Below are 59,001 nucleotides of genomic sequence, written 5' to 3' on the forward strand. Positions count from 1 at the left end.
ACACTAAAGAAAGCCCCCCAGGCTTGCAGTTCAGTTCTGCCAACGGGAGGCACAAGCAGAGATCAGAACGCAGAGGACAGGGGAGGGCATGAGGTCAGATATTAATTCACCAGTTTTTCAGACTTTCACAGATGCTGGTGGGACTTCTCCATGCATGTTACTCTCTCCAGTTTCAGGGAATTGTTTCTGCTCCTTCCCCTTTCAGCCTAGAAGTAACAATTATTGCCCCTCCTCCACCCCAACTAGCTAGGAGTACAAAAACCACAATGAGATATCACCTCACAACCGTCAGCATGGCTATTATCAGAAAGACAACAAATAAGAAGTATTGTTGATGTGGAGAAAAGGGAACCCTCCTGCACTGTTGGTGGGAATGTAAATTGGTGAAGCTGTTACCAACTTGAGTCCTTAGACACCTTAATCAATAGAAATTGGTAAGAGGTCAGACGAGGAATTCAGGCAAAGCTTCACTGGAACTCATGCTGCAGCAGGAGGGAGTGAGAACAAGAAACAGGTTCTCCACCCCCACCCCAGAAAAAAAGAAACAGGTGCCCTTGCTCACTCCCTGAGAAGGGGGCGGGGTGAGCTGTTTCCTTAAATAGGGTGAGGGTAGGGGTGGCGTGGGTTGGGCTGGAGGGGTGGCTTAGGTGGTCTGCCTATCCCTCGGTGGTGCTAAGAGCAGGGAGCATGCACGGTACCCTGCTTTCGCTCTGGCACCTGAGAAGTGGCAGCTGGGTTTTGGCCTTTTTGTCTCTTATTGTTCATGCATGCCTGCGGTTATTTATTTATTTATTTTTGGCTGCACTGGGTCTTAGTTGCAGCATACGGGTTTTCTCTAGTTGTGGCACGTGGGCTTAGTTGCCCCGTGGCATGTGGGATCTTAGTTCCCCGTCCAGGGATCGAACCGTCCTCCCCTGCATTGCAAGGTGGATTCTTTACCACTGGACCACCAGGGAAGTGCCCATGCAGTTATTTTTAGTTCCTTATAGTTTCTTTGTATTCTGTTGCTCCAGGAGATGTTTGTCTAGGTGCAAGCACTCCAGCAAAGGGTCCCAGGTCCAAGCCACAATGAGATATCACTTCACACCTACTAGGATAGTGATAATAATTTTATTTATTCAGTTGCACTGGATCTTGGTTGCAGCTCGCGGGCTCCTTAGTTGTGGCATGCAAACTCTTAGTTGTGGCATGCATGTGGGATCAAGTTCCCTGACCAGGGATCTAACCCAGGCCTCCTGCATTGGGAGCACGGAGGCTTAACCATTGCACCACCACGGAAATCCCGATAATACTTTTAAAAACTGAAAATAAAAAGTGTTGATGAGGGGCTTCCATGGTGGCACAGTGGTTAAGAATCCACCTGCCAATGCAGGAGACACAGGTTCGAGCCCTGGTCCGGGAAGATCCCACATGCTGCAGAGCAAATTAAGCCCATGTGCCACAACTATGGAGCCTGAGCACCACAACTACTGAGCCTGAGTGCCACAACTACTGAAGCCCACGAGCTTAGAGCCCATGCTCCACAACAAGAGAAGCCACCATGGTAAGAAGCCTGCACACCACAAGAAAGAGTAACCCCTGCTCTCCACAACTACAGAAAGCCCACGCGCAGCAACGAAGACCCAACACAGCCAATAAATAAAATAAATACACAATAAATAAATAAAAAGAATACAGAGGTGTTGATGAGGATGCAGAGAAATTGGGACCCCTGGCAGTGCTGGTGGAATGTAAAATGGTTACAGACACTGGAAAACAGTGTGATGGTTCCTCAAAAAGCTAAACATACAATTACCATAAAACTCAGTAATTCCACTCCTAGATATATATTAAAAGGAACTGAAAACAGAGACTTCCACAGCTACTTCTATACCAATGTTCACTGCAGCATTTTTCTAGCCAAAAGGAGGAAATCTGTGTCCACGCCTCAGGAGATGGATAAATAAAATGTGGTACAAACACACACACACACACACACACATTATTATTCAGCCATAGAAAGAAATGAGGTTCTGATATATGCTACATGAATGAATCTTAAAAACATGCTAAACAGAATTACACCAGACACAAAAGGACAAGTATGGTATGATCCCACTTACTTAAAATATAAAGTACAGGCAAATTCACAGAAATAAAAAGTAGATTAAAGGTTAGCAGGGGCTGCAGGGAGTGGGAGAAGGGAGAGTTACTGCTTAACGGTTACATAGTTTGTTTGGGATGGTGAAAAAGCTTTGGAAATGGTGGTGATGGTTACCCAACATGAACATAATTAGTGTCACTGAATTGTACACTTAAAAAAAAATACTAGTCACTCTATTCAAACTACCTGGTTTGAGTGTACCATGTTTCCTGTCCTACCCTGACTGACAGTGGCTAACAGGCAAGTCTACCTGAGTCCACTCAAAACCCTTCTTTCTACTCCACTGAGGACGGTAACACTTTTATCTCCAAATCATAATCAGGCTTCAAAGCCCAGCTCACAGGCCATCTCTTGGAAACTTCTCTCAATTTCCACCGCGAGTGCTTTGTCCTCTCAACTCCCATGCACGACAGGGGTCACGTGATGATCACGTTTCATCTTCCTGTCTTATTTATGCTCCTTGAAAAAAGCCTCTCTAGTTCTGATTAATTTCGGTGTCTTCTAACTACCTGATTCATCAACCGGACGCACAAAACCCCCTACTACCCCTCCCCCCCAAAAAAAAGACTGCCTGCCAGACAAAAGACCCCAAACCCCACTCCGCATTTGCAGAGCACTGTCGTGCACACCGTTTCTCATTTTCAGACCGTTGTTAGTGAAGAGAATCGCGGGGCCTGGGCCTATTTGCCAATCCTGCGGTCACATTACCACTACTGCCTACTACTTCTGCTGACTCGTTGTAAACCTGGGATGGGGAAGCCCGGGAGCTGCCCCCGCACCCGGGGTCCTGCGGCCGACTGCACTGTGGCTGGCCACTGTTCTCGCACAGCTGTGCCGCCAGAACCCCAGCGAAGGCCATACGCGCGCACGCGCGGACGGCACCCAGACAGCCCCGGCACCAGGTAACCATAGAGTGCGACAGGCGGGCAGAGAGGCCAGAGTCCAGGGCCGCTCCGTCTCCAGCTTCCGGCAACGCCACGCTGCTCCAGGAGTAGCAGTAGCCGCGTATGCAGTTTCCATGGGGACCGAAGATGGCGCCGCGAGGTGAGATTCCGGAGGTGTGTGAGTCCCTGATCCTGATCCCTTCAGTAGACCCCCCCCCCCGCCCCCCGCTTCTCTCCCAGTGCTCGACCTAAACCCTTCCTTCTCGGGTGTTAGGGACACCACTCCTCACTTGTCCAAAGCAGGGTTTGACAGCCTCACCCACCCTGAGTGCCTGTAGGTCTCGAGGTGCGGGTCTCAGGTACCCCCAGATCCTTGGCTGGGCCTTTTGTAGGCAGCCTCAGTTAAGAATTTGCAGCGTGACTTCAAACAGGTCAGTGCTGTTCTCTGCGTCCTAGTTTCCCTCCCCAAATAGTGACGAGGTTAGATCTTAGAGGGGTTTGACTTTCAGCTCCGAAGCCGAAATAGTCGAGTTTGACGCTACTCCGGAAAGAAGGGTATTGAAGGAAACCCCCTCCACACCCTCCACACGCACACACTCCTCACCAGCAATCAGAAGTGCCCCAAGTGGCCCTTTCCACTAGCTGCGACCTCGTATTTTTTTCTCAAAGTTAGAGCCATTTGAAATAACTGAGGTTGAGCTGCCCTCCAGCCCATGTCTTTTCTCTGTGCTCATATTTTCAGGTAAACGGTTGTCCTCTACCCCCCTGGAAATCCTGTTCTTTCTGAACGGGTGGTATTATGCTACCTATTTCCTGCTGGAACTCTTCATATTTCTGTATAAAGGTAAGACCTGGGGTTTGACTACCCTTGCCCCGACATTCCTTCCCTACTTCAGCCCAGAGCCAACTCCCACCAAAAGCCTCCTTATTTTTCATTCATATCTGCTCCCTGGGGCTCCTCTTCACTGCAAGGTGGAAATCTCTTCATCAGGTGGCTTCCTTGAGAATGATTTAGTAGGAAGCCCCTTGGCAAGAATTTCTTGAGTTTGGGAAATGTGGGCTTCTCCATTCTGACTCTCCCACGTCAGCTGTTGGCTGAACTCCACTTTAAGCCCATTGGTGACCCTCAGCTATTCAGCGGCCTGTGTACCCATGTATGTCTGATAACTGTGAAGAGTGGAGTCCCCATAGACTTTCCAAGTTAGGAGTAAAACCCCATAATAACAAGCCTGCCTCTAACAGATGTAGCCGCACCAGGAGATAGAAGATCCTGCATCAGGTTAACAGATCTGCCCACATATCACTAAGTAGTTCATGGAAAGCTGATAAGGCTCATGTTCTCTTCATTTCCAAGTGTGTGGGAGTTCCTGTGCATGCTGTTCTATGTTGTTTTAAAACTCTGACTTTTGTATTGGCAGGTCTCCTGCTACCATATCCAGCAGCCAATCTAGTACTGGATGTGGTGATGCTCTTCCTTTATCTCGGAATTGAAGTAATTCGACTATTTTTTGGTGAGTGTTGTCCAGAGAATATTTCCATTCCTTGTGAGACAAGCTGGTATCTGTAATCTGATTAACAAGGAAAAGTATCAATACATAACCTAGGCTCACCATAAGAGATTGGATCTGGTGGTATATCCCGTTACCCCTCTCTGAAGTTTCAAGCTGCTTCGTATTTTGGGTCAAGATTTATCTGTCTGTAGCTTTGCAGGGCTAAAAGTGGGCAGTGACATGAGATATTATATAATTCCTTCCCAGTTGTCTCATTGCCACAGGAGTGCCTGGTTCCTCTCACTGGTTTGCTTGGGAGAATAGATTCAATTGTAACTCTGTGTCCAGGACAGTAGATACCTGCACAGATCAGCTCTAAGATCCCCTCCACTTCTCTGAATAAGGATCTCTCTAGGACAAGTTTTATATCCCCCAGAAATGCAGAGCAAGCCCTTATTAGTTAGAATATCTCATTTCTTTCTCTTTTTATTTATTTATTTATCGGCTGCTTTGGGTCTTCGTTGCTGCGCACAGGCTTTCTCTAGTTGCTGCGAGCTGGGGCTACTCTTCATTGTGGTGCACAGGCTCTTCATTGCCGTGGCTTCTCTTGTTGTGGAGCACGGGCCCTAGGCACGTGGGCTTCAATAGTTGCAGCACATGGGCTCAGTAGTTGTGGCTCACAGGCTCTAGAGCACAGGCTCAATAGTTATGGCACATGGGCTTAGTTGCTCCGTGGCATGTGGAATCTTCCCAGATCAGGGCTTGAACCTGTGTCCCCTGCCTTGGCAGGCAGATTCTTAACCACTGTGCCATCTAGGAAGTCCCAGAATATCTCATTTCTGCAAATGGTGTTAAAACACACACTGAGGGAAAAAAAAGTTTCAACACATATAACAAAGGATAAAGGAGACACACATGAAGTGCTTAAAAAAACCCCTAGCTTTCAGAATTAGCAAGGGTATTGACAAATATACGCTACTGATACTATGTATAGAATAGATAACTGAGAACCTACTGTATAGCTTAGGGAACTCTATACTCAGTGCTCTGTGGTGACCTAAATGGGAAGGAAATCCAGAAAAGAGGGGGTATATGCATACATCTAGCTGATTCACTTTGGTGTACAGTAGAAACTAACACAATGTTGTAAAGCAACTATACTCCAATAAAAATTAAAAAAAAAAATTATCACTAGCAAAAAAAAAAAAATTAGCCAGGGACACTAATGGGCAATTCACATATGAATAATTACAAAGGACCAATAAATGTGATAAAATGCCCAAACTCACGAACAAAAAGCAAATTGAAAAAACAAGGTAACATTTTCACCCATCAGATTAAAAAGATTTGCAAATACCCAGTATTCTAATGGCTATGAGGAACAGGTCTCTATGGTCTCACACTCTTGTGGGTATTTATATTCCCACACCCTTTGGGAATATAAATTAGTACAACCCTTTTTGCTAATAGTTTTACTAGGTAAAATTTCTATTCTTAGACCTAACAATTTCCCTTCTAAAACTGGTTAAAGAAAAAAAAAAGACTTCTCCAGATATGCAAAAATATCTATGTGAGAATGTTTATTGCCATGTATTTTTAAATTAAAAAAATTTTTTTTAAAGTAATTTATTTATTGGCTGCATTGCGTCTTCATTACTGCACATGGGCTTTCTCTTGTGGCGAGCGGGGGCTACTCTTCTTTGTGGTGCACAGGCTTCTCAGTGCAGTGGCTTCTCTTATTGCGGAGCATGGGCTCTAGGCGAGGGCTTCAGTAGTTGTGGCACACGGGCTTAGTTGCTCTGTGGCATGTGGGATCTTCCTGGACCAGGGCTCGAACCTGTGTCCCCTGCACTGGCAGGCGGATTCTTTTTTTTTTTAAGAACTTTTATTGAGATACAGTTAACATACAATAAACTGCATATTTTTTTTAATTGTATTTTATTATTATTATTATTTTTACACTAAACTGCATATATTTAGAGTGTACAATTTGGTATCCCAATTTCCCAGTTCATTCCCCCCCAACCCTCCCCGCTTTCCCCACTTGGTGTCCATATGGTTGTTCTCTACATGTGTGTCTCTATTTCTGCCTTGCAAACCGGTTGATTTGTACCATTTTTCTATAGTCCACATATATGTGTTAATATACAATATTTGTTTTTCTCTTTCTGACTCACTTCACTCTGTATGACAGTCTCTAGGTCCATCCATGTCTCTACAAATGTCCCAGTTTCCTTGCTTTTTACAGCTGAGTAATATTCCATTGTATGTATGTACCACATCGTCTTTATCCATTCATCTGTTGATGGACATTTAGGTTGCTTCTGTGTCCTGGCTATTGTAAATAGTGCTGCAATGAACATTGGAGTGCATGTGTCTTTTTGAATTATGGTGTTCTCTGGATATATGCCCAGCAGTGGGATTGCTGGGTCATATAGTAGTTCTATTTTTAGTTTTGCAAAGAACCTCCATACTGTTCTCCATAGTGGCTGTATCAATATACATTCCCACCAGCAGTGCAAGAGCGTTCCCTTTTCTCCACACCCTCTCCAGCATTTACTGTTTGTAGATTTTCTGATGATGCCCATTCTAACCAGTGTGAGGTGATACCTCCTTGTAGTTTTGATTTGCATTTCTCTAATAGTTAGTGATATTGAGCAGCTTTTCACGTGCCTCTTGGCCATCCGTATGTCTTCTTTGGAGAAATGCCTATTTAGGTCTTCTGGCAGATGGATTCTTAACCACTGTACCACCAGGGAAGTCCTGTTGCCACGTTTTCTTTAACAACATCAAAATATTAGAAACAACCTAAACATCTATCAGTACAGGATTAAATAAATTATGGCATTAGTTCAATGAAATTGTTCATAACCATTAAAAAAAGGTAAGGTAGTTATGTGTGGAAAGACATCTAACCATGTTAAATGGTTGCATAAGTTGCAAAACAGTATGCAGAGTATGATTCTATTTTTATAATGATAAATAGCAATATGTGACTATACACATAAAAAAAGTCTGAAACTATACATCATTCTGTAATAATAGCTATCTCTAGGGGGTGAGTCATGGGGTCTTTAGGTTCAGTATTTTCTAAAATGATTTTTTATATATGTATAAATATTTTTTCTCTTTTTTGGCCATGCCGTGTGGCATGCCAGGATCTTAGTTCCCCAACCAGGGATCAAACCTGTGCCCCCTGCAGTGGAAGCGCAGGGTCTTAACCACTGGACCGCCAGGGAAGTCTGTATTTTCTATACTAATTGAAAAGTTTTCAATGATTATATATTATTTATTTATTTATTTATTTTATTGGCTGTGTTGGGTCCTTTTTGCTGTGCGCGGGCTTTCTTTTAGCTGCGGTGAGTGGGGGCTTCTCTTGTTGTGGAGCAAGGGCTCTAGGCACGTGGGCTCAATAGTTGTGGCTCACGGGCTCTAAAGCGCAGGCTCAATAGTTGTGGCACACGGGCTTAGTTGCTCCGCAGCAGGTGGGATCTCCCTGGAGCAGGGATCAAACCCGTGTCCCCTGCATTGGCTGGCGGACTCTTAACCACTGCGCCACCTAGGAAGCCCCTATATATTTTATAATTAAAAAATTTTTCCTCAAATAAAGATCCTATTGTCCCTTGACTTGGAGCCAGACTGGAAGCAGGACCTTTTAGCGAATGACTCCAGTCCTGTAGCTGCTCCAAAGCCTCTAGTTTTTAACACAGTGGGATCCCATTTATAAATCTGCACATCCCTATTCAGGAGCATTTTCCCCTTCTTGCCAGTCCATCCTACCCCACCCACCTACCTTTCATCTGAGGCCAAGGAAAGCAGGCCATTTGGAGGTGACTCCATGGGCTGTGTCTGACAGGTACAAAGGGAAACCTCTGCCAACGAAAGATGCCACTTGGTATTAGTGTGGCCTTGACCTTCCCATCTGCCATGATGGCCTCCTATTACCTGCTGCTGCAGACCTACGTGCTCCGCCTGGAAGCCATCATGAACAGCATCTTGCTCTTCTTCTGTGGCTCAGAGCTGCTGCTTGAGGTGCTCACCCTGGCCGCTTTCTCCAGGTACTGCTGCTGAGGGACCATTTCCCATCACTTGAGGGTTGGGTTCCCATCCCAGGGAGGGATTCATTGTTCTCCTAAAGCTGAGGGGTCTAGAGGATTTTTTAAGGGCGAAAAGGGTGTCCTTGGGACTTCCTTTCCCACTTAGGGTAGATAGTTACCCACTTAAGGAAGATATTCTACTTGTTCTTTGGGGCCAGGAGGCTTGGAATATAAAACAGTTCAGGCCAGCTGCTCTTGTCCACTGGTCTTTTAACATTTTCTTTCTTTCTTTCTTTCTGCCATCAGTATGGACAGGCTTTGAAGTACAAAACTTTCAGCCAGAAGCCCTCACAGGCTGAGACCACACATACGTCTGGTACTTTAGCCGCACCAGTGAGAAACAGTGGGTCAAGTTGTCCTGGGAAAGGTTGCAGCTTTTTCTCAGCACAGACACTTGGGGAACCAACCAAGTATAAAGCCACCAGGCACCATCTTCTAAACCAGGACCATCAGCCCAAGAAACTCTTCTACACTCCAGTATAGGGAGGGGCAAGGCTGTCACCATCCTGGCTCTTCTCAGAACCAATTCCCTTCTGACCTCAAGTTTTCCTCTTTGATCATCGTGGCCAGAGCATCTTGTGTGGACTGTGCAGGCTCCTTGGGCTTCCAGCAGGACCTGAGCCACACACTCCCTGTGTGTGCTGTGCCCCACGTCCCAGAGTGTTGCAAAAGCCGCTCATCCCATTTCTCAGAGACTGAGCTCCAGAACTTTTTTAGTAGTTAATAGTGTTATTTTTCTACTTTCATCATGAAACAAACATTATTTTATAATAAATATGTATTTTCTGTTGTGGGGGTTGTAGCCTTTTCCTTATGGCACCTGTCCCTATAATTTCATCCACTTCAAGAGAAGGTAGAGACTATCCCAGAGGTTTGTTCTTGGCTGTGTTTCGTGATCCAGTGTGGACACAGAGGCAGGGTTGAAGATGTCCCACTGAGTTTCTTCCCATGGCTCCAGCCTCAGTTAATCCCTAAAGGCCCTTCCAGCTTCTGTGTCTTCTTCGGATCTGTCATCCTGACTGCTCACACTTTTCACCTCTGCCCCAAAGCCAGCATCTTTTCTCTCATTCCTCTTACAGATAATTGTCATCTTTCCAGGGTAAGGCATGAGTAATTGGAAGAAACGTATTCTAAACTTACCAGTATTTTTTTGTCATTTGTTTTAAAATTTCAAGTTAACATAAAAGGAACACACACTTTTATTCTTTAAGCTGGAGAAATGTTGCCCTAGATGAGTGTATCATTCCCTTCTCCAAGTAACCATCTTTAAAACTGTTTCTCATCTTGCATGATAGTGGCCATTTTTTTTTAGCCCCAAGAAGCCATGAACAGAAGCCACTTTAGGAAACCTTGAGCCATACGGCCCCTCTGCTATCAGATGAATCCGAGAATATCTGCTCTTACTCAAAGTAAAAAGTAATTGGCCATTAAGAATGTCATGCTGGCTTTTAACTGTTTATTTCCTGTGATCAGGCTCATTCTCATCCTATGTAGGTCTCCACTGTCCAAAGCACTGATGCTTTTTCTTATTTCCTAAGCCCCTGTGTCCTTGCCTAAGAGCTGCCTTTGGGGCCCATCCAAAGACTGTAATAGATAGGTCTAATTAAGCATGAAACAGTAACCAAAAATCCAGTAGGAACTTCCCTGACATTTTAACCACATATCCCACTAATACCTAAATTTTCTGCTGCTTCTTACACTGCTTTTTTGTCTACCTCTGCTTCGAAGAAACCACTGGCATCAAACTGGAGAACTCATCCTCCGTGGCATCCCTATTTCATTTAGAGTTTCATTGGTTAAGGTCCTCCTCCCAGCAACACAGAAGAATGAATGGGAGGCTCAGTTGGAAGTTTAGAGGTGGCTTATAATTCAAAGGGGCTTTAGAGATCAACTTAATCTCATCCCCAGATTGGCAGGTTTAGAGATGAGGAAGTTACATAGCCAAGCATCATGCAACTGGTTACTAATTTGTTAGAAACTTTGTCTTATGTGTCTCAGTCCGGATCAAGTAAATTCCATTCCTCAACAGGTACCACATGAGGATGAGGATGAATGATTGAAGATGAGGATAAGATTAGAACAGGAAGTCCTCATATTTTCTTCCTGGGTATCTGGAAGGTTAGGGCATGGCTCCATAGATGCTCATTCTTTTTATTTTTATTATTTCACCGCACAGCTTGCGAGATCTTGGTTCTTTGTTTTTTTTGTTTTTATAAATTTATTTATTTTATTGGCTGTGTTGGGTCTTCTTTGCTGCACATGGGTTTTCTCTAGTTGTGGCAAGCTGGGGCTACTCTTCATTGTGGTGCTCGGGCTTCTCATTGCAGTGGCCTCTCATTGCAGAGCACGGGCTCTAGGCGTGTGGGCTTCAGTAGTTGCGGCACATGGGCTCAATAGTTGTGGCGCACGGGCTTAGTTGCTCCGCGGCATGTGGGATTTTCCTGGGGCAGGGATCGAACCCTTGTCCCCTGCAAAGGCAGGCGGTTTCTTACCCACTGTGCCACCTAGGAGGTCCAAGGGATCTTGGTTCTTTGACCAGGGATCAAACCCATGCCCCCAGCAGTGGAAGTGCAGAGTCTTCACTGGACCGCCAGGGAAGTCCCATAATGCTCTCTTCTTGATGCTTGTTGGGGCCAGCTGTGTGGATGCAGTTAGTCACACCAGAGTAGAACATCCTACAACAGAAACTGAGGGTTGAGGATGGGAATCAGCACAGCTAGTCTTTCAGGGTTAACGTGTCCGAGGCTATACTCACTGTGGTGTCAAGGGAAGCCACTATACCCCATACACACCTGAAGGCCTAACATTCTGGGACAGTGGAGAGGACTGAGCAAAGGAGCAGGCCCTGGTCACAAGAGCTAGCAGAAGCCTGCTCAGATATCCACACTCATGCCTAGAACTGTCAGGTGACTGCAGTGGCTGTCTCTGGGGGCTGAGGTCTGGCTCATCTCAGGAAGCACTTAGGAGCACAGAGGTGACCCAAGGGTCATTCCCTTTCTATACCACCATGGTAGCCCCTAAGAGAAACTGAAGAACATATTTGCTTCTTTAAACTAGTAGTCCTCACACTTCAGTTCACATAAGTCATCTGGAGCATGAAAACTAGATTCTGGACTTCAGAGACTGTTGCAGCACAGGAGGTATTTTAGCAAGCATGGCACATAACTGAGATGCAGGCAACCATGGAACTCAACTTGAGAACACTGGTTTAGGTTCTGAGAGACACTCCAACTTTTTTTCCTTCAAGTTTCATAACATCATAGACCCTCAGGGAATTTCCGTTCTACTAAGGGATACTTGTTTTTATGCTGCTCTTGCCTTAACTGGTCTCAGTAACACATCATATGTCATCTGGTCACTGGTTCATCTTTTTATTATGTTAACTCTACTCTTATTCACCTGACTTTTTTTAAAAGCCAGCTTTCTGGAATCCCAAGGATTACCCCACAACACTCTGCTTTCTAATCTGTACTTCCTTATATTTAGATAGCAGTTCAGACTGCATAACACATTCACATTTGTTATCTGTTTCTCAAGACGTCCTGGTGTGGAAGGCAGAGCTATCATTTTCATCTTACAGATGAGAGACTGAGGTAATAATGCTGCTCGTCCATGGTTAGATTGATTTAGATGGTGGAGGGAGGCACTAGCCAGCTTATCTTCTAACTCCTAGCTGAGGATTCGTCCCTTTATGAACGTGATGACATCGGAACTGAACTGTACAAGGTAGGACATTTATTCTGAGAATAAATCTTAGGAATCTTGAAGGATAGAAGATGACTTGGAATTTTTCTGTAACTAAGCTGTTTAGATGGCTAAGGAAAAAAAGCTAAACCTCAAGGGACACCTCCAAAGGTTTGCATGAGGTCTCCTAGGAGGTGTACCACACGCACTACATGCCCATTGTGCAATTCCAGCTGAGAACTCAGGGATTCATTCCCCTTCCAAAGCCTCTACATCAGCCCACACCCACATCCCAGACACCTCCACAAATCTATTCAATGCAGAATCCGTAAAACAGCTCACACCCCATTTATTATTTAAAAATATTTTGTTACAAAAGGAAAAAAAATACAATGCAGTATAAAAGATTGACAGTGTCATCAAGTTTATTACACAATTTTCAACCTATCAGAAAGACAAACAAATCACCAACAACAGGGGGACGGGGCCTTGGCCTTTTTTGAGGGTTGGGTTTTTTCCTTTTGCTATCAGGAAATAAAACTAAAAATTGTGTCATTGAGTAAAAACAAAACAAAAATGGGGAGAAAAAAATTCTCCGGGTAAACGGCTTTTCTGGTTTTCTATATTTTTTCTCCTTAAACTGTCACTTTACTTGGTTTTCTCTACATTAAAAAGACACCCGGAGCTGCTCTTGAGGATAAGCACATCACTTAACACTTGGCTGGCTGGGCAGGGTGCCATATTCTGAAGTGGAAGTGGGGATGGGGTTGGGGGACAGGGGTAAAACAGCTACAAACCTGTAGCCTCTGTCCCTAGGGAATGTGCCTCTCCAACCCTGGGGGGGACTCCCTCAGTGACTGATTGAGGGCTATGTCAGAAACGTGCAGGGAACAGAGGAAGGGTTCGGTCCAACTCAGTCTCTCCCCTCTGAGCCAGAAGGGTCTCCAGTGACCCTACATCTCACATGCCACCTCTCCTGCTAGATGTCACGTGCCCTGTAGACGCATGCAGAAGTAGCATCCATCGCCCCATGGGTACTGCAGGACCCTGCTGCTGCTGCTTCTTTCAGCAGCAACCACATCACAATTTGGATGTTATGGGAAAAGCAATTCCATTTGCCTGTGTAGAAAACGGCCCCCAGAGTGGTGGTCCTTAGCATTCTGAGCCGAGCTCGTTCAAGTCAGGCTCCTCTTCTTCCTTGCTCCTTATCAGAGGCAGCAAGTACCTCCAGGCAGAGCGAGGGGAGCTATTAAGTCAAAAGTCAAAAGGTGAAAAAATACCAAATTTGTGACTTTGCCTACTAGTGCCAGGTCATCCCACAATAAGTAAAAGTATGTACCTGGAGGATGCAAGCCCATGCTCACATCAAACCTGAAAAAAGAAAAGCCTATGGAAGTAGGCCATATCCTGCCCAACTTGCCTCCTTCCCCACTCCTAGTACTTCACAAGGGTTCTTCACTGCTGAGGTCCGATGTCCCCAACTCCCAATGGCAGTACCTTCCTCTAAAACAAGGAAGCAGCCTTCTTGGGGGAAGGGCTCCACATGTGAAATGGAAAAGCCCCAGGGAAAGGGAACATCTAGTGGAGCTGGTTATTGCAAGAGGCAACCAAGCAAGAAGCAGTAGAGGGTGGTAACTGGCTCTGCCAGGCTCCCCAGCAGAAAGCAACCTCACGGGCCTTCTCTGCTTAGGAGGGGCAAGTCCACTGAGGAGGCTGGGCAGCAAGGAGTTACAAGGGTTTCAGCCCTCTGGGAGGTCAGGGAAACAAACCGTCAATAAGTAAGAGGGAAAAGCAAGAACAAGAGAAGCTTTTCATAAAGTAATTTCTGTTCTCATGGTCCCTCCTCAAAGGGCTGGGAAGGTAAAGGAGTTAAACAAAGAAGTGGTATGTCAGCAAGGGGTTTGGACCCTCTTGGCCCCATCAAACCTAGTGCTGAGGGCAGGACCCTGGGCATATTTTGGCACACCCAGTCACTCTCCTAGATCCCACAGGAAGGATCCATTTTCTCTGGGAAGGATGTCTTCCCATCAACCTCACCACTAAACTGCTCCTGGAGAATCAGAAACTCATACATTTCCTTGGACAAAGCACCATTCTCTATGGAGACCAGGGACCTGGACATGGTTTCTTCCTGTCTGCTACCCTCCCAACCACAGGTTCTTTAGCCTGGCAAACAGGAGTGGGACTGGGAGGGCTGCCAGGCAATCTTCAGTCTTGTAGGGCAGAGGGTATTCCCTGGGTGTCTGGAAGGGGTTAGGGGCTTGGAGGAAGGGGAAAGGGTGGAGCGGCCTCCGTCCTTTAGTCCTGATCAAGGTGAGGAGATGCAAGTCCATTAAAAAAACATTTGCTTCCAACCAGACTCCTGCAATGAGAACATCAGAAGAGAAGAAAGAAAATACAAGTTAGAGGTTACTTTCTGATTAACAGCTTATATAAGTTATACTGGCATTTTCTAAAGTTAAAACATATGAAGTAGGGGGTGCAGACAGAGAGAATGCAAGCCTGGGAAAGTACAAGACAGCAGAATTGTCTGGGAGTGTTTGGCACTGTGAGTAGTGAGAGAATGGTTGGAGGAGAATAGAGGAAAAAGGAGCGACATCTTACTTTAAGGTTAGGGGGAAAACAGACAATGAAATGAGGAATCAAAGCAGTTTGACTGAAAAGGAGACTTTGGCTGGAAAAGTATGGAAACTACTACATTTCAAGAAAAGTTGCTCTAAGGGAGCATGGTGAGTTTAAATACTATTTCAGAAAATCTATTCTGAACAAGTCATAGCTTACCTTAAGGGGAAGGGGAAAAATCTGGAAATGGGAGGTACAATGGTAAGAAAACAAGTGTGTACAAAACCAAATCCATTAACCCCCAAATACCCAAGAGGCTCTTGCAGGGAGCATGTACTTACACAAGAAAACTAAACTTTTCCCCTTCTTTTAAAGAAACACACACACAGACACAGACACACAGACACAGACACACAGACACAGACACACAGACACACACACAGACACACACACACCCACCCTGAGATGTTCTAAGCTGTTACTAAAACTCAAAGAGATTCTAAGTCTTTCCCCAGATGACAGCTGTGGGTGAGGGACCAAGAAGCATACTAACACCAAATAGGAGTGATCTGGTCAGGCCAGAACAGAAAGCAGAGCATGGAAATCAAAGAAAATAACCACAGTCACCAAACTAAAACCACAGTTAAGAAATTCTGCTGAACAGTGAAGGACTGTGAAGCCACTTGTCACATCTCGACCAAACTTAAGGTCCCCAGTACACTCAGCCCTTGTTCCAATGTTGTAACATCAATCTACAAGGGGTGGCCTGGTAAATCTTACCACACAAAATAGAACTGACAGCAAAAGGAAAAGGAATTAAATTCAGGCTTAGGATTTCTACTAATGTCCAAACTGGCAACAGAGCCTATACATAAATGCTCACCCTTAATGTATGCACTCCTGTAACCTGGAGGAGCTATCCAAGAAAAAATACATCCATAAGCCGCCTGATCCCTCTACACCCTGAAATGGCACTACTTCACCTCGGGGTCCTCAGAATCTGTCATGGCCTCTGGTTTCTCTAAACATCTACGCAGGCAGGTATCTTTCCTATTTTCTATGAGAGAATAGGAAAGATACCTGCCTTCTCAGTGCCTTCTCAATCTCATACCATTTGGGTTTCTGAATCTTTGCATAAGATCAAAATTGAACAGAATGCTTAGTTTTCACTGGACCAGGAGGATAGCAATGAGGTGAGAATGACTATATTTCAAGCAGGATAATGTCCTAAAATAATGAGACAACAGCTAACAACTACAAAAAGTCGAAGCCACAGACCACTTAAGAATATCCTCAAACTCCAAAGCATATACACATACACCACAAAAGAGATGTAATTTGGGAACTATTCCTACAAAACAAGACTCAGAAGATAACTAGTGCATTAGAAGTAAACTACAGCTTACCCTTGAAAAATACAGGTTTGAACTATACTGGTCCTCTTATATGTGGATTTTTTTCAATAAACACGGACTACAATACCACACAACCCGAGGTTGGTTGAATCTGTGGATGGAGGACCCCAGAAATGGAGGGCTGACTATAAAGTTATACTCGAATTTTCAACCACACAGAGGTCGGCTCCCCTAACCCCTACACTGCTCCAGGGTCAGCTGAATAGCACACAATTCTTAGAGGTTATGGCTCCATTTTGGTGGTAATGTTTGAATGTAGACAGAGGCCAAAGAGGGTCAACCAGACTTCAGGCCTCAGAGGTCGTGCCCATCCTGAGGAAGGATGGACAAAAAAGGCTGCTGTTTTTTGCTGCCTCTAGATGGAACACACCCTCTGCTCCCAGGGAACACCTGTCCATATGGTATAAATACTAGTATTTTCTAACTAAAAGTTATTGTACACAGAGCTTGCAAAGTTCTGTAGATAAATGAGGCCCAGGCACCATCTCCTTAACATGAAATCTCCTAAGTCACAACTTGGTAACTGCAGATAAAGTTAAGAATCCCGGGATGAGAATGTGAGAAATTGACATTTTGAGGGTGTCAGATTCAATTCATTTGGACTAATTATCCAGATGGACTGACCAACCTATCTAAAGGGGTGACTAGGAAAAGTGGGGAACTGGAAAACCTGCCTCAAGAGTTAATTTTCCTCATAGGCCTGCACTAGCCAAATGACTCTTTTCTGGGAACTACTGGGTTATAGGATTTTTCAGTTATTCAAATTGAATCACCCTCCTAATGGAAGAAAAGTCCCATTTTACAGGTGGAAAAAATGAAGCAAGATGACAGCTAAAGTCTCAGGTTCAGATGTTCAACCCCCGAAGTTCTAATGATCAGTGGATCTCACAATTTTTCTATCAAGGCTGTTAGGAGCAAAGCTGCCAAGAACAGTGACATGCAGTTACACGTTCTGACTACTAACCTGAGTGTGGCCCCAAAGACTATAATTCATGCTTTGCACAAACCAAGTACTACCTCCCTGGTCACTCTAGTGACCTAGTCAGCTCCAAAGGACACACATGGTGGGCTGCAGGATTGGGGGAGGGTGGTGACTGATACTGAACCTACAAGCAACACGAGCGACTGTGCTAGCTCAAACAAGACAAGGGAAATGCTGCTGCTGCTACAGGAGGGATGTGCTCGATCAAAGACCCACTCTACCCACCCACCTGCCCATTCCCTGAGACTCAATTATGCCAAAGCTGCTTGTGGGCTCCACTTCTCTTGGCGTCTGCTTTTCTGGGGGATATATGGGCACCTCTCAAAACTCAACCTACTGCAAAATCTAGAAAGAAGAATCTAGAACCCACAGCCTAACTGTTGATTTCCTGAGGGGTATCCTAGATTTCTGTGATGTCAAGTACTGCAAGATTTCATGGAATAAATCAGTAGTTTAAAAACAGAGAAGAGGGGCAGGTAAAAAAATGTTAGTTAATTTCTCATTTTCCCACTTATTTGCTTTCTATAGAAAAAGACAAGAAGAATTCCCAACTACAGCTCCACTTAAGTTAATGGCAGACAATACCAAACAACAAAGTAGAGGCCAGTAGCCAAACATAACAAGACTCCTTTCTTGTTTAGTAGGTTGTCGCTAGGCAACATTTTACAGTCCAGTTACCGCTTGTGAACTACAGGCAGTCACAGGAAGGAGGGAGGGTTTCTTTTCCTTTCTTCATCCAGTCATCCATCTATCCACTCCACGATACCAAGCAGAACTATTCCTACTCCTCACCCTCCTCAATCACCATTACTTCAGACCAACCAAATCAGCCAAAAACCAAGGACATTTTCCTAATGTACTTAATGTGAAACTACAAAATTGAGAAGAAACCTCAGAGTCACCTGAGTCATGCAATAGCCTTCAGGAATCATGAACCATCCCCACTAGAGTCTAGACTACTTTTAAAGATCTCCAAAGAAACACAGTTGACAACTGCTCTTGCTTGCTTATATACTAGAAACAGTCTTTGTTGGAAGCTTGTTTTCAGTTGGGATTGCCAAGCTGGTGGGATGTAACCTGGAGCCTAAGAATGAAAATAACAGAGCTGAAGCCCCTGGATCCAGCCAAGCCTAACTCAACTTTTCAGTTACTTGAGTTAATACAGTTCCCCACCCCTAACTCTCCCTGCTTTTGTTTTGCTTTATTAAAAAAAACAAAACAAAACACAAAAAAACATAACTGTCAGTAAGTTTTTCCAAAACAAATATATCCTGCCATTGAAGTATCTACCACATAGTCTCTTTAGAGACAAAGCTTTGAAGATAATATTTTTCAGATCAGCTTTCTCTTCTCTGACTAAAGTATCCTGATTTTCAAAATCTTTTTGATAGATATTAATTCTTAAAAATCATTAATGTTGCACCTTGAAAACTTACAAGCAGGCAATGTTCCTACTTTTCTGTCTTGGCCAATTTTCCTGATTCTTTCATTTGAAAGTTTGGTGGGATTAAAATATAACAATGAAGGACTTCCCTGGTGGTCCAGTGGTTAAGACTCTGTGCTCCCAATGCAGGGGGCACAGGTTTGATCCCTGGTCAGGGAACTAAGATCCCACATGCCGCACGGGGCGCAGCCAAAAAGAAAATAAATAAATAAATAAAACATAACAAGGATAATAACAACAGCTATCATTTACTGAGAACTTAATATGTGACAGGTACTATGAGTGCTAAATGCTCTGTATGGATTAGCTCACTGAATACTCAGCAATCCAATAAGACAACTGCTTTTATTATCTTCACTTACAAATGAGGAAACTGAGGAACAGAAAGTAATATGGCTAGAGGAGCTGGAATTCATAACCTGGCATCTACCTGCAGACACTGTGTTCTTAGCCATTATTCCTTGTTGTCTCAGACACCAGGTGAAAGCAGTCAAAAAAACAAGCAAAAATAGCTTAATCTCACGTCCATTCCAGGGTGAGACTCCTCACAAACAAGGAGAAAACCTGCCCTCCTGAATTTCTGGTTACCTAAATCAGAAGTCCTACCATATCCTTTACTTGCTTTAAAAGGAGAGAGAGAAATCTTTACTATCCATAATTTTTCTTTCATAAGAGATCATCAACCAGCCAGCAATGGGGCTCTGTCCCACCTTTCTCAGTGGTGCCGGTCCCGTTCTCTATCCCGGTGTCTCTCGTGCTCTCGGTTCCTTTCTTGGAAATAATCATCATGCCGATCTTCGTTATGAAGCAGGTCCCGGTGCCTCCTGCTGCTTTCCCGGGACCGGCTTGGTGACCTCTCTCGGGACCGATGTCTTTTCCTATTAGAAAGATCCTTTTCAGCCTCACTCAGAGGGCCTACCCCATTCTTTCTAAGAGTATTGTGTTTTGGTGTCTTCTACTATTTGTCTAAACCACTCTCCTATTACCCTATCATGGCCCCTGGTCTTTTTCGGAAAAATAATAACAAATTTGTTGATATCTTACTGATGTATCAGGCACAGTGCTACAAGCTTTACACGCATTATCTCACCTAATCTTTACAACCGGTCTGTAAGATACGTACTATCATCATCCCCTTTTTGAAAAAGAGAAAAATGAGGCTTAAGTTAACTTTCATATTCAAGGTCATGCAGGTAGTTAAGATCAGAATTGGGATTCAAATCCAAGAACGTATGGTTCCAAAGCCCATGTTAACTACATCAGTCTGTCTTTCTTCCTAAACAAGCCCACTGCCTCACCCAACACAGACTTTCAGACATTACAACATTTATTAATGTAAATGTTTGATTAATTCCTTCCCCTTAAAGACATGAGGGCTAGGTCTGCTCTTTCAGCCAGGTCCTTGGCCAGATACCCTGGGCTCCTTTCCTCCCCCTGCCAATCCCAGGAAGAGTGCTGCTTGGGGCCGGCAGGCCACTGAAGCAATCATCAACTCACCTGGATGAGCTCCCGCTGGCACCCACACTGTAAGACTTGGCTTCAATGCCATGAAGACAGTCCTTAAGAGAGGAGATGAGGACACGGCAACGTTCATCATTGGCGACCCGGGACTGTTTGATAACAGCAATGGCTGTGAGCAGCGTCTCAATCGCGTCACTATAATCCCCTGACAGGGGATGGATGGGAAAGGCCAAGGATGAGCAGAGGCAGTAAACTAGCTGATGAAGTACAAACCAAGAGTAACCAGCTGTCCCACAGAACCACAGTAAAATGGATAAGGCAGAAGTGGCAGGTATAAAACTGTACAGCACCTATATTCCAGTGGTCTGCAATCAGACAGATGCTCTCAGATACTGCTAGTGGATGCATAAACCAACACATCATTGTCTGCGGGCTATTTACAGCATCCATTAAAATAAACAGTGAACATACTTTTTGACCCAGCAATTCTAAAAAATTTCTACTTCTGTTCACAAGCATGTAATTTAAACAATGTTTGTTTCAGCATTGTTTGTTGTATTAAAGAATGAGAAACAACTTCAGTTCCTTCAGTAGGCTCTGGCTATATAAATTATGGAACATTGTTTCTACAGAATACTACACAGCTGTTAAAAAGAACGAGGTAAATATGCCTGTAAACAAAGCAATCCATGTAAAGCACTCAGCACAGTGCCAGGCACACAGTAAGGGCTCAATCAATGTTAGGTATTAGTTGATGTAATAGATGCGCAGAAAACATGTATGTTGCATGCATGTGTATATATATAATATACACACACACACATTTTAAATTATGCTGCCATCAAGAACTAGATCCTTCACTCCTCACATTGAGCAATGTTTGGACTCAAGGATAGTGGTCGGGGTGGGGGGGTACTTGCACAATGCTTTTCCAAGCTAAAGCTTTGTCAGTTTGCAAGAGCATTAAGGACAAGATAATAAAGGAAAGCATGAAACCAGGCAGGGGTCCAGTGAGGACCAGCAGCCTCCTCTGTGCAAGGCAGTTAAGAACAGAACAGAAACTGTGTAGGCACTGCAATTCTGTGGAGGCCTAGGAACACCAGGATTTGGGCTCTTCCAAGGTAGGAAATTTTTGCCTATTTTGTAGGCATTCAATAAATATTTGTGGTTTGAATGACTGGAATGAGAACAAAAAGGGAGGAGATAGAGGTTCAGTTATTGATCATCTCAATGTGAAGGAACTGGTGGAGAAGAACAATGTTTTTCTTTATACTCTGTATATCTGACTTGCTACAACGAGCATAGATTACTTTTTAATTTAAAGAGGTTTACTCAGATGTCAATGACAGTTTCTGGTGAAAAAAAGAAAAAATACATATACTTTTATCTTTAATCCACTCTGCATTCAAATTTTGAAGTAGAAGATAAGAAATTATGGAAAATGGACAATAAGAGTTAACTTATTTCTTAGGAGATCTGATGACCTGTATTTACATTCATGTGGGAAACTCTGAGGAAGAAAGTATGATTAGTGCTATAATGTGAAACTTGGACCATAACCCAGAAACTTCCTATATTCTCTTCTCTTAGGAACCAAAGATTCTGTTCCCCTGGCTTTCAAAGACATGGCTTCTGGTTCTGCTCACTTAATACTGACAGCAGCGTAAAAGTTACCTGTAAGGGTATATGATGCCTTAAGATGACAGCCAACAGACTTGTCTCTTTCTAGGCTAGGTTACCTGGAGGCCACCAGCTCTGCCTCAATCCCCAAATATAATCAGATTCCGTATCAACCATCCTCATCAGTTCTAAAAACCCAAGTTCTACACTTGGCCCTGGACTCATTACAAAGACACTAGATCCACTGATCAACCACTGAGATCAAGATCTCCATGAGGCAGGAATTTCATTCTATAACAAACACCACAATGAGATAGTATTAGTTGTTTATATTCTAGGCACTCACTTGGTTTTCATGGGGCAGGTCTAGACACAGGCTAAATAAACAGCACCAGCGGAGCTACCCAAAAGCCAAGAAATCAGGTTACGTATTGCTTTTCAAAATGTGCCACTCTTGAGAATCTACCAGTGCTCCAACTTTATCTTGTTGAATTTCTTGCCAATGGAAACGATAAAACAATGTAAAAACTAAAGGTAAGGAGAAGGCAGCAAAGGTAAGGATGAGTTACCTGCACTGGCTCCAGATACGGCTTTGGAAATGGCACTGCTGGAAATTGCTCTGTTCCGCTTCATGATCTCTTCAAATTCTGCTTCACTCACTGTAGAGGGCGGAGGGCCCGAATCTCGGCTGCACACAGAAATAATACCACTCCTGACTGTCCACACCCCTTGTTATCGTTATCATACTCTACAGTACTATGCTGTTTAACTATGCTCTCCTACATGATGTCTTAAATGGGTCTCAAACTGTTCACATGTTTTATATGTTCCTGTTCTCATCAAAGACAGGATTTATGTCATATACTTTTGTAATTTTGGCATGACCCAATAGTGCTAGACACTCATAGCATTCCTAACAGTGACTTACAGCACTGAATATAATCAACCGCCTTAAAAGGGATACAAAGGACATGGTTTGGGTTGAGAGGTAAGATGCAAACAAAATACCAAATAAAAACATTCTCTAATAGTTAACTATTTCCCAGGACTCAATACTATGACAACAGAGTTTCCACAAGGGAAAACACAAGAATTCAGCGCTCACTCACTTCCTCAGGGAGAACAAAATGCTTAACACATAGTCTACCCTATTATGCCTGGCTCAAATCTGAAAGGAACAAGATAGTCCTTACCTGCCATGGTGGTTGTAGGGTGCCGAGGCTTTCATGTAAGAATCTGGTGGAGGCCCCACTGTGGCATTTGGTGGGGGGAAGAAGGCTGGATTGAGGTGTAGGGCAGGTGGGATGGCCCCAGGGGGAGGTACAGCCAGATGAGGAGGTAATCGAGGAGGAGGGGGCATGAGATGCTGGTAGTGGATGCCAGGAGGAGGAGGAGGGACCCCAAAGCTTGAGGAGAGAGGTGGTGGGGGTGGAATTGGGGGTGGGGGCAGACCCATCAGGGGAAGGGCTGAAGGAGGGCGATTGAAGTAGGGCAGCACACTGGGGGGCTTATCCACACGGGCAGATGAGGGTACAAGGTTCTCAGAGGGTGTGGCCCGTCCATCAGCAGAATCGCTAGAATCTCGGGAGTGGGCCCGTGGAGGTATTCCTATGAAGCAAAACAGAATTACTGTCACTGACTAAGCTTTAAACATAACCACCGGACCAGGTCATCCTTCAGCAAGTCATCTGTTACCATACTAAGGAAGGTGACAGGTAGCTGAGAAGGTAAAATCATCTACTGTTTTCCTTTGGCCTCAGAGAGAAATGTCAGAGGCAACCTAGTTAAGACATAAACCCAAGAAACAGTACCACCCTAAATTCTGTATGTTAAAGAATGCTCTTCATCTAGAACTCGCAGTGCTTCACATTTCAATTATCCTTAGATTTGTTTTCTAATTTTAAATGCAGAAGGATCCTAATAACCCATGAGAAAATGACAGTGCTGAAGTACGTTCATTACTGTTCAGCTGGATTCAAGCTGATTGGGAATCCCATTTTCTCTGGTGGGATTTCAGGGACTCTTTCCTTAAGACTAGTAGTAGTTAACCTTCTCTAACCTGCTATATACTTGAAATTTTCTCTTTGTCATGGCACTTTGGCCAGGGAATTTCGGGGAAGTGAGGGAAGGACAGGGGATGGACAACACTTCCTCCATTCAACTACCAAAACTGGTAACTGGGATGAGGAAGAGACACAGAACAGAGTAGAAGACTGGAGATTAAATGAGAGAAAATGGGAAATAAGCCAAGAAAAGATGTGCCCACAGAATGAGCAGATGGCACACAACTGACATCAGGAACTCCTACCAAAAGCTTGGTACAAAATATGCCTGAAACCTGGGAAACTCCCACTACATTTCAATGGCCCAAACCCTCCATCCTACAGGGCAGCCTACTAGGAACACCATCGTGGCATGGTGGTATGGTGCTGTGCAAAACGGGCTCAAAACACATTTGTATGCAGCTAGAAACATGACTCTGACACCATCAAGTCACTTGGTTAAACTTGTTCCCTCTTTTCAATTTAATAGTCTACTACTCTAAGCCTTGTTAATGTGGACTCCAAGAGAAGCATGTGATCACATGGCCTTGGAAGTCTTAGAGGTAGAAAGAGGCCATTAGGAGACAAGTGTGGAGAGAAAGAAGAGTGCTCCTTAAACAAAAACTTGTTAGTAAACTAACTCCTGACGAAACCACAAGGTGGAATTAATCCCCTTGGCAGCCACCTTGGTTTCTCTAACATAGTATATCACCAGTGCTTGCCACAGCATTCTCTTGCTTTTCATGTCTCACACACATGGCAGCTTGCTTCTTCCCTGAGTTCTCTCAAGCTGAAGAAAGAAGAGGTATTAGCAAGTGTAATCCTCTAAAAGTTAGCTACCTTCCCAGCTACTGTTCCCACATCAGCAAGGGTTCTTTTTGTATCTATGGCTACAAATCCCAAGAGTAGCAACCGTTTTTAAGCAGACTAAGTCAACCAGCCGTACCTAGTGAATTAACAGAGCCCAAGTCCATCAACATGAAAGAGCAGAAAAACATCACTCAGTCACCACCATCATTTTAGCAAAGAAAGGTAATACCAAGGAGTAAACAGCCAAGTGGTGCTAGGACCGTTAGGTGCTCAATGTAGCTGTAAAATTATACATCTTAAGAAAGTCAGAAGAGGGCTGAATCACAGAAAGACTCTGAAACACAATGGACTTTGAAAATTCAGGTTATCAAGGAGGAAAAGTATGTGCCTTCTCACCCACAGCAATAGGAGCTACACCACTTCCATCTAGGCTCTCAATCTAGTTATAAGAGGACAGCTGTTCCTATGCAAGAGTTAAGTGGCCATATTTCCACCTTCAATCAACCTATCCAAGGTCCCAGTGGACTACCCAATCAATACAAGACACTATTTTGAGAGCAGGACCTAAACAGTGACAGAAAGTGGGTAACAAAAACTTTGCCATCTCCCCACTGCAGTAAAAGGAAAGTAATGACAGTTGGCTGTTTCAGGCAGGGCCTTGCAGGATGGTTGCACCTCATGAGATCAGGACAATCCAAGGCTGGTCCCCAGGTTTCGCAAGTTCAGAAACTTGATTTTAACAGTTCAACCAGAGGTGACTGGACCCTAGGAGATTGATTCACACTATCCAAACCCACAAGAGACTGACTCATAAACCAGAATGCCAATTTATTAATTTACAATGAGAAATATAACTGCCAAGCAGACTGGAATACTTGTGTCGGCTGGTCAGCGCATTCTCTTCCCAGTAGGAGAGCCTAGTTAGGAAACCAAATTAGTATCAGAAGGTGGGTTGGTGAGCACAGGGTCAGAATAAAGGGAGTACGGTGAGCTTAAGGTATACTATCATCAGACTAAGGTAGCATGATGCAACTTTCTTTACTAATGGGAAACGCTTGCCAAGCAACTAAAACAACAGGTAATCAAAAGGGTACCCACCTTCCTGGAGAAACAGTTACATTCTTACTCTCTAGCACTCCTTCTGGTCAATTCCTTACAGAGCACCCTTCCAATGTACGTTTATGACAAGATTATGGCCATCTTTATGTACCATATGTATATTTTAAGATGGTTGCTTCTTAAATTTACAGAGACGTGTCTTACAATTAAACCCATCTGCTATACATTGATTTTTAGATAGGAACACATAATTTAGAGTTGACAGGAACTGTATACGTCACGTGTCTAGTTCAAATGGGGAAGTAGGCCCTACGCAGTAAAGTGACTTGCCCAAGGTCACATGATGCGTCAGTGGCAGAACTGAACTATAACCTGAACCTACCTGTCTCCTAGCACATAAGCCTCATTTTTTGGCTTACCTACCACCATGCTGTCACCCATAACCACCACCACGCTCCCTCAAACTCTTCCACATTGTAGGCCAAGCCTATACCACAGAAGACAAACCCACAAACTTCCCCCCCTTCATACAGATGGTCTCCACGTACCCCCTCTTGGGACTCGGACGCACTCACGTTTCCGAGCCTGTGCCTCAAACTGTGACAGGTTCTGGCGGGTGGCCGGCCTCACATCTACTTTTTCTCCATTAAGAACTTTTCCTGGCAGAAGTTCCAACAATTTGTGGACAGAGTTTTCAGAGGCTACCACCACCTCAGCATACCTTGAGGAAAAAAAATTAAAAACGAGTGAGATCTACTAGGCAACCAAGAGAGGAACACAGAAGTTCCCTTCCCCTTTTAATGAAAACTAGTAAAGCAAAGGATATCTTGCTAATTTTTTTTTTTAAAGATTTTTTTGATGTGGACCATTTTTAAAGCCTTCATTGAATTTGCTACAATATTGCTTCTGTTTTATGTTTTGGCTTTTTGGCCACACCCCCTGCACAGAAGGTGAAGTCTTAACCAATGGACCACCAGGGAAGTCCCTTTTTTTTTTTTTTTTAAATCTTGCTAACATTAAACACACAAAACTATCAACCACAAAAAGGTGTCAGCCTAAAGTTTTCCTATTTATTTCAAATTAGAAATAAGCTTTCTTTGCCCCTCAATGGATGGATGTTCTCCTACAATGCAGCTAAGTCCCCATTCCAAAGTGGTTTGTTAAAACCAAGGCAGTGGGACTTGCCTGGTGGTGCAGTGGTTAAGAATCCGCCTGCCAATGCAGGGGACACAGGTTCGATCCTTGGGCCGGGAAGATCCCACATGTTGTGGAGCAAATGAGCCCATGCACCACAACTAGTAAGCCTGTGCTCTACAGCCCGTGAGTCACAACTACAAAGCCTACGTGCCACAGCTACTGAAGCCTATGTGCCGAGAGCCCTTGTGCTCTGCAACAACAGTAGCCCCCGCTCACTGCAACTAAGACCTAACAGAGCCAACAAATAAATAAATTTATTTAAAATAAATAAAAAAACTAACGCAGTAAACTGGGCCGGGGTGGGAGGGATTAAATTACAGGGCCAAAATAACAGTACAGATCTGTCATCCCAATAGTTACAAACTAAAAGGGGCTTTTCAAATCCAGACCTCACCCTTTGGATTGGCCATTTGCTCGATTCTCTGCAAATTTCAACTCCACCACATCATAGACTCCTATAGAGCGAATAACCTGGATCAGCTGCTGGTCTGTGGTCCACTGGCGCGGGCAAGATGGAAAAGGAAGAAATGTCAAGAGCTACACCCCCCCTTCACCCAGAATGTCCCAAACCCTTCCCCCAAACCTAGGATTCTAGACACAATCATGACCTCCCCAGGAAACCCAGAAAGCCATCAATATTTCACTTAGAGCAGGTTTCTCCTATTATCCTCACCCACAAAGAATTCCAAAACCACCCACCCCTGCCCCAATCCCCATCTCTGAAACTAAGAAAATTAAAACCTATTTTAACTTTGACCGCCATTTGGGCTGGCTGGTCATAAGTTCAAACACTGATTACTAGCAGCTTTTACTTATAGATCTGATAGGCTAGAGCTGATCACTGTCAGTAACCTTCGCCTCAGTATATACACTTCTTAATTTGAAAAAAACCACCTCCCATCACCAGGCCAAAAACACGTCACAAAATAACTTTTGCAGAACAACAATTACCACCTACCCCAAGCGTACTACAGCTATCAAGGTCTTTGCTCCCTCTCACCCATCATTATCACAGGACCATCTAATGACCACTAAGAGTTCAAGGTGTTCACTCTGAAATTTCATCCCACAGATGACCCTGGTAGACATAAAGCCCCAGGGTCAGGGGCAGTAACAAGATGGCAGAAAAAGCAACTACCCACTTAATCATTGCTTTCTTCGGCACCAGTACGTCCTCAGGATAGTTCTCTTTCAGAGATCAATCCAACCTGATCCCAGGAAAAAGAAATCCAACCCCATCAGAGCACAAAACAGTGCAACAGTGGTTTTTGAAAATGCCATCACCTCCCAGTGCTCTCCCTCCAGCCCACCACAAACCTTTTTGGTTACCCATGCTCACCCAGGAGAAACTGCCCACATAGACAGCAGCTCGCCTATTACGCAGGCCACTGTAGGTGTACAGAATTGCAGGGGTCTTGTTATTGGGCTTGGGAGATGGCTCCTGGCGAACAGGAGGAGGTGGCTCAGTGCTGCTGCTTCTGTCATCTGAGGGCTGTGAGGTGGCTGTCAACACGTCATCATACAGGTCAATCTGATCTGTATTGTTGAACTCTGGGTCCTAAGAGACGAGGGGTTGGTAAAGGTGGGTTTGAAAACCTTTCATTTTGTTCATTCTATTTTACTCTAACTTACAATCCACTGTCAAACAGTGTATAAAACATACAAAACTTGTCCCTAGGAAACTAGGAAGAAAAAGTTCCCCATGTAAAACAATTTTAACACTGAACTATGCTTATGTAGGTGTTTCTCCTAAGACCCTGTGAGAAGTCTACAGTATTTCCAGCTTTAATCAACTATGAGACTCAAAAGGTACATGATTAAACAAGCAAACTAAGAATGCATAGAGATGCATCTGCTACTGCTATCAATGAGGTCAGCTTCGCAAGACCACATCTAAGATACACTTACGAAAATTTATTTTCAACGTTATGCTATTTCCAAAGTCAAGAGTTACACAAAACTTACTATTCTACTTAATATGAAATAGAGTATATTTATTTAGAAATGGAAAGCAGGGGAAAAGCATGTTAAAGTGGGAAGCAAAACACAAAAAAGAATGGGAGTTATTGGTTTAAACTATCTGATTTACACAAATGATTTAGGGCTCTAAAACTCATAGTACACAATCCCATCTTTCTACTAACCATCAAAGAAATATAAAAAATAAAATAAAAGGGAAGTGAATAACTGGGGGATTTTCCATTTTAAGTTCTATTTATCAAATGACATGCAGATCCAATACATTTATACAAGACATCTTTGAGCAATACCAGAGCTGTCCAATGATACAGAAAAACAGTGAAGTTCTCTAAAATATAAAGGTTAGGAAACAGGACATGCACTCACATCATAAGCTGTGTTACAGTGAAATCCTACTCCCCATTGTGATGGTATTAGGAGGTAGGGCCTCGGGGAGGTAATTAAGAGATACGGTCTTGAGGGTGGAGCCCATGAAAGGGATTAGTGCCCTTATAAGAATCAAGAGAGCTTGCTTGCTCTGCTCTGCTCTCCATCATTTGAGAATACAAGCTGGCAGTCTGCAACTGGGAGAGGCTGCTCACTAGAACATGAACCTGATCTCAGTTTTCCAGCCTCTAGAACTGTGAGAAATAAATCTGTTGTTTATAAGCCTCCCAGTCTTCGGTATTTTGTTATAGTAGCCCAAGCTAACATTTATACCAAAAATCCTAAAATCATAAGAACTACCACTAAGGGACCTTAATGTTTCAGATTTTGCAATGTCATTATCTCAGAGAGGATCTTTTTTAAGGATCAGACAAGTACTTTTTCAGGTAACATTCTAAAACATTCTAATAGTGCTAAAGGTGATACTGTCAAAATGAGAGCTACAAGGAGATGTTCTCAGTGTTCTAGGAAAACTGTAGCTCATTCATGTCATTGCTGTCTTTTAAAAATGGGAATAAAGAGACTATATTAAGGGAATAAAAAAGGAACCTGTATTAGGTAACTTGTTTAGTTCCCTGAAAAAGGAGAATCATTTCCCCTAATGCAATTCAGGACAGGAAGCTCCAGTAACTTTCCTCCTTCAATACCATCACAAGAACTGCTGATCCTGAAGTGTGATTAGAGAGACTCACTACAAAATGCATTCATACACATACATACCATCAGAAACTTTTGGAAAAAATCTTTTAGTTTCTCAGTTTATCTGAAGTAAAAGAGAAGAACATGCACACCAAGATAATCCTATTGGATTGTTCTTGTATTGAGGGGAAAAGGATTCTACTTCCTGAGGCATGTAAATAGCTTCAAATATTACAAATACTCTAAGAAGCCCCATAGGAGAGGAGTTTGAACATTGTAAAAATCTCAGAAAGAGAATGGCAAAAGAGAGTAAGCTTTTTAGGGGCAACTTAAAAGCAAGAAGGGGAATCAGTGAGGCAAAGAGGCACAGGAAGACTATTTTAGGTAGTCAAATCTGTAAATAAGGACCTTGCATTAAAAAGGATGAGTATGTGAAAAACAGGGAGAAACTAACACTGGAGAGCACAGGGTGGATAATAAATTAGAAAGGTGAAGAAAGCTGCGGCTAATAACATTTTGTGTGTAAAATATTTTATAGTCTTATATCTCAAACAATCCTAACTTTAGACAAACCACTTATTTATTTATTCATGTATTAGGTATGATTTGCCCTTGTGGTTCAAGGTAGAGAAAGGACTTAGAAACAACTTGATCTTCCTCAATGCTCTAATCCTTAAACACTACTTCACACTTCAAACCAGGGTGCTTTTTTTTTTAAATTAAATCAAGGATTATGAAATGGAACTTAAATGGAATAAGAAAACACATCATATTGGATGGTCAGCAGAACCAAACTGGAATTCTTTCTGTGAAGTATCTGTGATTCAGAGATCTGAGTCTAAAAGTTGTAATACAAAAATTATCGCTAATAACTGGGTAGTGAACACCCAGACTTGGGCAGCTCAGAGAACAAACGTATCACCAGGAAATCCCCCATTACTGTAAGCCTCGGCAAACAATCTACTCTTTCAGGGTTCCTTAGAGAATATGACAGACTCAATCCAGGAAGACCCTGGTGCATGGATTACCTTACCACTTTAAGAAACACAAAAGGATTCAATGAATGCAAAATTGTCATAAGATTCAAACGGTCTCTCTGGGACAGAGAGCCTCCCTTCAAAGAAGTTTGTGGGAACTATTCTGATGCACAGGCAGCCCTGTTGAGGATTCTATTGAAGAAACAATGTATCAAGTTGTGTTCCGATTTAAACCTGCTAGCAACATCAACTCATTTTACTCTTCAGTTGCTAACACAGAAAAAGAGACAAGGGCCTGAGGTTTTTCTGATTACCAAATGAGCTGGCATTTTATGCAGTTAAAGCAAAACCTAATTCTACAAATTAAGGGAAAAACACAATGTTTTACAGGCACTGATATCGAGGGATTCATTTCAGGAATATTAAAAAAGAAGTATGTATTTAATACTGAATTAATACTAGTGAGAATTCTGCATTTAATAGCATAAGAATAACTGTGATTGTCTCATGAAGCTTCTTGGCTTAAAAAGGGAACTTGCATGATTTTGAATGTAAATGAGAACTTCCTCACCTGTATGCTCAATGTTCCTTCCTGCCAGCCCTTTTCCTGATATGTAAGGGGAGTAATAAAGCTTAGAATTTATTTTTCTCAAAGCAACCTATCTGATATAATTTTCTTTTAATTGTAGCCAAAGCTCAAAGTTTCTGGGCTTTATAATTACTATTTCCACAGCTCTCACCTCACACTCTCCTTCCCTGTCACTGTGCATTACTCTCAACCACTAGGAATGGAACCTCTTTCGAGCACAGAAATCCATTTTTTTCCCTTTTATCTCACTATCACTAGCTCTAACACGGTGCCTAGCAAACAGTAGTAGCTCAGTAAATACTTGATGAAAGTAAGGAGGAAAACTGGGCATACTGTGCAAAGTGCTTGTCTTCGCACAAGGAACAGAACAGAGACAAAACACTCAGCAGAATGGCAGCTCTCAGTCACTTTTCGAGCTGTTCTCCCTAGCCCAAGAGAGCAGCTGTGAATCCTAAGATTCCCACTGTAAAAGGAATGAAGCAGCTCTGCAAAAGAGGCTTTTGCAGCACATGTTGTAAGAGATCTGGGAGTTAGCGCCATAGGGTTGCATGGAGGAACAGTGCTTATTTTCCCCGGGAGCAAAGTACATGTGTCAAGGTTCTTGTGCATGGGTAGCTTGGGGTGAGTCAATAACATTCTTATAACATTCTAAAACACAACCTGTACTGGCTGCCTTCAGTCTAAGTTTGCTTCTAACAATCCTCACCAAGCAGAGCTTCTACCACTTCTTTAGCAGCCTCCAAATTATACCAAAACCAGCTTTCCAAGAAATTAACTCATTCGTGGGGAAAAAAGCACACCTTCCGAACCTTCCCCAAGATATGGGACATTTAAAATCTATACTTTCTTCAACTTACCAGGTGTCAAATACTGTCTGTTTGGTTTAAATGTCTACTTGATGTCATACACCATCTTTGGCTTTAGACCCATAAAAATGTCCTGTTTAACTAAAGAGACTAGAGAACAAATTGTTGAGACCAATGACTTCCACTTGACAAAGCAGTGACCACTGGATGAGACCTATGTCTTGTCTATGACCTACAAGCTATATCGCTTAAGAAATTATGAAATCTCATTTCTCAGACCAAATGTGGCTAGACCTGTGGTCAAGGACCCTGTTCTAACCATTCCCCAAAATGAATCAGCAGCACTGTTATCATCCCACAAATAAGGAAATTAAGGGAAAAGAGGTTTTTAAAATTAATAATAGAAAAGAACTAAGGGGGCCTTCTTTTCTTGCTATCTTCTATTTAAAAAAAATCCCCACAAAAAGTAGTAAAAGTCTGATTCAAAGTAATATGAAAACTCAGAAAAGCAATGGTTTGTAACTAAATATACTCAACCTTTCTTTTTATCCATAAAAAATTATTTGACATCTAAAGAAAAACCTTCATGTATTTAAGTTAATCAGCAGCCACGTGTAAATGACTTCAGTTTGCCCGAGAAGACATGGGAAAATGTCTAACTTATGCCAAGTGAAAGAAATGGCATATATCAACCTCTTCTGTTGCTTCATATCAAAGTCAGGGTCCAATCAGAGCACTTTCCTTCTCTAGCCTGTTTTTTTTATCTTCTTTCCAGGTCCTTACACATAACCATTGAGAGATATCAATGGGAAGAACCAGCTTACTCAAGTAGAACAGTGCTGAAAATAACCCAGGCAAGACATTAGCAAGTTTTAAACAGAGACTCTGGGACATTCTTGAGATGTGACCTCAAGAGCTCGGAACTGAATTGTATATGAGATTATTGTTTCAAGGGAGATCACTGTATAATGTTCCTTGACATATCATATGAGAGACCAACAATCCAACTTAGAATATGTGAGTGGGTATATCTTCTTCTTAACTGGTTTGTCCAATACCTTTACCTCCCCTAACCAAACAATTAGATTCATCAATAAAATTCATTAATGCCTATGGACTTCTCAAGACTGGAGTCAAGCTACTTCTGAAAGGAAGGAAGACAGAAAACAATTGGAATGCAGCTGAAATTAAATGTTAAAGTTATCTTTTATAGTGTGCCTTGCAATGCTTTATGGGGGAGGAGACTACATTTCTCCAGCTGCAGTTTGAGAGAATCTCAAAGGAACAGGTATCAACACTGTCCTCACGAAAACTACAGCAAACCCAATAGTGATTTTTAAGTTTGGTTAGTCTTCGAGAAGGCTGACATCCAACTTTGGCTCCCTGGGGGAGCAAGTTCCACAGGTTGATTCACCACTCTATTAAACCTAATTTTTATTTACGCTTAAGTCAAAGCCTTTAAAATTAAGCCTGGAGACTTAAATTAACATGAAGTGGACTGGTCAGAAGTCTTGGAAGTCTGTGCTAGAGGGGAAATTTTAGATCTGACAAAGGGGTGTTCAGGCCTAGCAAATCTTCAAGGATTGTCATAGCTTGGAACCACAGCAAGTTTGCAGCAAGTGATTCCTGAGCTGATACAGAAAAATCCCCGATGACCCCTCACCTGATTGAACTCCTCGTCAGCGTATATATCTATCAAGTCCACTCCTTCTGACATGGCTCCGAAAGGAAGATCTCGAGCCCGGAGAATGGACAAGGTAAGAAAGATGCCACTGCAGTATCCAGAAAGAAGCAAGAGTTAGAAGGCATAAGGGTCTCGGGCTGGAAAAAGAGCACTGGTTGCCAACCTCCGGTCTCCAGAGACGCAGCATCCCGGCAGCCCGAGCTGGGCCGCACCCGCTCCGCCCCGCCCCCGGCCTCGCGCCGCCCCTCGCTCTCCCAGGCCACCGGGGCTCGCGGGGCTCGCTACCCATCACCCTCGGGCCCGACCGGAGCTGCGCCGCAGCTGCCCGTGGCGCGACGAGAAAGTCCAGGCCTCTGCTCCTAGGGGCCCTCGGATGGCGCTGCGAAGAACGACCGCGACGAAGCCCGCAGCCCCAGCCCGCCGCACCTGCCGAGGCCCTAAGCGGCCCCGGCTAGAGTCCCTGCGGATCCCGGGGCTCCAGCCACCTCCGCTCCCCACCCAGGCCTTGTCCTCGCCCCCGGCTAGGCCCGCCCCGCTCCCTACCCACAGACCCGGCCCGACGCTCCCGGCCCCCTCCCTCAAAGGCCCGCGCCTCCCGCCGCCCGCCAACTCCGGCTGCCCCAAACTCAACCGACCCCCTCCCCGCCTCAGCGCCGTCCCCGAGCCCTCTTCCGGCCCAGCCGGCCCCCGGCCGCGCGCCCCCGTTACCGGGAATATGGCGGCGGCGGCGGCGAGTCCGGACTAGGCCCGAAGCGCGCGAACCGCTCTCGGCCCCAGGTCCCGCCCCCCCGACGCTGGCGTCACACGCACAGCTACTTCCGCCATACGCCAGGACGCATCTTCCGCCTCAGGCCCTCCGCGACGCTGTCCACCTGACTAGTGTCCGGAAGTTCCCGGAAGCGATCGGGCCGCCGGCTTCCGATGCGGGTCGGGAAAAATGGCGCTGGCCACGGTGTTCCCGGCTCTTGCGCGGGTGAGGGGCGGGGGGGGGCGTTCTACCGTCTTGGGCAGGCCGCAGTGGGAACTGTGTTTCGTCTTCCTCCGAAGTCATGGAGGCCGAGAGAAGCATCCAACTGCCTGATGGCCCAGGGCAAGGGCAGACCCAAGGAGAGGTCGATTTTGTAACGTAGGAGATTCAGGTTACATCCACCCTTGCCTGAGCCCGCTGTGTCCCTGTCTCCTAATATCGTTCAGTGATCGGTTTTCCTGCGAGACCCAATTCGGGTTTCACCTGTTTCCCAGGAGGAGCTGGCCCGACAGCCTCTGGGCGCCCCTTCTCTCTGTTTTTAAGTCTCTGTTCTTTTTAAAGTGTTCTCTAGTATCTGTCATGGTTTCACATAGTTTCCTAAGATCTTTTCTTTTTGAACATAGGCTAACACTGTAAACTTTTCTCTTAGTACTGCTTTTGCTCAATCTCATAATTTTGTGATGTTGTGTTTTTGTTTGTCTCCAGATATCCTCTAATTCCCTTTTGATTTCTCCTTTGACCGAGTGGTGGTTCAGAGTGTTGTTTAATTTTCACTTATTTGTGAATTTCCCAGTTTTCCTTCTGCTGTTGATTTCTAATTTCATTTGATTTCATCTAAAGATGCTTTGTATGATTTCCATATTTTTTGTTAAGGCTTGTTTTGTAACCTAACATGCTGTCTATCCTGGAGAATGTTCTCAGTGTGCTTGAGAAGAATGTGTATTCTGCTGCTGTTGAATGGAATGTTTTGTATATGTATGTTTGGCACGTTTGGTTTACACTGTTGTTCATGTCCTCTATTTCCTTATTTTTATTCTGTCTAGATGTTCTGTCCATTACTGACAGTGGCTTTTGAGATCTCCAACAATTATTGTATTGCTATTTCTATCTTAAGTTCTGTCAATATTTGCTTCATATATTTGGGTGCTCTGATGTTGGTTCCGTGTACATTTATGATTGTGTCCTTGTGGCGAATTGACCCTTTTATCATTATATTAAGTTCTTTTTAAATCTCTTTTGACAGTTTTGACTTAAAGTTTGTTTTGTCTGATATAAGTAGAGCCAGTCTCTGCTCTTGTCTGGTTTCCATTTGCATGGAGTATTTAAATTTTTCACTTTCCACCTATGTGTTCCCTTACATTTAAAATGAGTTTTTTGTAATGCATATAGTTAGATCTTCTGGGGTTTTTAAATCCACTCAGCTTCTCTATGTCTTTTGATTGGGGAGTTGAATCCATTTACTTTTAAAATAATTACTGATAGGGAAGGACTTACTATTGCCTTTTTGTTCATTATTTTCTATCTATCTTGTAGCTTTTATGTCCCTCTTTTCCTCTCTTGCTGTCATCCTTTGTGTTTCATTGATTTTTTTTCTATAGAGACATGCTCTGATTCCTTTCTCATTTTCTGTTTCTTTAAACTTTTTTAATTTTTTATTTATTTTATTTTTTTGTCGGTGTTGGGTCTTTGTAGCTGCACACGGGCTTTCTCTTGTTGTGGCGAGCGAGGGCTACTCCTTGTTGTGGCGAGCAGGGGCTACTCCTTGTTGCGGTGCACGGGCTACCCATTGTGATGGCTTTTCTTGTGGTGGAGCACAGGCTCTAGGCATGAGGGCTTCAGTAGTTGTGGGACATGGGCTCAGTAGTTGTGGCTCTTGGGCCTTAGAGTGCAGTCTCAGTAGTTGTGGCGCAGGGGCTTAGTTGCTCCACAGCATGTAGGATCTTCCCGGACCAGGGCTCAAACCCATGTCCCCTGCATTGGCAGGCAGATTCTTAACCACTGTGCCACCAGGGAAATCCCCTCATTTTCTATTGTGTATATGTGTTTTCTTTGTGGTTACTGTGGGGCTTACGTAAAACATTTTATAATCTATTTTAAGCTGATAACTTCAATCTCATAAAAAACTGCTCTTTTATAGTTATTTTTTATGTCTTTGTCTTTTAACTTCTAAGCCAGAATTAAATGTGATTTACCCACCATCATTACAGTGTTACAGTATTCTGTATTTATCATATATATACCTTTACCAGTGAGCTTTTTGCTTTCATATGCTTTTGTGTTACTCTCTAGCATCGTTTGGCTCCTTTGGGCTTCTTCAGTTTGGATGTCCATTTCTTTCCCCAAATTTGGGAAGTTTTTAGCCATTATTCCTTCAGATAAGTTTTCTGCCCCCTTCTCTCTCTTTTCTCCTTCTGGGTCTCCCATAATATTTATATAGGTCAGCTTGATGATGTCCCATAAGTCCCTTAAGCATACTTACCACTTTTTCATACCTTTTTCTCTTTCTTCCTCTGACTGGGTAGTTTCAAATGAAGTCTCTTTGAATTCACTGATTCTCCTGCTTGGTCAATTATGCTATTTAATCCCTGTAGTGAATTTTTCAGTTTGTTTGCTGTATTTTTCAGTTCCAAAATTTGTTTTTGTTTTTTTTTTAATATTTCTCTGTTGATATTCTCATTTTGTTCATACATTGTTTTCCTCGGCTCACTGAACAGCTTGATGACAGTTATTTTGAGTTACTTGTCAGGTAATTCATATACCTCTGTTTCCAAGGTGGGTTTCTGGAAATTTGTTTCATTTCTTTGATTAGGCCTTGTTTTGCTCTTTCTTCATGTACTTTGCAACTTTATGCTTAGATCCATGCATTTGAAAAAACAACAGCCTCTCCCAATCTTTGTGGACTAGCTTTGTAACAAGGAAAGATTTTTGCCAAGCAGCCCTGCTGTAGAGAATCTGGGGGCCTTTCAAACCTTTTGTGTGGAAATGTCTTCTCTAGACTTGTGTGTGTAAATTTGCAACTAGAGGGATTTGCTTTTTCAGGAGCTCATAATCTCTTATTCCCTCTGGTGTCTATTTATGGTACTGCAGGTTCCCTGGAGCTGCCACAAACCTCCCAGCTCTCCTTCTCAGCTGCCCCCAGGCTTCTAGAGTATCCCAGGTCCCATGAATGCTGCAGGTTGGCCAAGACGGAAACCAGACCCTTGTACAGCTCCTTGAAAAGCAGGAGCTTTGGATGCATGCTCCTTTCTCGTCTTTCCACGGGCCTCTGTCTGCTGTACCATGGGTCCTCAGGAACGGTAGCAAGCTGCCCAGCTCTCTTTGTTTTTCAGAGGCCCCCAGATATCTGAAGTATGCTGTGTCCTGTCAGTGCTCTGAGACAGGCAAGGCAGAAACCATTCTCTCAGGCAGCTCCCCGAAAAGCTGGAATGTTGGGCACCCATTCTAATTCTTCCTTCCCAGAGAAAAGCCAGGAGTTGGGGGTTTTCTTCTGCTTGTTTTGTGCCAAGCCACGGGTAGGGATGATGGTGAGTGAGTGTGTGCTAGTCCAAACCCTCACCTAGTTCTCAGCAGCCCCCAACCTGGCACCTTTTCTGTCACACTTAGATTCAAACGAGACAGAAACTAGTCAACCAGGCATCCCCCTGAAAGGTTGCATGTTGGACATACATTTCAGTCTTTTCTTTCCCTCCCAGGGAGATGCCAGGAGCTGAGAATTTTCTCCAGTTGCACCGGGCTGAGCCAGGGGGAGAGGCAATGGTGAATGAGTACCATGAGTTTTTCTTCCAGCCTAATGCTCACCTGGGGTACAGGAGCCTCTTAGCTGGTTTCTGGATTACTCATAAAGGGAATTGGTCCGTGTATTGTTGGGTAGTTGGTGTCTCTGTGGGAGTAGAGGGTGGGGCTTCCTGTTCCACCGTCTTGCTGATGTCATCACCTTCTCATTGCATCTTGATAGTTTTTGCCCCTCTCTAGATTGAGAGACTTTGGGCGATTAGGGACCATATCATCACCGTATGCTCAGATTTTAACACAGGCAGGTGACTAGAATGCAAACCATATTGTAAGAATTTTAAGGGAATGCGAAGGAAGGAGAAAATATTTCTGCTGGAGAGTTTCTGGAAAGGCATTGCTTAAGAACATGTTTGCAGTCAGGGTTGGTTTCCAGTCCTTAGCACAGTTACTATTTGGGTGGTCTTGGTAAGTCATTTAACCTCTCTGAGCCTCAGCTTTCTAAGCTGTAAAGTGGGGACAGTATCAGCATAACTTCTTTTTTTTTTAATAAGGTACAGTTCACTTACAGTATTTTATAAGTTTCAGGTGTACAGCATAGTAATTCACAATTTTTAAAGATTAAACCCCATTTATAGTTGTTATAAAATCAGCATAACTGCTTAAGGACTAAAGGAGATCAAATCATTTTGTACCTAATAAGTGTTGAGTGAATAACAAGGATGGTTGTCGTTGTGAAAAAGAGGTTTGTGGGGACTTCCCTGTCGGTCCAGTGGTTAAGACTCCACACTTCCACTGCAGGGGGCGCGGGTTCTATCCCTGGGGTCAGGGAGCTAAGATCCTGTATGCTGTGGCCAAAAACAAAAACAAAAGAAGTTTGTGGCTTATTTGTTTCAGATGCTTGCTCTGTCAAGACGCCACCTAGTGTCTCCTTCGCTCAGCGTGACATCATTCAGACGCTGCTACAGAGGTGACAGCCCGACTGATTCCCAAAAGGACATGATTGAAATCCCTTTGCCTCCATGGCAGGAGCGAACTGATGAATCCATAGAAATCAAAAGAGCCCGGCTGCTCTATGAGAGCAGAAAGAGGGGAATGCTGGAAAACTGCATCCTGCTTAGGTAGGGGAATAGGAGTCTGGGTGTTGCTTCTCTTTGACTGGAAATAGCCTTTTCAACTTCTTTTTCTCTCTTGTTTCTAGCCTCTTTGCTAAGGAACATCTGCAGCACATGACAGAGAAACAACTGAACCTCTACGATCGCCTGATTAATGAACCCAGTAATGACTGGGATATTTACTACTGGGCTACAGGTACTGGGTGTGATAAGCAGCATAAGGTGAAAAATAGGATGACTTGAGCTGATTTGAGTATGAGATGGTAACCTGGGCAGTTTTTTTTTTTTTCTTTTATCAGGCAGTAGACACTCAATCTAAACACTCTTCAAATTTTTCCAAAGTGTGCAAAATGTGTTTTATGAGGTAGGGTGCTTTGTTTGCAAGCAGTAGAAATCTCTTCTGTCTGACTTAAGCAAAAAGGCAATTTAGGTGAATTGTAAGGGAAGCTCCCAGTATCAAAGGGAAGGTTGAAGAAAAACCAGGCCAGGAATGTAGTGAACGAGACAGCTCAGGCTGCATCACACGAGGTCCTCAGGAGTCTCACTCTGGCACCGCTTTTGTGAAGAATGAATTCTCACAGTGTATAGTTAGGATTAGCTTTGGCTGTGAGTAAAAATAAGCCTGAAAACAATAATGGCTTAAAGAAGACAGAACTATGTTTCTCTTTCTCATAACAGAAGTTCAGAGGTAGGCCCTCCACAGCACACAGACGGGTTTCAGAGTCACAAAGGCCAGATTCCTCTTGACTTGCTGCTCTTTCACCCTCTGCCTGTGTTGGCTACCTCATGACCCAAGATGGCTGCCGAGGCTCTGTCTGTCGTGTCTGTATTCCAGCCAGGGAAAAAGAATAGGAGAGCACACCCCATTTTCTATGGATCCTTCTCAAGAAATTATACACCATAATTCCACTTATTTTCCACCGGCCACAGTTTAGTCACGTGGCTGCATCCCACCATAAGGAAGAAATAATGTAGCCTATTCCATGTGCCCAGCTAAATTGGGGATTCTATTATCAAGGAAAAATGGGAGAATAGATATTAGGGGACATCTCATCCATTGCTTTTCCTCTGCATCTCCTGTTTTTGTGTTTCCACTCAATATTTATATCTTAAAATAGAAGCCATCCCATAGGATCCAAGTGTGAAGTGTGACAATACAGGGTCTAGAGGCTTATGTAACCATTAGAAAGCCCACAGAGGGTAAAATATTTACTATCTGGCCCTATATAGAAAATGTTTGCCCCTGACTTTGCATAGTGCATTTGACACTCATCCATGTTGTTGTATCAGTACATTTCTTTTGTATTGAGTGGAATTCCAACGTGTGGATGTACCATAGCATGTTTATCTGCTGACCAGTTGAAGGACATTATAGGATATTTCCACTTTTAGACAATTACGAATAAAGCCACTGTAAATCTTTGCATACAGGTTTTTGTGAATATAGGTTTTAGTTTTTCTTGGGTAAATACCCAGGCGAAGGGTCTATAATGGGCCAGTTAGTAAATATTTTAGGCTTTGCAGACTGTACAGTATCTGTCATAACTATTCAACTCTGCCATTGTGCTTGCAAACTGCCAGGTAAACAAATGAATGTGACTGTGTTTCAATAAAACTTTATTGGTGTACATTAAAATTTGAATGTTGTGTAATTTTCATGTGTCATGAAATATTCTTTTGACTTTTTTCTCTCAGGCAGTTAAAAATCATTCTTAGCTCACAGGCCATATAAAAACAGGCAGCATGCCATAGTTTGCCAACTCCTATGCCAGACCAAAAGACTACATATTGTGTGATTCTGTTTATATGATATTCTAGAAAAGGCAAAACTATATGGCAGAAAACAGACCAGTGATTGCCCGGGACTGAGTGTGAAGGGAGGGGTAGATGTTCCACATCTTTACCAACACTTGGTATTATCAGGGCTTTATTTGTCTTTGTTTTTAGCCATTCTAAGAAGTATGTGGTGATGTATCACTGTAGTTTTAATTGGCACAACCCTAATGACTAAGGGTATTGAGGGTCTTTTCAAGTCATTTGCCATTTATTCCTCTTTGGCGATATGCCTCTTTAAATCTTCCTCCCACCTTTTTTTTTAAACTACGTTTTTTGTTTTCTGTTCCACTACCAACATTTGATGCTATAAATTTCCCTCTACTGCTTTAGCTTTATGATACAAATTTGGATGTGTTGTGTTTTCATTTTCATTCAATTCAAAATAGTTTCTGATTTCCCTTGCGACTTCCTGTTTGACCTATGAATTATTTAGAAGTATGTTTACTTTTCAGATATTTCTAGAATTTCCCGGTATTTTTCTGTGTTATTGATTCCACTGTTGCCACAGAATGTATGTTACATAATTTCAATTCTTTTAAATTGCCTGAAATGTGTGTATCTTGATAAATGTTCTGTATGCATTCATTTAAACAGAACATGTTCTGCACTTGTTGATGAAGTTTTCTGTAAATGTCAGCAAGGTCAAGTTGTTTGGCTGGTTCTTCACGTCTTGTGTATTCTGGTTGATTCTCTCTGTACTTTGTTTCCATTAATGAGGAGTGTTGAAACCCCCAACTATAATTGTGGATTTGTCTATTACTGCTTTCAGTTATCACAGTTTTTGCTTCATATATTTTATTGCTTTGTTATTATGTGAAGACATATTCAGGATCGATAGATCTTCTTAATGAATTGAGTCCTTTATCATTATATAATGTCTGTCTTTATTGCTGATAGTTCCAAAGTGTCTCATAGTAGACACTCCAGCTTTCTTTTGATTAGTGTTTGCATGGTATGTATTTTTCCATTTATACCAGTTTTCCTATTTTTTTAATTAATTAATTGTGTTGGGTCTTTGTTGCTGTGCGAGGGCTTTCTCTAGTTGAGGCAAACAGGGGCTACTCTTCATTGCGGTGCGGTGGCTTCTCTTGTGGAGCACAGGCTCTAGGTGCTTGGGCTTCAGTAGTTGCGGCACGTGGGCTCAATAGTTGTGGCTCACAGGCTGTAGAGTGCAGCCTCAGTAGTTGTGGCACACGGACTTAGTTGTGTCGCGGCATGTGGGATCTTCCCGGACCAGGGCTCAAACTCATGTCCCCTCTGCTGGCAGGTAGATTCTTAACCATTGCACCACCAGGGAAGTCCCATGTATTAGTTTTCTGTTGTTATCACAAACTTGAGTGACTTTAAGCAACAACCATTTATTAGCTCACAGTCCCGTAGGTCAGAAGCTGTGCCCAGATCTCACAGCCTGAAATCAATGTCATCGCTTCTACATGCTTGCCGGAAGCTCATTCAGGTTGCTGGGAGCGTTCATTTCCTGAGTCGTAGGACTGAGATCCTGTCTTGCTTGCTGTCATCTCTTTCAGCATCTAGAAGCCACTCTCGGGTTCTTCCCACATGTCCCCCTCCATCTCAGCGTTGGAGATCCGCCCTCACATGGAATCCCTCTCATGTTTCAAATCTCTCTGACTTCCCCTTCTGCCACCAGCTGGAGAAAATTCTGCTTTTAAAGAGCTCAGGTGTTTAGGTCAGAACCACCTGGATAATTTTCCTGTCCTGACTGTGCCAAATAACATAACCCAGTGATGGGTGTAAAGAGTGTCGTACTCGCAGTCCTGGGGATCACACAGGGCTTGTTCACAGGGAGTGGGAGATGCTGGGGGCCAACCTAGAAGGCTGCCTACCGCACCATTGTTTTACTTTTATTTATCTTTGCCTTTATATGTAAATTGAGCTTCTTATAGACAACATGTGTAGTCATTCTTTTCTATCAGATCTTATAGTCTCTATCTTTTCACTGGTGTGTTTTGGCCAGTTACACATAATTATGAGTGTGGTTGAATTAAAATCTATCATCTTTTTTTGTTTCCCATTTCTACTGTCTGTTCTTTTGTTCTCTTCCCCTTCTGTTTCCATGGATTTTTTTTTTCTGGCGTATTTAAAATTTCATTTTATCTGCGCAATTGGTTAATTATTTATAACTCTCTATAATTTTTTTAGTGATTGCCCTAGGGTTTACAGTATACATGTTTAATTAATCAGTCTACCTTCAGGTAATAATATACTGCTTCATGTATAATGTAAGAACTTTCAGTAGTACACACACTCCAATTCCTCCCTTCCATGTTTTGTGCTATTGTTGTCATACTTTTTACTTTTACTTACGTTGGAAGTCTACACTACATTTCTGTTGTTTTGCTTTAGACAGTTATCTTTAGAGCAATTTAAAATAAGGGAAAGAATACATTGTATTTTGTATTTGTAAATATGTTATAACACATTATATATAAATATGCATGTAACATATAACATGTGTTATGTATAAGGTACATTACAGTTTATGTTTACCTTCATTTTAATCATCTCTGGAGATCTTCATTTCTTTATGTAGATTCATGTTTCTGGTTTCATATTCCTTCTCTTTGAAGAACTTCCCTTAATATTTCTTGTAATGTAGGCTGACCATTATGAATTCTCTCAGCTTTCATTGGTCATTTTCAAAAGAGACTTTCAGTGGGTATAGAACTACAGATTCACAACTCTTTCCTTCAGCGCTTTACATGGGCACTCTTGTTTTGTGAGGTTGCTTTGTGAGGTTGCTAGTGTGCAGGATCGAGTCAGTCTGGCTAGGAGTTGAGCTGGATTTGTATCTGTGTTTTCTGTCTTACGTTATTGTTGGAAATTTTTCATCCATTATCTCTTCGTGTATTTCTTCTACCTCATTTTCTTCCTCTTTTCCTTCTGGGATTCCAGTTACACTTTGTTTAGACTGATACTGTTCCACAGCTTTTAGATTCTGTGTTTTGTGTCTTTCTTATTTTTCTCTTTATGTATTAGTTTGAGTAATTTGTACCAGATAATATCTATTGACCTTTCTTCCAATTCACTAATTCTTTCCTTGACCATGTTAAATATTTTTTTTTTTTTATTTTTTGGGGGGTACACCAGGTTCAATCATCTGTTTTTATACACATATCCCCGTATTCCCTCCCTTCCTTGACTCCCCCCCCTCGAGTCCCCCCCACCCTCCCTGCCCCAGTCCTCTAAGGCATCTTCCATCCTCGAGTTGGACTCCCTTTGTTATACAACAACTTCCCACTGACTATTTTACAGTTGGTAGTATATATATGTCTGTGCTACTCTCTCACTTTGTCTCAGTTTCCCCTTCACCCCCTGCCCCCTCCCATACCTCGAGTTCTCCACTCCATTCTCTGTATCTGCATCCTTGTTCTTGTCACTGAGTTCATCAGTACCGTTTTTAGATTCGCGTATATGTGAGTTAGCATACAATATTTGTCTTTCTCTTTCTGACTTACTTCACTCTGTATGACAGATTGTAGTTCTATCCATCTCATTACATATAGCTCCATCTCATCCCTTTTTATAGCTGAGTAATATTCCATTGTATATATATGCCACATCTTCTGTATCCATTCATTTGTTGATGGGCATTTTGGTTGCTTCCATGTCCTGGCTATTGTAAATAGTGCTGCAATAAACATTATGGTACAAGTTTCTTTTGGGATTATGGTTTTCTTTGGGTATATGCCCAGGAGTGGGATTACTGGATCATATGGTAGTTCTATTTGTAGTTTTTTAAGGAACCTCCAAATTGTTTTCCATAGTGGCTGTACCAACTTACAGTCCCACCAACAGTGCAGGAGAGTTCCCTTTTCTCCACACCCTCTCCAACATTTGTGATTTCCAAACTTTGTGATGATGGCCATTCTGATTGGTGTGAGGTGATACCTCATTGTGGCTTTGACTTGCATTTCTCTGATGATGAGTGATGTTGAGCATCTTTTCATGTGTTTGTTGGCCATCTGTATGTCTTCTTTGGAGAAATGTCTATTTAGGTCTTCTGCCCATTTGTGGATTGGGTTATTTGCTTTTTTGGTATGAAGCTTCATGAGCTGCTTGTATATTTTGGAGGTTAATCCTTTGTCCGTTGTTTCATAGGCAATTATTTTTTCCCATTCTGAGGGTTGCCTTTTAGTCTTGTTTATGGTTTCTTTTGCTGTGCAAAAGCTTTTAAGTTTCATGAGGTCCCATTCGTTTATTCTTGATTTTATTTCCCTGATTCTAGGAGGTGGGTCAGAAAGGATGTTGCTTTGATGTATGTCATAGAGTGTTCTGCCTATGTTTTCCTCTAGGAGTTTTATAGTGTCTGGCCTTACATGTAGGTCTTTAATCCATTTGGAGGTTATTTTTGTGTATGGTGTTAGGAAGTGTTCTAATTTCATTCTTTTACATGTTGCTGTCCAATTTTCCCAGCACCACTTATTGAAGAGGCTGTCTTTTTTCCATTGTATATTCGTGCCTCCTTTGTCAAAGATAAGGTGCCCATATGTGTTTGGGCTTACTTCTGAGTTCTCTATTCTATTCCATTGATCGTCCTTTCTATTTTTGTGCCAGTACCATACTGTCTTGATCACTATGGCCTTGTAGTATCGTTTGAAGTCAGGAAGCCTGATTCCACCAACTCCATTTTTCCTTCTCAAGATTGCTTTGGCTATTCGGGGTCTTTTGCGTTTCCATACAAATCGTAAGATTTCTTGCTCTAGTTCTGTGAAAAATGCCATTGGTAATTTGATTGGGATTGCATTGAATCTGTAAATTGCTTTGGGTAGTACAGTCATTTTCACGATGTTGATTCTTCCAGTCCAGGAACATGGTATATCCTTCCATCTGTTTGTGTCGTCTTTGATTTCTTTCATCAATGTATTAAAGTTTTCTGCATACAGATCTTTTGCCTCCTTAGGCAGGTTTATTCCTAGGTATTTTATTCTTTTTGTTGCAATGGTGAATGGGAGAGTTTTCTTAATTTCTCTTTCTGCTCTTCCGTTGTTAGTGTATAGGAATGCAAGAGATTTCTGTGCATTCATTTTGTATCCTGCTACTTTACTAAACTCATCAATTAGTGCTAGCAGTTTTCTGGTAGAGTCTTTAGGGTTTTCTATATATAATGTCATGTCATCTGCAAAGAGTGACAATTTTACTTCTTCTTTTCCAATTTGGATTCCTTTTATTTCTTTTTCTTCTCTGATTGCTGTGGCTAAAACTTCCAAAACTATGTTGAATAATAGTGGTGAGAGTGAACACCCTTGTCTTGTTCCTGTTCTTAGACGGAATTCTTCCAGTTTTTCCCCATTGAGAACAATGTTGGCTTTTGGTTTTTCATATATGGCTTTTATTATGTTGAGGTAATTTCCTTCTATGCCCATTTTCTGGAGAGCTTTTATCATAAATGGATGTTGAACTTTGTCAAAAGCTTTTTCTGCATCTATTGAAATGATCATATGGTTTTTATCCTTCAATTTGTTGATATGATGTATCACGTTGATTGATTTGCGTATATTGAAGGATCCATGCATCCCAGGGATAAACCCCACTTGATCATGGTGTATGATTTTTTTAATGTGCTGTTGGAGTCTGTTAGCTAGTATTTTGTTGAGGATTTTTGCATCTATATTCATCAGTGATATTGGTCTGTAGTTTTCTTTTTTTGTGACATCTTTGCCTGGTTTTGATATCAGGGTGATGGTGGCCTCGTAGAATGAGTTTGGGAGTGCTCCGCCTTCTGCAATATTTTGGAAGAGTTTGAGAAGGATAGGTGTTAACTCTTCTCGAAATGTTTGATAGAATTCGCCCGTGAACCCATCTGGTCCTGGGCTTTTGTATGTTGGGAGATTTTTAATCACTGCCTCAATTTCCATACTTGTGATTGGTCTGTTCGTGGTTTCTATTTCTTCCTGGTTCAGTCTTGGAAGATTGTATTTTTCTAAGAATGTATCCATTTCTTCCAGGTTATCCAATTGATTGGTATATAGTTGCTTGTAGTAGTCTCTCATGATCTTTTGTATTTCTGAGGTGTCCGTTGTTACTTCTCCTTTTTCATTTCTAATTCTGTTGATTTGCATCTTCTCCCTTTTTTTCTTGATGAGTCTGGCTAATGGTTTATCAATTTTGTTAGTCTTCTCAAAGAACCAGCTTTTAGTTTTATTTATTTTTCTTATGGTTTCTTTCCTTTCTTTTTCATTTATTTCTGCTCTGATCTTTATGATTTCTTTCCTTCTGCTCACTTTGGGGTTTCTTTGTTCTTCTTTCTCTAGTTGTTTTAGGTGTAAGGTTAGGTTGTTTATTGGATAATTGTCTTATTTCTTAAGGTAGGACTGTATTGCTATAAACTTCCCTCTTAGAACTGCTTTTGCTGCATCCCATAGGTTTTGGGTTGTTGTGTTTTCGTTGTCATTTGTTTCTAGATATTTTTTGATTTCCTCTTTGATTTCTGTAGTGATTCCTTGGTTGTTTAAGAGGGAATTGTTTAGCCTCCATGTGTTTGTATTTTTTGCAGTTTTTTTCCTGTAATTGATATCTAGTCTCATGGCGTTGTGGTCTGAGAAGATGCTTGATATGATTTCAATTTTCTTGAATTTGCTGAGGTTTGATTTGTGACCCAAGATGTGATCTATCCTGGAAAATGTTCTGTGTGCACTTGAGAAGAAAGTGTAGTCTGTCGTTTTTGGATGGAATGTCCTATAAATATCAATGAAGTCGAGATGGTCTAATGTGTCATTTAAAGCTTGTGTGTCTTTATTGATTTTCTGTTTGGATGATCTGTCCATTGATGTAAGTGGGGTGTTCAAGTCTCCCACTATTATTGTGTTACTGTCGATGTCCCCTTTCATAGCTGTTAGCATTTGCCTTATGTATTGAGGTGCTCCTATATTGGGGGCATAGATATTTACCATTGTGATATGTTCTTCTTGAATGGATCCCTTGATCATTAGGTAGTGTCCTTCCTTGTCTCTTTTAATAGTCTTTACTTTCAAGTCTAATTTGTCTGGTATGAGTATTGCTACTTCAGCTTTCTTTTGGCTTCCATTTGCATGGAATATCTTTTTCCATCCCTTTACTTTCAGTCTATATGTATCCCTTGGTCTGAAGTGGGTTTCTTGTAGGCAGCATAGAGAAGGGTCTTGTTTTTGTATCCATTCAGCCAGTCTGTGTCTTTTGGTTGGAGCATTTAATCCATTTACATTTAAAGTGATTATTGACATGTGTGTTCCAATTCCCATTTTCTTAATTGTTTTGGGTTTGTATTTGTAGGTGTTTTCCTTTTCTTGTGTTTCCTACTTAGAGAAGTTCCTTTAGCACTTGTTGTAAGGCTGGTTTGGTGGTGCTGAATTCTCTTAACTTTTGCTTGTCTGGAAAGCTTTTGATTTCTCCCTCAAATCTGAATGAGATTCTTGCTGGGTAGAGTATTCTTGGCTGTAGGTGTCTCTCTTTCAGGACTTTCAGTACATCCTGCCATTCCCTTCTGGCCTGCAGACTTTCTGTAGAAAGGTCAGCTGTTATCCTTATGAGTTTTCCCTTATATGTTGTTTGTTGCTTTTCTCTTGCTGCTTTTAATATTTTTTCTTTGTGTTTAATTGTCATTAGTTTGATTAATATGTGTCTTGGTGTATTTCTCCTTGGGTTTATTCTGTATGGGACTCTCTGTGCTTCTTGGACTTGGTGAATTATTTCCTTTCCCATGTTGGGGAAGTTTTCCACTATAACCTCTTCAAATATTTTCTCAGACCCTTTCTTGTTTTCTTCTTCTTCTGGGATGCCTATAATTCGAATGTTGGTACGTTTAAGGTTATCACTGAGGTCTCTGAGACTGTCTTCTAATCTTTTTATTCTTTTTTCTTTTTCCTGCTCTGTGGCAGTTATTTCCCCCATTCTATCTTCCAACTCACTTATTCGTTCTTCTGCCTCAGTCATTCTGCTGGTTATAGCATCTAGAGTATTTTTAATTTCAGTTATTTTGTTATCCATTGCTGTTTGTTTTTCTGAGTTCTTATGAACTGTTTCTTGTACTTTCTCTATTTTGTTATCGAGATTTTGTATCATTTTTACTATCATTACTCTAAATTCTTTTTCAGGCATTTTTCCTATTTCCTCTTCATTTATTTGGTCTTGTGGGTTTTTTTCCTGCTCCTTTGCCTGCATGGTGTTTCTTTGTTTCCTCATGGTTATCCAAACTTTTGGGGTTGCTTGTCCTGGCGATAGAGGTGTTTATAGAAGACTGTCCAAGCCTCAGACTAATGTCCAAGTATTGGATTAAACGAATATTAAGTCTAGGAAACACATACATGTATAAGACACACAATTACTGAATCCATTAGGACATAAGGCTCTAGAAAGACCTGACAGAACCCCAGTGTGCTATCAGATATTCAAAGAGAAACCCAGCAGAAATTGACAACTGAAACAGAAGAAATCAGAGACAAAAGCAAAAGCAAACAAACAACAAATAACACCCTACACATACAAACATCAATCCAGGGAGATTTTGTAAGCTAGGATCAAATATAGAAAAGAGCTGGAGTACCACCAGAGAGAATGGAGATTCTCAGAATGTAATTAGACAACTGTACTAAGAACTAAGATAAAGACAAAAGCCTAATATTAAATACCAAGGCAGTGCGTCATCTGGAGAATAGAGCAAGGAGTCTGAGCAGACCAATAGTGTTGCTTATAAGTATGTTAAGATAAACTTAAAAAGGCTGGAAGAAAGGGGAACAGAAGAGCGTAATGTGGTTGGAAATATGCAAATAAAAAGAAAGGAATAGAAATGTATAAAAGATAGGGATAAAAGGAAAGTATGAGAGATATTTTGTCCGTACTACCAAAAACTTAGCTAGATATAGAAGTATATAAAAAGGCAAAAAAAAAAAAGAATAAAAAATATCATTAAAAAATTATGTTATAAAACTTGTAGATCCCTTAGGGCTAAGATCGTATTTAATAAATCAAAAAAAAAAAAAAAAAATCCAGAACTGATCCCAGAATGGACCAGTTCAATAGGTATTGATACTACTATTTCTGTTTCCTTAGCGTCTCAGCTGTAAGTGTCCTTCTCCTTGCCTTGGGTTTTTTTTGTGTTATTCTGTGACCAGCAGAGGTTCCTTTATTGTTCGTCTGTAAGCGTCGGTGTGTGGGGAGGGAGAGGGTACAATAGTGGCTCCTTCTCCTGGGAGTGAGTGAGCAGTGGCGCACTGTTGTTTCAGTCAGGCTTGGAGGTGCCTGTTGCAGAGGGCGCTGGTGGCTCAGGCGTAAACAGAAAGTCTTAGAGTTGGGCCTCTCTCGGGGGTTTTTTTCTTTTTGATGCTGTTGTTTTTTTTTTTTTCTCTCGGCAGCCTCCCTGCTGCTGGCGTTGCAAGGGGTTTTACTCTAGCCCCACCCAAGTGCCTGAGGGTGCTTGTTATCCCTGAGCGCCTTAGGTGGCCCGCAGGGCATCTCTCCACTGCCTGTTGCAGAGGCGCCGAAAGAGAGGGAGAGGCTATGCACGCGGCTCCTCCCCCCCGCCCGTGAGCCTGCAGCCTCCAGCCGCCATCATGGCCGGGCAGCTCTCAGGGATCGGCACTCCTCTCCGCGGACCTCCTCCCTCCTGTCCTCTCGGTCCGTCACCCTACCGGCAACAATGTTTCTCACCCTGAACCAGCTCTCCGGTTCCCACGCTCCCGCTCCCGGACCCTCCGTTCAGCCGCAGATCGATGTCTCGGTCCGGGAACGCTGAGCTGCGCGGCGGACCCTCCGTATGTTTCTCACTCCCTCCCGTCTGCCACAGCTCCGCCGCTTCACCCTCTTTGAGCCCTCGTAGATGCCTCCCTACCGGCTATGTCGGGCTCCCCGCAGCCCTTTCTGGTGTCCGAGGCCGTCTGCTGGTGTTCAGCTGGTTCTCTGTGGGAATTACTGCGTCCTTCTGTGCATTCCCAATGCATCTGTGGAGAGGGATGCACTCCACGTCGCTCTACTTCGCCGCCATCTTTTCTCCACCACCATGTTAAATCTTATAATGAGCCCATTCTGCTTATGGGCTACTATATTTCTATTTTTATTTTTAACATTTCCATTTGACTTTTACAATTTCCACATCTCTGCTGGTGCTCTTCATCAGTTCATACATTTTTCCCGCTTTTTCCACTAGCACCTTTTTTTTATTTTATTTATTTATTTATTTATTTTATTGGCTGTGTTGGGTCTTTTTTGCTGTGCGCGGGCTTTCTTCAGTTGTGGTGAGTGGGGGCTACTCTTTGTTGTGGTGCGCGGGCTCCTTATTGCCATGGCTTCTCTTGTTGTGGAGCATGGGCTCTAGGCACTTGGGCTTCAGTAGTTGCAGCACATGGGCTCAGTAATTGTGGCTCACAGGCTCTAAAGTGCAGGCTCAATAGTTGTAGCACACGGGCTTAGTTGCTCTGTGGCATGTGGGATCTTCCTGGAGCAGCGATCGAACCCATGTCCCCTGCATTGGCATGCAGATTCTTAACCACTGCGCCACCTAGGAAGCCCCCACTAGCACCTTTAACATAGTAGTCATAGTTACTTTATTTAAATCCCCTAATAGTTCTAACATCTTTGTCATCCCTGAGTCTGTTTCTGTTGGTTCCGTTGTCCCTTCACAATGTGTTGTTTTTCACTTTTGTGTGTGTGTATTTCATAATTTTTGATTAAATGTTAGATATCATGAGTAAGACAGTAAAAACTGAAGCAAGTAGTATTTATGCTAAGAAATGGGCGCGCTTCTTCTGTCAGGCTGTTGGAATGGGAATCGAGTCAGTGTAGTTAGGAGTTAAGCTCACTTTGGATTTTGTTATTGCTTTGGTTCCCTTCAGTTCACCACCAGCCTCTATTGTTACCTGTATTTCTGTGCTTCAAAGGGAATCTCTCTCCATGCTCTTGCCCTCCCCCAGTAGTAGATACCTACTGATTTCCACTTGGTGCTTGTTAGTTTGGGAAAGGGAGGGGAGGGTATTCTCTATTATCCTGGTCCAGCCTCAGTTCCTGTGGCCATGGGTCATGGAGATGGGCTTTCTCAGTGATCCTGTTGATCCCACTGGGGTAGAGGTTTTTTTTTTTTCTTTTACCCTTCCACCAGCCCCAGTGGGTCCTCACATGTGCCCTGTAGCAGACAGCATTTACTGATCTACTCCCAGCCCCTCGAGTCTTTTGTTTTGTAGAGAAGAAGGGCCAGGCTAGGCATTAGTATTGGCTGCTCCCCTCCCTCTGGGCTGTATCACTGAGGGAGGCTTTCTCCAGCCTCCTGTTCTGGACTCAGTCTTTGCCATGCATATACTCAGGAGGGGGCTGTTGAAAAGAACTTGCACATTGGGGTAAATTCTCCTTGTGTCTGTGGCTCCCAGAGATTTTGTACGCTCGTGCCAGCCTACACTTGGCTTTCAGCAGTTGATGAGTAATTTGAGCTAAATTCTTCTTACCTCTTTTTGTGGTGCCCAGTGCCTCTCCTAGTGCCCTGTCTCAAGTGGGCATGTGTTCATATCCATTTTCTCCTTTGAGGGGTCTCTCTTCCCTTAGATTTTATTCTCTTTGGGTGCCCTGTGACCTCAGCTCTCTGATGACTTCAAGAAAGTTATGATAGTTCTAGTTTATCCAACTTTTTCTTGTTGGGATGAGTGTAATGTTCTTTCCAGCTTTCAGCATCCTAGGGGGACACCCAGGTCTCCTTGATCTTCTTCTGATTGTCACGCACAAAAACCCAGATGCCAGGCTCTGTGCCAAGTGAGGGGAAATCAAACTTTGTTTTGAGGAATTCCCTCTCCTAGTGTTGCATTTAGTCTTGCAAGGAGGGTAATTCCAAAGCATATTACCTAAGATTTCCCAATGGGGGGCTTTGCTTGTAATTTGAACCTTAAGAGAGCATTTCAGGGGTGGAAAGAAAGGTCGAAGGTGATCAGCATCCTGCCAGATGCCCTTCTGCTGACCTGAGGCTGGCATCCTCGTCTCTTTGCTCTCGGTGCCTTTGTTGCCTCTCCATCCAAATCTGGTTCTCCAGGTTCATCTCAATGTTGTGGGCCTCTATTTGCCTTCCAGTAAATTTTTTTTTAATTTTATTTATTTATGTACTTATTTATTTATTGGTGTGTTGGGTCTTCATTGTTCTGTGCGGGCTTTCTCTAGTTGTGGTGAGTGGGGGCCACTCTTCGTTGCTATGCTCGGGCTTCTTATTTCGGTGGCTTCTCTTGTTGCAGAGCACGGGCTCTAGCTGCATGGGTTTCAGTAGTTGCAGCACGTGGGCTCAGTAGTTGTGGCACGTGGGCTCTAAAGCTCAGGCTCAGTAGCTGTAGTGCACGGGCATAGTCGCTCTGAAGCATGTGGGATCTTCCTGGCCCAGGGATCAAACCTGTGTTCCCTGCATTGGCAGGCAGACTCTCAACCACTGTGCCATCAGGGAAGCCCCCAGTAAATTAGTTTATGCTTAAGTTTACTAGTTATCAGTTACTGTCACTTACATCCAAGGACTTTTGCCTCAGGAAATTTATAGACTAGAAGGGAAAACACAGTACTCAAAAAACAACTGAAGTACCAAATGGAGAGCAAAACAGTATGGCCACTACTGAACAGGCAAAATTGTTCATGAAAGACCAGATAGTAAATGTTGTAGTCTTGCGGCCATATTGTCTCTGTGGCAGCTACTCAACTCTGCCATCATAGCACAAAAGCAGCCACGGACAATGTGTAAACAAGTGAGAGCAGCTGTTCCAATAAAGCTCTTTACAAATACTGGCTGCTGTAGGTTGCCGACCCATGGTACAGGCTGCCATGTATATCCAGAGGAAGAATGGAGCTGCTCTGTGTATCCACTGAGGTTTTTTGGCCAAGGCCAGAGTTTCGAGTTTTAAGATCCTTATACCCGACAATTGACTGACCAACGTAATACCTGACAATTGACTGACCAACGTAATTCTTTTTGCCCATCCTTCTCTTGCAGAAGCAAAACCAGCCCCAGAAATATTTGAAAACGAAGTCATGGCCCTGCTGAGAGACTTTGCTAAGAATAAAAACAAAGAGCAGCGACTGCGGGCCCCAGATCTCGAATACCTCTTTGAAAAGCCACGTTGAGCTGAGTGCTGCTGCCTGCCTGGCCTTGTTCCCTGAACACTCACTGCTTATGCCGGGTACTGGCCTTGATGTCCTGCTTCTCCGTAGACGCTCAGCCCACCCAGACCGTTGGTCCTGCCTCCAGTGATGGACCTGCCTCTCTCCTGAGGACATGTAAATGTTCAGTGTATCTCATTCTAAGACCTTGTGGTTTTGTTCTAAGCCTCAAAGCAGTTTGTCCACATAACCGGTGCTCGAACCCAACTTTCTCTGGCTCCACAGGAGGGCACTGTAGGGGAAGCGATTGTGCCGGCTCGTTGCTTCAGCCAGAGGCGTGCTCCGTGCAAAGGTGCAGCCAGCTGCACATGCTGTGTGGAACGCTCCCCAGGTTACCCAGGGCTTTGTTCCAGTGAAATTCCCCCTTCTAACCTGGGATGGTTCTTTCTGCCAAGGGAAGCTGATCCAAGCCCCCTGAGCGGCATCCTTCAAAGGCCCAGGAGGCAGAATGAAGGCAGCGGGCAGGAATGGTGTTGGCGTGCTGCCTAAGAGTCAGCATCCTCATCAGATTTTCTCTAAAATGCTCACTGGGTAAACTGAACCGTAATCGAACATTAAAGATTATTTTAAAAAGGAAAATCGCAACTCCCCAGCCCTCACACAACTATTTTAATTTTGTCTGTTCTCATGTAATCCGCAGGCATATGTTTATAGAGCTTTACAAGGTCACAATCATAGGTTTTATAGCAAATATTTTCTATATTTCTACAGTCTCCATGATTATTTTAGTTGACAAACTAATAACGTATAAGAAATAATGTTAGGATGAATTAGTTGAAAGTGTTTGGCTCTAGGATCAGAAGATTTCTGCATTTTCAGGAGGGTGGTCTCACTGGAGGAATTTTCCCCCTTGGAGCTGTAATCCACTCAGAACGGCCATCACCCAGACTGGGCCAGGACCATTAAAGGTGTGGATCGGAGGAAGGTAGGCCAGAACTGCTAGGCAAGTGGTTGGTGAGCACGAGAGCTGCACGCAGGCAGGACGTTCATATTTCCAGCAGTATTGAGCTTCAGGGTTCCCACGGAGCTTCCTCGTGGTCCTGCCTGCCCCTCAGTGTCCCTGGCTGAGGAGAGGAGAGGAGAGAACCAGGCTTTATTTACTTACGTAATCTCAATTGAGCTTCACAGCTCTCCTGCAGACAGGTGGTGTCACGCCTATTTTGTAGATGAGAAAGTGGGCTCAGAGAGTGATTTGTCCAAGCTCAAGTCACTATTCAGAGAGAAAGCCAGAATCTTGCCTAGTTCACTCTGTCTCCAAAGCTCATGAACTTTCTGCCAGAACAGGCAACCTTACTGGTTTAAACTATGTAGAAGTCAACACTTTGAGAAGTTATAGCAAAGAAGCTTGACGGTTCTGAGCCATGACCTGTGTGTCACAGGAAGGGGGACAGGAAGCTGCCACATGCCTCCCACAGTCAGCACTTGGTCCCCCACGGTAGCTCCCATAAGTGAGGAAGCAGGGCCGGCACTGATTACAGGTCCTATCCTGGCTCTGCTGCTTGCTTGCTGGATAAATGAATTGGCTTGAGCCTCAGTTTCCTCATCTATAAAATGGGGATGATGACACTCTCTGTCTTAACTATTTGTAAACATCAGATGTGAAGAGATAAAAACACACAGAGCTCTTCCGTGGTCCCCAGCACACAGTAAGCTCTCCGTAGATGTTAGGTGTCAGCGTTTGGTCATGGCCTCAGCCTGAGATTTAGAACCTGTCTCTTAATGCAAAAGGCCTGGCATGTCAGTGAGGTCACTAGGGCTTCATGCAGGGCAGAGCCTTCTGCAGGTAGGAAAGCCAGGCCTGTTGAAGAACCGCAGGGTGTCTTACCAGCCAGTAAAGACAGGAGAGAAAACAGACCCTGGTGTTGAGGACTTCAATGGAAAAATCTGTAGCACTGTCACCTGAGCAAGGAATGGGAGTGAGAACGGGGGCGCAGAAGCAGACATGGATCACCCTGGGAACTCACTGCTGACTCTGGCCTGTCTCTCGGGCCTCATTTGATATATTGTGTGGGACTTACCTGGTGGCACAGTGGTTAAGACTTTGAGCTCCCAATGCAGGGGGCCAAGGTTCGATCCCTGCTCAGGGAGCTGGGTCCTGCATGCATGCCACAGCTAGGAGTTCTCATGCTGCAACTAGGGAGCCAGCGAGCCGCAACTAAGGAGCTGGCGAGCCACAACTAAGACCCAGTGCAACCAAATAAATAAATATTAAAAAAAAAAAAACACTTTATGTAGAGAGAGATCTGGACTGTCAGAAGTGCATATGAATTGGGCCGTGACTTACCCATCTATCCTGGACTCTTATGCAACAAATGCCAGCAGCTATGCTGCTGTTTGGGCTTTTTCCCCCAGGGGTTTGATCTTTCCTAACCCTGATTTTGTCTTATTTAACATAACATTTAGCTGCTGCCTCTTTCACCTGGGAATGACATGCTTTTAAAGGAATTGTTTTCTTCCCAGGCTGCTGGCTTGTGTCTCTGAAAGTGAAGGTTCTTGCTAACTTCAGCTGCCCAGTGTCAGACCCAGGGGTGCTGTGTAAACAGTTTTTTCCTTTATTAGGCATTAAGTAAAACCAGGCCGGCCACAGGACATTTTTTAAAAATTAATAAACATATGGCAAGGGCCAGCAACCCCCCGAGGATCCATGATGAACAGAAGCTGGACTCATTCCTCTCTTTGACACATCACTGCTCGCTGACCTCATTCAGAGCCTGTGCAGGGCACACAGGCTGCAGCCTGTCCTGCCGCATCTGAAGTAGTCTCATGAGACCTGTCGCACAGGCTCCCGTATCAGACATCAAACTGGGGTGGTAAAAGCTGTCCTCTCCCCGTCATTTCCTCCCTTAATCACTTTCAGTCTTCAAAATCCATAAGCAAAATCCCTTTTGCCCGACCCTGAACCTTAGATGGGGCGTATCTGTCGGGGTCATTGCAGAGGCACCTGTGACTGATGCTGGCCATCGGATGGGGGTCATCTGCTCCATCTCTTCAGCTCAGCAAGGGCGGCACTGGCCCAAACCTTGTTCATATTTTTAAATACCCCCAGGGAAAGATGTCGCTGGGAGAGCTGAGAGTCTTACTTTTATCTTTCCGTCCATCTGCTGCTGTGGTGGCTAGGCAGGAAGTTGCCATGATGGGGAAGCTCACGCGGCATTAAACAGCAAGCAGGGCTGGGAGACCTGCACTGACAGCATGTTTTTGGCATAGCCTGTCGTGTCTGAGGATGGAGGACTTGCCATCCTGCAGCTGTGAAGCTGAGGGTGCTGGTCAGCTCCCAGTTAAGGCCGCCTTGTTTGGTTTCCCAGTGAACCCTCTGGCCTTGAAGACCGGCATCAGGATCCTCCCCAGACAGGTGACATGGCATTGGCGGGACAGGTGACCGGAGGTAAGGAGTGCTCCTCACCTGTCAGCGGTCAGACATTTCAAGGCAGATGGTAGAAAAGTTGAAGCTATCCACTGGAAATAACAAAAGGCGTCCAAGGAGAAGACGTATAGAGGAGAAATCTACCATCTCGTAACCTGAGAGGTAGTCTTTCCTGGGTCCCAGGTCTCGCCTAAACCCAGATACTCCTGCCAAGAAGGAGAATTCTCTAAAAGGACAATGTGAACACATTTTACATAACTGCACATCACAGCATGTAGTTAAAAGCATATTATGATGCTGAGATGAACATTTTGTTTCACAGTAGATTTTGGTTAGTATGTATTGAAACGTTCATGTCTGGTGATGCCCTGGGACACGTGTTGGAGAAATAGGGCAGAGCAGTTCAGGGCAGCTGCTTGGGAGTCAGGCCTAAGGTAGAATCCTGCTCTCCCATGGGTCAGCTGGCTGACCTTGCCCGCGTTATTTAACCTCTCCCCACTTCTGTGTCTCAGCTGTGAAAAGGGAAGTTAAACGAACCTCATCTCATGGTGTGAGGACTAAAGAAGTCACCCTTGTGATGTGCTCAGCACAGTACCTGGCACCCGAGTGACACTCGTGATCACGGCTAACGGTGGTGTTGGCCGATGGCATGCCCAGCACTGCTTAGAGCTTTCCTCAAATGACGTCACTCAGGCCTTACAACAGGGTTATGAGACGGACACAACTATCATTCCTCTTGTGCAGGTGAGACAAATGCGGCCCGGTGAGTTTAAGCTGCTTGCCGGAAGCCACAGGCAGGAAGTGGGGGAGCTGGAATTGGAAGCCAGGCAGTGAGCCTTCAGGGCCTACGCACTGAGGCTCTGTCTGCAACCTCAAAACACGAAACCGTCATCATTACTCTTCTGCTCCTGACTCCTGACCAGCATCTTGTCTTGGTCCATGGGGTACAGCTTTGCTTCGCAGAGACCCTCTCTTGGTTCCCTATAGGTCCCACCCCAGGCCCTGACTCTCTTAGAGATGATGTCACAGCCTCAGCAGCTCCAGCCTTAACACCCAAGCCCTCCAAGCAAGACAGGTGCAACATAGCTCTCCAGGTGATGGTCTGGAGTTTACA

The 59,001-nt window shown here is 43.4% G+C and overlaps 3 protein-coding genes across 14 annotated transcripts; 2 read left to right on the forward strand and 1 right to left on the reverse strand.

Annotated features, from left to right (window-relative positions):
* The first annotated feature begins 3,130 nt into the window (after positions 1 to 3,130).
* Positions 3,131 to 10,788, forward strand: TMEM216 (transmembrane protein 216). Of its 2 annotated transcripts, none has more exons than XM_057730050.1 (5): positions 3,131 to 3,201; positions 3,770 to 3,871; positions 4,446 to 4,538; positions 8,374 to 8,575; positions 8,861 to 10,788. In XM_057730050.1, the coding sequence occupies exons 3-5, from the start codon at positions 4,493 to 4,495 to the stop codon at positions 8,874 to 8,876; spliced, it is 264 nt and encodes an 87-aa protein (XP_057586033.1). In that variant the 5' UTR covers positions 3,131 to 3,201; positions 3,770 to 3,871; positions 4,446 to 4,492; the 3' UTR covers positions 8,877 to 10,788. The 2 variants fall into 2 exon arrangements, with proteins under 2 accessions (XP_057586033.1, XP_057586032.1); XM_057730049.1 differs by having other exon boundaries at positions 3,151 to 3,187.
* Positions 10,789 to 12,630: 1,842 nt separating this feature from the next.
* CPSF7 (cleavage and polyadenylation specific factor 7) lies at positions 12,631 to 34,785 on the reverse strand. 3 transcript variants are annotated; one of them, XM_057730036.1, is made up of 10 exons: positions 34,700 to 34,785; positions 33,971 to 34,079; positions 28,230 to 28,448; positions 27,285 to 27,388; positions 26,242 to 26,414; positions 22,976 to 23,390; positions 22,352 to 22,470; positions 20,199 to 20,367; positions 19,412 to 19,579; positions 12,631 to 14,660 (listed from the first exon to the last, which is right to left on the reverse strand). In XM_057730036.1, exons 2-9 carry the CDS (start codon positions 34,022 to 34,024, stop codon positions 19,417 to 19,419), a joined length of 1,416 nt encoding a protein of 471 aa, XP_057586019.1. In that variant the 5' UTR covers positions 34,025 to 34,079; positions 34,700 to 34,785; the 3' UTR covers positions 12,631 to 14,660; positions 19,412 to 19,416. The 3 variants fall into 3 exon arrangements, with proteins under 3 accessions (XP_057586019.1, XP_057586020.1, XP_057586021.1); XM_057730037.1 differs by having other exon boundaries at positions 34,627 to 34,742; XM_057730038.1 differs by having other exon boundaries at positions 12,706 to 14,660; positions 26,269 to 26,414.
* On the forward strand, positions 34,315 to 55,102 carry SDHAF2 (succinate dehydrogenase complex assembly factor 2). 9 transcript variants are annotated; one of them, XM_057730041.1, is made up of 5 exons: positions 34,935 to 34,964; positions 38,069 to 38,263; positions 39,366 to 39,589; positions 39,670 to 39,779; positions 54,357 to 55,102. In XM_057730041.1, exons 2-5 carry the CDS (start codon positions 38,090 to 38,092, stop codon positions 54,485 to 54,487), a joined length of 639 nt encoding a protein of 212 aa, XP_057586024.1. In that variant the 5' UTR covers positions 34,935 to 34,964; positions 38,069 to 38,089; the 3' UTR covers positions 54,488 to 55,102. The 9 variants fall into 9 exon arrangements, with proteins under 9 accessions (XP_057586028.1, XP_057586024.1, XP_057586029.1 ...); XM_057730043.1 differs by lacking the exon at positions 34,935 to 34,964 and adding an exon at positions 38,432 to 38,495 and having other exon boundaries at positions 37,518 to 38,263; XM_057730042.1 differs by lacking the exons at positions 34,935 to 34,964; positions 38,069 to 38,263 and adding exons at positions 37,518 to 38,035; positions 38,432 to 38,495.
* The last annotated feature ends 3,899 nt before the right edge of the window (positions 55,103 to 59,001 follow it).

The sequence above is a fragment of the Hippopotamus amphibius genome, chromosome 3 (assembly GCF_030028045.1).
Source record: "Hippopotamus amphibius kiboko isolate mHipAmp2 chromosome 3, mHipAmp2.hap2, whole genome shotgun sequence".
Taxonomy (NCBI): Eukaryota; Metazoa; Chordata; class Mammalia; order Artiodactyla; family Hippopotamidae; genus Hippopotamus; species Hippopotamus amphibius.

Bases quoted from the DNA above. Each gene is read 5' to 3' on its own strand.
- TMEM216 (XM_057730049.1), top strand. From the start codon at position 3,151: ATGCAGTTTCCATGGGGACCGAAGATGGCGCCGCGAG. The intron at 3,188-3,769 runs GTGAGATTCCGG...TCATATTTTCAG, and splicing joins ACCGAAGATGGCGCCGCGAG to GTAAACGGTTGTCCTCTACC. The intron at 4,539-8,373 runs GTGAGTGTTGTC...TGTGTCTGACAG, and splicing joins AGTAATTCGACTATTTTTTG to GTACAAAGGGAAACCTCTGC.
- CPSF7 (XM_057730036.1), bottom strand. From the start codon at position 34,024: ATGTCAGAAGGAGTGGACTTGATAGATATATACGCTGACGAGGAGTTC. The intron at 27,389-28,229 runs GTGAGCATGGGT...TGCCCGCGCCAG, and splicing joins ATGTGGGCAGTTTCTCCTGG to TGGACCACAGACCAGCAGCT. The intron at 26,415-27,284 runs GTGAGGTCTGGA...TTTTTCCTCAAG, and splicing joins GCAAATGGCCAATCCAAAGG to GTATGCTGAGGTGGTGGTAG.
- SDHAF2 (XM_057730041.1), top strand. From the start codon at position 38,090: ATGCTGTGTCCTGTCAGTGCTCTGAGACAGGCAAGGCAGAAACCATTC. The intron at 38,264-39,365 runs GTGAGTGAGTGT...TATTTGTTTCAG, and splicing joins AGCCACGGGTAGGGATGATG to ATGCTTGCTCTGTCAAGACG. The intron at 39,780-54,356 runs GTACTGGGTGTG...CTTCTCTTGCAG, and splicing joins TATTTACTACTGGGCTACAG to AAGCAAAACCAGCCCCAGAA.